The sequence below is a fragment of the Tyto alba genome, unplaced genomic scaffold (assembly GCF_018691265.1).
Source record: "Tyto alba isolate M040663 unplaced genomic scaffold, T.alba_DEE_v4.0 Super-Scaffold_34, whole genome shotgun sequence".
NCBI classification, from domain to species: Eukaryota; Metazoa; Chordata; class Aves; order Strigiformes; family Tytonidae; genus Tyto; species Tyto alba.
In genome coordinates, this window is record NW_024881309.1 from 3,652,078 (window position 1) to 3,723,384 (window position 71,307).

At 43.9% G+C, this 71,307-nt stretch overlaps 2 protein-coding genes and 1 long non-coding RNA gene across 3 annotated transcripts; 2 read left to right on the plus strand and 1 right to left on the minus strand.

The window, feature by feature from the left end:
- The first annotated feature begins 12,619 nt into the window (after positions 1–12,619).
- Positions 12,620–17,329, plus strand: NEFL (neurofilament light chain). Its single transcript, XM_042801564.1, has 4 exons — positions 12,620–13,738; positions 14,292–14,416; positions 15,343–15,662; positions 16,733–17,329. Exons 1-4 carry the CDS (start codon positions 12,683–12,685, stop codon positions 16,918–16,920), a joined length of 1,689 nt encoding a protein of 562 aa, XP_042657498.1. The 5' UTR covers positions 12,620–12,682; the 3' UTR covers positions 16,921–17,329.
- Positions 17,330–22,942: 5,613 nt separating this feature from the next.
- Positions 22,943–27,571, minus strand: NEFM (neurofilament medium chain). Its single transcript, XM_042801568.1, has 3 exons — positions 26,456–27,571; positions 26,109–26,233; positions 22,943–24,843 (listed from the first exon to the last, which is right to left on the minus strand). Exons 1-3 carry the CDS (start codon positions 27,515–27,517, stop codon positions 23,517–23,519), a joined length of 2,514 nt encoding a protein of 837 aa, XP_042657502.1. The 5' UTR covers positions 27,518–27,571; the 3' UTR covers positions 22,943–23,516.
- A 527-nt stretch (positions 27,572–28,098) lies between these two features.
- LOC116960961 lies at positions 28,099–39,164 on the plus strand. Its single transcript, XR_004406689.2, has 2 exons — positions 28,099–28,255; positions 37,920–39,164. It is a non-coding gene; the product is annotated as an uncharacterized LOC116960961 (long non-coding RNA).
- The last annotated feature ends 32,143 nt before the right edge of the window (positions 39,165–71,307 follow it).

The window sequence follows — 71,307 nt, forward strand, 5'->3', positions numbered from 1 at the left end:
GCCATACTCCCATCTCCCCAGAGAGACCACCCTAGTCCCTCCGAGCTGCAGAAACGCTGTTAACTTCCACTCTGCCATAGTCACCTCACTGAGAGCAACAGAGCAGCTCATTCCTCTTCCCCTCCTGCACCCCATCTAATTCTCACACAGCCATACACCACTGGCTTTAATAAATGTCATAGGGCAGAAAAGGAAAAAGTACGGCCAAATAGTCCATGTCCAGACCCACACAACTGAAGCTGCTCTCCTACAAGATATACATACAAAGGTGCAATGGGAAAAGAATCTCGTGTTTTGTTTTGACTGTCACCCAAGAGTTGCTCAGTGTGCAAGGGCAGGCAGAGCACTTGATCCCCTCATGCTAATCAGAGTGGGAAACTGGGCTCTTCCCACTCCCACTGCAGAAGTGGGCCCAATTCCTGCAACCTGGACTTGGTGGGGGCAGGCACTTAGTGTCCACAAACACTGCCTTGTAAGTTAGTGCTTGGCAAAGGCTGTGAGGAAGCAGGGGAGAAAAAACCTACTGCTGGTCCAAACCCCACTTTTGTTTGCTCCTCAGATATTTGCTCATGTTCTGCTAGGTCTGGCTTGATTTCCTATCTTTTCCCACCTTTTTTCTACCTTCCTATTCCTTAACATCTTCCTCTTGAGTGTGGGTGATTTTTGGGGGGTGGGGTAAATGGAACTTTTTCTCCTCTCTCCCCTCACCAAATTTTACCTGGCCTCTTCTCCCTGAATACTTAGGAAAAAACCCCACACCTTCCCTGGGACAAAATTGTTCTGATCCCATGGATACCCCAACAATCACTTTATTTTGTTGCATCATTTTTGGCTACTTGGGGGAGAGTTTTATGTAGTATAAACCACAAACACTAACTCTTGGGGTGAGGTCTGGAGGTGATAACACCACTGGAAGCTTGTTAACTATTTGACAGCTGAGGCAAAGCAGGCATTGATGCTGAACAGGAAAGGAGAAGCTTGCTCTTTCCAATTCTTTTCTGGCTTCCAGCAGTTCAGCTTCTGGACAAAGGGAGCCTGGGACAGGGTAGCTCCTCCTTTATGCGGGCCTCTCCTCCTCCTCTCTCCCTCCCTTCTCCTCTCTCTTTGAAAGTTGGTGCAGTGTTGAACTTTTGCCAGTAACTAGACCTGCTGCAGAAGCAGCAGCTTCCCAGAGGGAGGAGAGAAGAGGCAGACAGAGTAATGCTTTCTCTAAGCTCCTCTGGACAGCAGCTAGTCACACAATCCCTTCTCTCTCCTCCTTCCCCTCTCTGCTTATAGCACACCTCTATCAATCCATAAATTCCCATTACAGAGAACACAGCACAGCGTCCTACCATCACATCTCTGTGGTGACAGGCCGAGGACACTGCCAAGGGCAGATGCAAGAGTTTCCTCCCTGCTCTTCCATTTGCAAAAGGTCAAATCCCCCTTTACCACGTCCCATCCCTCCCTAAGGATTGAACTTCACTTAAGTTTTTACCTTGGGCTGCACCTACCTCTGTTGCTATCACTAACACACCAATCCTAGGCCCTTATTAGACCTCATGCAGGCAGATTCCATCTCCTTCCCTGAAAACTCCAGGAAAAAGTTTCTGCTCCCTTTCTGCCCTCTTCTGTTCCCCTAAATTGCAGCTCCATGGGGGTGAATTCCCAGCAGAAGGCACTGGAGTAGTACTGGGAGCCCCAAACTACTGCTGTCTTCCCCCAGGGAACTGCAAATCCAGCATTAACCCTCCCTGAAGCCTTTTCCTTTCCCACTGTGCCCAGCACTTCTCCATCCACCGCAGGCTGCTCGGAGGCACGGCAAGCTTTCTGGAGGAATGATTTAGGTCAGGTTATATGGATAGTAACTCTGCCCATCAAAGCAAGCCCTAGATGCAGTTGTACAGTCTTGGCCAGCCTAAATGAAATCTGCAATGCGTTTTTTTTCTGTGTCTCTGAACACAACAGCATCAAACCTCAGAGGGCACCGAACACAATACGTTGCCTCCTGTCTTACTCATCAGGCTGCATTACTGTAAGAAATAACTCTCTTTCTCTTTCCTCCCTCTCAGTTATCCCACACATATGCACTTTGAGGAGACTGCCCAAAAATGCACCTTCACCACACTGTGCTGTGCCTACAAATAAAGGCATCTGCTTCCTACTGGCTGTGCAGTGCTGCAGGAGCAGCTGTTTCCAAGGCTGCAAACTGACAGGATGGCTTCTCTTTTTTCAGCAAAATCTGCAGACTCATCTCATCAGTTTTCTGAACATCTGATCTTCAGACTTACTGGTCTTAACCCCAACTTCAGATGTTACCAGATTTAAAGATCATATTACTTACAGGAATAATCCAGGTTGTGCCACTTCTTTGCTCAGGTTAGTGGAAACATGAGCACTGCTGTGCTCACAAATCACCTGAATAAATATAAGAGCAACATCCCAGCCTTATGCATCCCTAGATGTTGTGGATAATGTGCTAACTTCCTCTTTGCTATCTTCATGTATGCACTCAAATGAAAAAGAAAGATTAAAAGCAAGTTGCACGTAGCCACTCAAAGTAAAAAGCCAAAAGGAATTAATGAAACAGCTTTCCATGTTGAGCATGCCATGGGTGTAACAAAGTAGGTATCCCTGAAATCATAAAAAGTTATCTTGAAATCTTTTTCCCAATACTTCAAAAGCACCAGTATATATTAGGGCTTGTACAAATGTCTCCACTGAAATCTTTTAAAGCATATTCCTCCTTATGATGACAAACCACTGTCTTAACTGATCAAGAAGTGCTACTTCTACGCTTTATTTTTATTGATATTGCTACACATTGTAGAGCCACATCAGTCTCCTAGATACTGCATGTACATAAATTCAAAGAGCCTCCTTTTACACACTTGCAGTGTAATTAGGCAAGCAAAAACTGGAAAGGAAAAATGTTCATTAGAAATATGAGGCATTTAAAACTTAGCCTCTAAACTGTTGCTTTCCAGAGCAAAGGAGTTGCAAATGCATTTCAGGAGTAATGCCTGACTTGCCCATGATTACACAAAGCAAGAGGATTTCCTTAAATCCTGTTACAATTGTTTTTGGTCTGTCCATGGACTGTGCTTAGATCTGTTTTTCTCATTATATGAGGGGGCATTTTAACCCATGAACATAAAGGAAACATTTCCCAGCAATACAACAAGAATGTATGCACATGGAATTATTCCTCTAAACACAGTGACAGCATATAAACTCCTCATACCATTTCTGAGGTGTCACTGAAAGATATACACACTCTCCTTAGTGTCACAGTATATGCTGCAGTAACACAGAGAGGTTAACAGTGTTTTATCCTGAGGTTTTATCCTTTACCAATTGAAAAGTTCCAGGAATTCCAGTTCAAAGCACAGGACTGGAAGAGAGAATCTTGGTTGGATTTATAATGCATGAACTGACGCAAGTGTAGCAACTCTAACTGGCACAAAAAATTCCTGGTTTGATGGCTTAGTGAATTAGATACTTGAGAATCTTTTGCTTACAATCTCTTGTCTTGTGGTCATTTCTTGTTCCCATCCATTTTATCATTTTGATACCTGTACACCAGAACAAGAGTGTTGTTCAAGGACATATAACCATTATACTGATGTGCTGTAGGTCAGAGCTCTCTCAGCTTTCCCAAAGGTCATCCCATCTGCACCCAGGAACAAACCAGGAGGCAGTGAGAATCCACCCATAAAACCCTTCACAGCAAATAAATAGCAGCTTTTACACTGCTGTCCAGCTGTACTATTCTGTAGTGCAGACCATTGTATTGAAGGGTGAAATATGACCTTTCATGTTTGGCTTCAGTATGTGAAATATGCTTATTATATCTTCACAAAACATCCTCTTATGGATTCCATCGACAGAATCAGAAAAATGAGAGATAAAAGGATGTATCTGGCTAACTCATCTTTCCTAATCCCTTGTCTACTCAGAGCTATTCTCTACAGCACCCTCTCAAGTACTTTATCCTACCTCATAATAAATGGCAAGGTTATTCTCCTTGAAAAGCAAAGTTAATACCATTTCTAGTCAGTTATGATGGTCATGTTTGTGAATCAGCAGACCCTATAAGATTTATCTCTCTCTTTTTTTTTTTTTTTTTTTTTTTTTTTTACTCTGGAGGCCTAGAAACTGCACTCATTTCAGATGCTGCAGGAATTTCATCCCCGTTGCAATGGACCAGCTAGGTAAACCAAATAATCCCCCACACCCCTGTCGATTAATTACTGGGGCCAATGTAAATGCACATTTCATTTTTGCTGTCAGACAGGAAGCAGACAATCACTTAGAAGGTAACAGAACCATCTGCTCAACAGCCACAGCACCCCTTCGAGACTTTGGAGTAACTAAAACAAATGACTGAGTAGCTTTTGGAAATGCCAAATAAGCAGAGACTGGTTAGTTATGCTAAGTGCTTCTGAAGTTGTTATTTCATTGATATATTTCTCTTACACAAAAGCCAAATTCAGGCTGAATGTTTCTACTAACCTGAGGGCTTTTAAAGGGTCTAAAATAGTGACAATGCTAGTGCTGAAGATACTAGAACTGAAAGTCCTTAAGGTCCAGATCTCCAGAAAACATAGGCTCCAAACTCCTATTGGCATCAATTACATATAGAGGAAACGTCCCCTGAGAATAGGATTAGACAGAGGGTAAGATTTGGATAAGAGTTAATAAGTGAACATTTAACAAAAAATAAAACTACAATTATAATGATTAAGCCAACGGAAAAGAATCAGTAAAGATTTATTCATGTAAACATTTTGCAAATGCTTACAAGATACAAACAAAATGTCTGGAACAGCTAAATTTAGCTCACTGTTTAAATTTTCACTACTAGTCACAGAAAGGGCTATGAGCTTATCATCAGGACAGTAGAAATTTTGAAAGAATGAGTATGATAGATCCTGATCTAACCAAGCCTTGCCTTCTGCTGTGAGGATCATGGAATGCCTGAAGGCAGAAGGCATTGCTTAGTACCTGCACAGGGCTCCCTGAACGTGTATCGTGCTCTCGCTAACAGCGAAACAGAGCCTATTCCCAGGCCAAGTTGATTCTCCCACACTATGGGACTAACTGTATTTTAGGCTTCATAGTCATAGAAGGCAATGGCTGCCACATAACTTTATAGCTGTTCAGATGTAGTGACATAAGAGAAAAGCCTGGGAGCTTGTCAAAACTCCAAACCCTGAAAAACAAAATCTTTTCGTTATTCACCAATGAAAGACCACAAGATCTGCCCGTGATGCAAAGTTTCAGGGTTCTGGTCTTGAGCAATTCCCTTTTCACTCCTCCACACTCAAAAACAAACAAAGCCCATTCAACAGCAGTTTTAACGGAAGTGACATATTTCTATTTCCCTCAGAAATTGCACAAATAAAGAGAAAAAACAACTTCTCACCTGCCCTTATTAGTAGCATCAAGAAAACACCTGAATTCTCACAGCTAACATATGCCATGGGAGCCTGTCAACCAGGCTGTATAATTTATATTTAATCTATACGTTAGAGTGGCGCAAAGCTATTTTCTCTCTAGGAGGAGTAGTGCCAGAGATTAAACCCCTGCAGACCTCTGCAAATGTTTCAATTAAGTTGTATTAGCACAAAACCACAGTAATAGGCTGCATTTCATATTTTATCCCACATATGCATAAATCCTTGGCTATCATCCTTAATAACCATATAAAATACCAAGAATCTGATGCATGCAAGGAGATCTGAGGTAGGAAATTAGGTGCACTGGCTGCAGAAGTTTAGTAATTTTTATTCATATACTGCAGAGCTGAGCAACTTCAGCTCACTGCTGTGAAACCTAACTAGTCAACACACTGCAGTACAACAGTCAGACAGTTTTATTGCTCACTTTCCATCTGTGTTTTATGGTCAGCAGTACACGCTAGACTATTAAATATTGGGATGCTTATATCTTGCTAAGAAATGCTTGCACATGTGCATGGGGGAAAATTATACACGTACTAAAATGTAGAGGTGGCTTTGTGTACACCCCCACATATGTTTTATTGCTGCACATGCAGCAAGAAGAAAAATCTGTCAAAGATTTAAAGAATAATTGAGTTATAGGGAAACTGTTCCCCAATTGTTTATCCTGATTCTGTGATCAAAGGAAGAACATGTCCCGGTAATCAGGAATTCAGACTACGCTTAAGTTCCTGCAGACCACAGATGTAAGAGCTCTCTGCCTTTTAATTGTGCATGCAGTCCACAAATAAGTACTCTTTTTGACCCACATTTTATCTTTATTGTCATTCATGCTGGAAAGTTTTTGGAAGGAAATAAGAGTTTCTGACTGCATTAGGAGCCTTTCATATGCTCTCAACTGTATTGTAAATGCAGTCTCCTCTCTTCTACCCACTGAAGAACAACAGAACTAACTTTACGAACAGAACTAACTTCAGCTGGCACAGCTAATATGTGGTCAGCAGAAGTGGGAAAAGAGGATAATATTCACTATGCTTGCGTCTGGATATTGCTGCTGCTATGGGTATTCAACTTCAAAAAATGATGGATATTAAACTTCTGTTATTATCATCTACAGTTGCTCAAGCACACGTTCTTACAGCATACATCCCTCAGAAGAACTACATATACATATTTATTTTCACTGAGCATTTAAAACTGCGGTAGTCATAGAGCTGGTTTCCCAGAGCAACTCTTCAGGGCATACCAATGCTTAGGGTTCGCTTTGTCTTTGCTCCTTAATGCTCAGGTAGTTTACTGGACTGATGTGAATGTCTCAGGTCTTTAATTACATCCACTGCTTAACATGCATGAGTACAGACCATAAGCAGAAAACACCACTGTGTAATGGCACTGGGAAATGAAGATTTGTAGGCATACATATTCACCTGCCCCTGCAGATGCAGACACATGCATGACACAAGGCATGTAACTCATCTTTTCCTGCAAAAACAACTGTAACAAGCTGTAATTTTTCAAAGGAGTTTGAAGGAGTTTTGTGCCCACATTCCTTTGCAATTCAATGGGAATTGGGCTTTTAGAGACATGTGAAAATTCCATTTGAATCATTATGTTTGTTATATATTACATATGAAGGCAGAGTACTCTGCTCTGTCAGTTCAATCAACTGCATTCACTTCAATTTATTATTACTTTGTGGAGGAGTCAGGTAAGAACATTAATTCAGAAACACCAAAGACTGAAAACTATTACAACCCCATTGTGAAGAACATTTTAGCGTGGTGAAAAAGGTTTCCAAGACAAAAACAAAAAATATAAGGAGTGACTTAGATAAGCCACTGGAAAAAAAAAAAAAAATGCTAGAGGTTACAAATGCCAGCAATGTAAAAAGACAGACATCTATTCTCTTGCTTCCTTCCACCCCCTGTATGTTACTGCCACGGGACACCTACACAATATGCCTACCAGTTGCTCTATAACGTACCATAAGATCCAATGGACTGATTCCAATCTCGCACAATCCAGTGTAAACTGGATGTTAAAACCACTAAGATTGATAAGTTAATGCTAATGAATACAGAATAAGAATTGTGTTCTATAACTCACCAACTTACGGGGGGAGGGGAAGGAATCTCTGTTGCAATTCATCAGAAGTTGATTCAGCTGGGAACTGTCACAATTATTCTTTTGTATTTTACGGCATCATAAAATACCACTTTTCAGGTGACAGCTTTAAGATGGGCAAGATCACTCATAAGAACACAAAAGGAAAAGATGAAGCTCAGATCTTCAGGTAGCCTTCAGGAGCAGGACTTCAGTGAATCCTGCAGCCCAGTGCCAACCTACAACAAGCTTCTGACGGGGCCCTCGGTCTCTTGAGTCTAGTGTCTTCTTTCCACGTTGGTGGAAGACCCATTCTAAACAATGAACCTTTGCAAATGGGTCAATGATCTCTTTCAAAATGGGCTGAGTGGGCTTTTTCAAACCATGCACATTGCTCCACAGCTGGCAAGGTAGGGGAGTTCTGTTTGTCCAAGAACCTTTTTGTTTATGTTTAATTGGAATCAAACAAAAGCAGAACATCTATTGAATTAAGAACTAACTCTTGGAACTGCAAGGAGGAATCTGCCATCAGATTTTGTGGCCTACTTTGGAGTCCTGATCCAAAGAGTAAACAAAGCTAATGAATCTTCTAATTAAGCATTCATTGATACAGCTCAGATGAAAGAAGTGGCTGGCTGTTTCCTCTAGCTTTGTAATCAAGAGACAGAACAAACTTTAAGTGAGGAAATTAATGTTACTGGGCACAGCAAAACAGAATTGGTGTAAGTGATAATAAAATAACGAAAGCTGCCCAGGCACTTACTATATATGGCACAAACAAAGCAAATAGCTGTTCAAAAGAAACGAATTAAATACATATTAGCATTTCTTCTGTGTCTTACTGATACTGTATTTCAGTCCTTGCAGACAAAATTCTGCATGGGCTTTAACAATTCATGTTAGTGTTGTCTCATATTAAAATGTCTGTTTAGAATATAGGAAGCAGACTTCCTAAAGTGTAAGATTCATTCCAATTCATTAAAAAAAAATAATGCAGCAGGACTGAGAATCAAAGTAGAACAGATCATTTTCATTTGAACATTTCCATTGAACTCATTCAGAGATTTTTATATAATTTTAGACATATACATAACTGATATATTTTAGACATATACATAATATCTGGGTTCCTAACTTCAGGACAAGGGACAGAGAAGGTGATCCATTACTCCTGATTGTGACTTTCAAAATATTCCCCTGATAGGTGGAATATTAATGACATACAACAGCCATTTTCAGGTGTGTTCAGCATAAGGGTAAAACTTAAAACCAGCCCAGACAGATGTAGAAATTCTAGCCCACATAAGAACAACCCCTCATAAAAAATTCTTCAATTTCCCTCCCTCCTAGAAGTTTTAAAGAAAGAAGTAGCTATGAACACAGAAAACATTGTAGGGAAACTTCAAAATCCTTAACCAGACTTTTCTCAGTTGTAGTTCCCAGGGGCTTCAATGAGAATCCCCTTCTTCAGTTTTTGCAACACACCTCTCTGTGGTAAGATCAATAAAAGGCCCTATAGGGACAGCTCGGCTGTAAGCATGCTTTACTGCATTCCCATAGCACTAAATACTGGCACAAAGTGCTGACTGCTACAGTGGACCTGTTCCAGCTCTCCCCTTTCTCCTTCAGAACTGCTCTCATCAATCCTATCAATAAAAATCAATCAATAAATCCATAAAGCATGGTGCCACTGAATGCCAATATGTTGATTTCTGAATTTGTTGTAAATTTATTAACAGTTACAGAACACTGGGAAAGGAAATTGCTTATTCACACTTTACTATGTATAATTTCTCTCAGCTGCATGTTTTCTGAGTATAGGTACCATGCACAGATCAGTTCTTACCATTGCATTTTATATATGGAAAAAAAAAATTGTGCTTCACAACACATCAGACCTATGTCACATTTTCAATAGTAGGAGTGCCCGATGTCCCACTCTCTCAAAGCTGTGCCTTTATGGAATAGAAACAATAATAAAGTATAAAAAATGCTTTTGATTTTCTGACTTAAGACTGCTCAATTTCTGTTCAAGTTCAAACTAAGCAGGCACAGCTCTTTTTATGCTTCTGAAATAAGACTGGGAGCAGACAATGCAGGCTTCACCCTGCTGTCCACTTCAACCCCAAACATACCTGTTACTCTTTCTGCAGGGGAAACTATTCTTTGATTAAAAAAAAAAAAAAAAAAAAAAAAGGCAAACCCCACTAGACTTCAATGCCCAAGTGTTTTGCAGCATAGAGGAATTTTCACCAACTCTGGTTGCATTCAAGAAATGTCTTAGTGCTCAATGAGGCCCCAGCACAGGGCTCAAGACTAAACTCTTCCTTGAGGAAATGCCATTCATAGATGGAGTACGTGTTGATTACATAGTATGGAGCAGAGGAAAAAGTACAAACAGGAATGTATGGTCATGAAGTTGCCCGCTTCTGGCTGTGCAGCAGTAGCATGTGACCGCACAGCTGCCATTTTATCACATCACTACTGTTATTTCTGTTATCATTCATCCTCATAATTTGCATTACTTAGGTCAACCAGCCTAGGGGAGGTTTTCAAGAGGTGAACCTGGACTTGGGATTCTTCTATCTAAAGTTTATGTTAGATGAAATCATGACACACCTAACTAAAACAGCAAGAGAGCAGCTTCAGCTTCAGTGGATGGCAGGGGACAATGCTAAGCTGCTGGGTGACTCAGCTCATCTCTAGTGCCTGCCTGCTTTTTTCAATGTGGTCTCAAAGAAAGATGAGACAAACAGCACAGACCATTTCATTCAAGTTGGAAGCCAGCCTTTATCCTGTTCCCCTGCTCACTACTACTTCAATGATTTTTCTAACAATAATATATGAAAGGACTAGATCATACTCTGCATTATGGCAAAAAGCAACAGAAGGGAGACAGAGAATGGGGAAATCAGAGTCAGCACTACCCTGTACCTGGAAATACAAGTTTCCAAAGTAGGATGCCTTCTGTAGTAGCTTGCTTTTCCTTACAGTAGCAAAGCTTCATCCTTGCCTCTGAGTCACACTGAAACTCAACACTGCAGGGCTGTCTGCAGACACACTTTCCCATCTTCCTGGCACACACTGCTGGCAGAGAGGAAGGGGTTTTCCACTCATTTTCCCTCTCTAAAAAAATATGAAAAAGAATATTAACAGCCTACAATTACAAAGCTTATTTTCCTGGGATATGAAGTGTGGTTATTTTTAGAAGTTGAGGTATATTAATTTATTAATACATAGCATAATAAATTAAACCATTAATAATTAAATCTTATGATCAAATTGAATGTGGGGGAGATTAGCATAAATCCATTGGGATGAAACAAGGTATGACAGTTTGCATTAGTTGAGTATCCCAGAACAATCTGCATTTAAAAGCTCACCCAATCTCTGCCCAACCCGCTGTGAATCTTTCCATCTGCTATAATGTCTATATTGCTCATTTCTTCCCTGGGTGCTCTGCAAGCTACACAAATTACCTCTTTTGGGCAAAACCCAAAACCAATCTCTACTAAAGCTAAAATGTATCAGCACATAAAACTATACCTGTGCTGCTGTACTTTGCATATTCAATGTCTGAATAATGAACAGCTGTTGTAACATGCATGAATGCAACTGGTACCGGAATTTAAATCACAAATTTTTAATAAAATTTTGAGTAGAAGCCTCACTTGCAGTGCTTGTAAATCAAGAGCAATTCCATTGATCTTCATGGTTACACTTCAGATTTGCAAAATAAAATCTCTCATCAGCTCTACCGTGATGTAGTGATGCACAAGGCTTTACCGGCTCTTAGTACAGTTCATTCCATCTAGCATGAGCTCAGATGAAATGAGACTGTAGTTTTGTCCCTCTGATAGGCCATTGCCCTTCACAGCTTAATATCCCTCCAACTCAAGTACCCTGAAACCTATGGAAATTACGCCACACAACAGGTAATGTTCTGTCCGAGGTCACTAAAAGACAGTAGGAAATATGATTAAATCAACCCTGCTCTACCTTTAGTAGATGACTGGAATGAAAGAATCATACCTTTCTGCCAGAAATACTTAACTACTGTCGCAATTAGTGACAGACACACAGATTAATTTAAGTATATTACTAAGTCTTTCCCCTTTCTTTAGGAAGCAACTAAGCATTTTTGTGGTATCTCTCTCTTAATAAACGTCCCCCAACCCACACCTACATTTACTCCTTCCTCAAGAAAACTTTGAAGAGTTTGTTTTATATTTGCCCTTCTGACTCGGACAAGTTATCATTGCCTTTTTGAGCAACTAGTGAAGTCTGCACTCAATATATTCCTGGCTTACTTCTGATAAATCTCTACTACATAAATACTGTTTTGTTTTAATCAACCGGTGGCTAGCAATCTGCATCAGAGTTAGCTGCAATGCAGCCATCAAATTCTAGTCTATTAGCCAGATTAGGCAAGGATAAATGTTCAGCCCCTATGGTCCAAGTCTCAGATTCGCCTCCAGAGATCTTAAGGAACAAAGAAAGCAAAGCTAGGTAACTAGATATTAATGTATTCTGCTAGGACTTCGATCCATGCCCTGTGTTTGTTTATTTGTTCAGGTAATTACCTCCTTATTAGGAACCACTTGTAACAAAGGAGACGGTGAGGGCAGCAGGAGCTCAGAGAGCACACACACCTGGTAAAAACTGCAAATTGAAGGAAAAAAAAAAACCCGCCATTTATGCACACGGTCTGGGGGTTGTGAGGGGCCTCCCAAAGACCCCGGCCACAACACGGGGGCCGCAACAACCCCCCCCCCGGGCAGCCTGTGGGGAAGGGGACGAGGAGGGAGGAGGGACGAGGGACGCCCTCCACACCCTGGGGAGCCGCGGCTAGGCCTGAGGCGGGGCGGGCCCCGAGCAGGCCTGAGGCAGCCCCACGGCGCGCGGGAACGGGCAGCACCCCCGAACGCGCCCAGCGGCGAGGCGCGGCAGCTACGCGAGGCGCGGAGCGAGCCGAGGCGCTCACACCGTCCCTCAGCGCGGCGGCGCTCCTCCCCGCCCCGGCCCCGCCCGGCGGCTGCGCCTGCCCGCCCTCCCCGCCGATAAATAGGGGCGGTCGGGCAGCGCCTGTCCGCAGAGCCCCCGCTGGCCTCACCCCCTCGCTTCTCGCCGCCATGAGCTCGTACGGCTACGACCCGTTCTTCCCCTCCTACAAGCGGCGGTACGCCGAGAGCCCGCGGCTCCATGTCTCGGCGATGCGCAGCGGCGGCGGCGGCTACAGCTCGGCGCGCTCGGCTTACTCCAGCCTCTCGGCGCCCGTCTCCTCGGTGTCGGTGCGGCGCAGCTACGCCGCCTCCAGCGCCTCGGGCTCCCTCCTGCACTCCGTGGACACCCTCGACCTGAGCCAGGTCGCGGCCATCAGCAACGACCTCAAGTCGATCCGCAGCCAGGAGCGGGCGCAGCTGCAGGACCTCAACGACCGCTTCGCCTGCTTCATCGAGCGGGTGCACGAGCTGGAGCAGCAGAACAAGGTGCTGGAGGCCGAGCTGCTGGTGCTGCGGCAGAAACACGCCGAGCCCTCCCGCTTCCGCGCCCTCTACGAGCAGGAGATCCGCGAGCTGCGGCTGGCCGCCGAGGAGGCGACGAGCGAGAAGCAGGCGCTGCAGGGCGAGCGGGAGAGCCTGGAGGAGACGCTCCGCGGGCTGCAGGCGCGCTACGAGGAGGAGGTGCTGAGCCGGGAGGACGCGGAGGCGCGGCTGCTGGAGGTGCGGAAGGGCGCGGACGAGGCGGCGCTGGCGCGGGCGGAGCTGGAGAAGCGGGTGGACAGCTTGCTGGACGAGCTGGCCTTCCTCAAGAAGGTGCACGAGGAGGAGCTGGCGGAGCTGCAGGCGCAGATCCAGTACGCGCACCTCTCGGTGGAGATGGACGTGTCGGCCAAGCCCGACCTCTCCGCCGCCCTGCGCGACATCCGCGCCCAGTACGAGAAGCTGGCGGCTCGCAACATGCAGAACGCCGAGGAGTGGTTCCGCAGCCGCTTCACCGTCCTCAGCGAGAGCGCTGCCAAGAACACGGACGCCGTCCGAGCCGCCAAGGACGAGGTGTCCGAGAGCCGCCGGCTGCTCAAGGCCAAGACGCTGGAGATCGAGGCCACCCGCGGCATGAACGAGGCGCTGGAGAAGCAGCTGCAGGAGCTGGAAGAGAAGCAGAGCGCCGACATCTCCGCCCTGCAGGTGCGGGGGGGCTCGGGGGGGGGGGGGGTCCTGGGAACGGGGGGGGGGGGGAGGCATTGCTTCGAGCTCAACCCCGAACCCCGCGGCTGTGCGGGAACCCCGCGGCTGTGCGGCGTAGCTGGACCCTGAGGTGTCATCAAACTGAAATGCAGAATGCCACAGAGCTAGGATGCGCGATCCGTCCTTTATCCCTGTACCCAAAAAGCATTAACTGTATCCTACAAAAGATGCCCTTAAGCTAAAACTAGAGAAAGCACACACGGGCTAAAGCCAAAACAAGTTCGTGCATGCTTTAGTCCTTGGATAGCAGCAGATTGGGCTCTTCACATTAAATAATAATAAGATGTAGATACAGCGGTGGGAAAACCCTGCCAGGGAGGGTGAGCTTTAATAAATTGTGCCTTTTTGGCCAAGGGGGCAGTTGTAGCTGTTCGTTTTCTGTCTGCTAGAGCAAGATTAAGTTAATGGGGTTGGAGAAATTCCTTGCAAGGTATTATTGCTAGACATGGGAGAACTCAGAATTTTATGCTGTCAATATTGTTACTTCCAACAGGATACAATCAACAAATTAGAGAACGAGCTGAGAACCACAAAGAGTGAAATGGCTCGGTACCTGAAGGAATATCAAGATCTGCTCAATGTGAAAATGGCCCTGGACATCGAAATTGCAGCATATCGGTATGATGGGGGGAATGTTTTAGTAAGACGGAGCTCGGCTCAGGTTCCCATTCTCTCTTCAAGAGAATTGATTTTATTTATCATTCCTCCAGCAGAAATTTTCATAGGTAGACTTAATCAGGTCTTCTCCCTTGTCTTGCTATTGGAAGAAGCAGTGCTTTTGAGGTAAAATATTTGCTTAAAGTGAAATCTTCAAGGAGTCGATTGGCGTGTACCTATATGCATATGGAACTATTAGCTCGGCAATATACGGTCTCAGTTCCCTGTCTTTATAGCTAAAAATGCCTGTTTTCTTCTTACAGTGAAGGGATTTTATATCGGTGGCATTTCTTAATACAGATGGCCGTGTTCTCAAAATTGCAGATTCCTTCCATGCTTTGTTTCTAACACAGAAGCAATCTCCTACAAAGCAAATATTTTACAGAAAAATTGCTGCTGAATAGCTGTTTAATGTTTTGTCCCAGATACTGTTAGAAATGGCAAATGCCGAAACAGAGTTTTTTGTGAATGCCACAAGGGGGAATATTGAGAAGGTGGCTGTAAAGCTTGTCTAATAGCTAAACATAACATCAGACTGTTATACCCGCATTGTTCTCTGCAACCCTACAGGCTACCAGAATACACCTCTAACCTCACCTAATCCTAGAGGAGTTTCGCCTTTTATTTCTTCTAAGTTGGAAAAGAACTAATTTACCAGTAATGAACACATCAAACTTTTAAATTATTCCAAGAAGACAGGGTAGCATTGCCATATAGTTACTGATTATGGGCTAGGTTTTGCATTCCTGAGTAAGCAATCTCTAGGGCTTGTGCTGCTCAAAGCATTGTAATTCCTTGGTCCATAATTGAATATGCTGAATACTGCTGCAGCATAACCAAGTTATTTCTGCTTGCTTTTTTTTTTTTTATTTTTATTTTTTTTCTAGGAAACTGCTGGAAGGTGAAGAGACCCGACTCAGTTTCACCAGCGTTGGAAGCATCACCAGTGGCTACACCCAGACTGCCCCGACTTTTGGCAGGTCTGCCTATAGCGGTCTCCAATCCAGCTCCTACTTGATGACAACACGTTCCTTCCCCACGTACTACTCCAGTCACGTCCAGGAGGAGCAGATTGAAATAGAGGAAACAATTGAGGCTGCTAAAGTGGCAGAAGCCAAAGCAGCCCCTGCAGAAGAAGGTGAGGAGGAAGAGAAAGAGGAAGGTGAGGAGGAAGCAGGAGGTGAAGAGGCTGAAGAGGAGGAAGAAGGTACTTACAGTTACTTTCAAGTCCCTCTTTCATGCTTCACCCTGCTCGTAAGGGGTAAAATCCAGAAAACCTGAGGACTGAGTCTAATGATTTGATTGCTCTCATTGTCTGCTCACATGGGCAAAGGATGGTGGGATTAAACACACTGCATTTAAGCAGGAAAGCCTGAATATTGAATGGAAGAGAAGGTAAACATTCAATATCAGGCAGATTATAGGACCGATTATACTTCCTTGGAAATCACTGGGTGTTTTCTCCATTCAGGTCCAAACCCAAGAATAATAATACTTGAATAGTGTGTAATGTTATATTCATATGGCAGCAAACAGTCCTTAGTTTTTACTGACATCCTCAAAAACAACAAGGACATCCTGAGCTAAATGCCAATTCCCAGACAGTAGCCAGTGATAATGGGAACATCAGCTGATGTCTGTGGATGTAACTGTTGGGTTCAGTGGATAACCATATCTATTGCCTGAGGTCTGGGTAGTTTTCTTGTTCAACCTAAGTATATGCCACTCCTTACTGCCCCGTAATTTATTTACCAAACTCACATTTTAAATAAAATGTAAAAGGAATGTTATCCAGAATTGTTTTTCCCAACTTCAGTTGCATAGGTTAAATCCTTCAGAGCTAAACATATCTGAAATGCATTGGTTGCCATTGAATTATTCAAGGAGTTTATTAGTGTAAAGATTAATTATAATGAATTGGTAGCTAAAGAGCCAATCAGAGAGCAACGGCAAGATTCCTTTTTAAACTCAAGTATTTGGAGAAGGCTTAAAGCAATGAGCCCACAGCCAATATTTTTCAAGGTCATGATTCTGAAGATACCTATAAAGTGTTTCACTCTCTCTGAAATCTGGGACAAGTTGGTTGTGCCGTTTTGTTGTTCCCCCTTGGAAGTCCTAGATAAATGTCCCTGCTTTCATGCAAAATCAGTTGCCAGCCCCATCACGTTTAGCTGGCAGCTACCCAAGTGCATTGGGGTTGAAGGAGGAAGGTGTGCTGGCTTCCATTAAATTGGGTTTAGGAACAGTACATAGATGTGAAATATTTCTTTTTCAAAGGTGCTAAGGAAGAATCTGAAGAAGCCAAAGAGGGTGAGGAAGAGGAAGGAGAAGGGGAAGAAACAGCAGCTGAAGAAGGGGAGGAGTCTCAGGAAACTGCTGAGGAAACTGCTGAGGAAGAGAAGGAAGAGAAAGAAGAGAAAGAAGCAGCAGGAAAGGAGGAGAGTGAAGTGAAGAAGAAGGCTTGATTTTTTTTTTAGGCAGTCTAGCTTTCTCATCAGGTTAAGAGAATAAACAACGATTGACTGAGCTAAAATTGCAGTCTCACATATTTAATTCAGTGACCACTGAGGTTTAAAGTTAAATGATTTATGATGTTTCTCTCTGTGCAGAGTATCAGTATGCTTGCAGAGCACCCACTGGCTTGTTCCCTGAATGCCGCATGGTCTACACGTATGAATTCAGGGGTTATGTCTTTCTTGGGTGATTCAGAATCTTAAAATTAAAAATGGGGGAAAAAATAAGTCACAGGAATGAAAGTTACCTTTAACTTGCATTTAAAATAATTATGGAAACCTTGGGTGGGGAAATAATGGAGGCTTCAATAAGTATGTGCAATAAAGCTAGTCAATAAAGTTACAGAAATGCTTACACAGATTCCTTGTGTGTGTTATGTGTCATTAATGCACTTAAAAGGTTCATGAAGTGGCGTATCCCACTCATCTTTCAAGCCTGTGTAACAGGATAGGGGATACTGGTGCCTATCTCCACCTGATAGGCTTGGAACACTAATAGGTAGACAAAATTTCCTGATGGGGCTGTAAAATTTCACATGGAAATCTTACAATGGTAAAAATACACTTGTCTGAATGTGCTGTTAGCTTTGTGATGGGTTTCACTGTGTGCATCCAACAGTCCAGGCACAAGCTCCCTTTTGAAAAAAGGAGACATTTAAACCAGTACAGGAGCAAAATGCAAACATGGCTGTTAAACAGGGGTAGGAAGATGTTCAATGGCTGACAGGTCAATGATGAAAGGGAAGAATGACTCTGGGTATGGCTGAGGCTTGGTGCAATGTCTGTATAATTAAAAAAAAAAGAGGAAAAAGGTGTTAGAGAAAAGGACAGTGTTGGGGGTGTTCTCTCTGCTGTTTGAATGAGCTGCCTTTCCAGGGTGCTAATATAAATCAATCCACTGTGTAATGAAGAGGTTCATTTTTCTTCTGGAGAATTTGTCAGGACCTTTTGAAGTTTTGAGGGTGAGCTACAGAAAGGTATAATCTGTGATCAGGAACAAACTAAGAACTGCTCAAACAGCAGCAAAGCCTGGCAATTCTGAAAGCAGTGTCTATGTCTTGTGGTCTGAGCCTACTTTGATTAGCTAAAGTTGATGCATAAAATTAAACCTTGCGCTAATGGCAAGTATTACAGTAATGCTGTAAATGAAACTATTTTAAGTAAACCTACATTAAAACAGGCATTACATGGCTGCACTAAAACTTCATCAGCCACATTCAGCTAAGTGGGTTTTTGCATAGGATTTTGGGATAACTTAATTTTGTACACTGACTTCATGCTATCAGTTGATTTGCACTGTTTCTCCTCAGTGGCTACATTTAGAGGGAAAGAAAGTGTCTTTTTATACAAATTTTACAGGTGTTCCAACAGCATCTCCATTTTTAGTATTGAAAGTTATAAAGAAGATGAGGATGGATGAGGTAAGCACTTAGAACAATTCTTTCCCATTCACAGGAAAAGCAGCAGGGAAAAGAAAAAGCAGCTTTGGTAAAACTATCCAGGAAACAGAGTTTGTATACATATGTAATAATTCCAGTAACTCTTGCTCAGGGTGTTCCAGTATCATTTCCAAATGCTTAACTTCCACACCCCGCCTAGTTTCTTGAGAATGAGAAAACAAGTAAATTAATTTTCCATTTCTTCAACATCTCTTTTAAGTCTTACTTTCTACATTTCCCTCCTGCTTTTAACGGATTTTTTTCTAGATGTGTTTATGCAGATGAATCCTCACAAAGCAGATTTTATTTTCTACCTCCGGGAAAGCAGCAGTGAGCAGCGGGGGGTACTTGCAGTACCATGGGCCAGAGGCTCGACCACGCTGTTTGCTCAGTGCTTTTAAAAGCTATTGGTGGGCCTGCAGGAGACCTGCTCCTTTTGGTACGTGATACCCTTAGCTCAAACAGCAGAATATTGAGTCTAAGAGACGGTACTTGGAAATTCACTTAAGTGCCCTATCAGAAAATGCTTAGCATGGCACTTCAATTGGGAGAGAGGTTCTGTTCCTATGGAGCAAAAAATGTATTACACACCAGATCAGAACTCATCACAGCCATTAAAGCCAAACCACTGTTAAATAGATTGGCATATAAAAACCACTGCCCCATCCTGCCTTTCTCCAAGCACTTTGAGCTCCTTTTAACTTCACAATGCCTGAATTTGCTTCTTCTTCCACATCTATTTTTTGGGGAGAAACTCCTCCTTCATTCAGTCCTTTGTATCCCTTTCACTTCTGGGAAGCAATACAGCTTGCAGCTCTCCAAAGTGTTTGCAACCAGGATGCTCGGGATGCTCTCAAACCAGCACATCTAGAGATATACAGCAAACACATTTCTCCTCGCAGTGTGTCTCAGTCCGATCCCCACTCCTTATGTTATTTTTAATGTATTGCAGCTAGAGGAGAGATTTCACGACTCCGCAGGAAATGTGTGAGTCACAGCCATGGCAATGAGCTGCAGAGAGCGACGAGAAGCAGTGACCATCCAGCCCAGTTTGTCACCCCCAGTCCTGCCTTGCTGCTAAGGTAAACTGGTTGGAGGGAGGATGGAAGCGCGCGTTTGCGAGCTGAGATGCTCTCAGGGTTCTGGGGATCCTACTTGCAACACTTGTTTTACATTTGGAAACCCAGGAGCTGGCTTTGACGCAATGCAGTAAAAGCAGGCAGAGGGAGACACGATAGAAACTTTAACCCAAGTTGCAGCTGCGAATAAAGCCAGGAGTCTGTCCCTGAATTTTCGCTTGCTGTTTGGGCAGACGGGGTCTGAATCAGGCTGAGATTTCATCACAGGGAAGACAAATACAGGGAGGTCCTGAATGCTTTTCTTGAGATGCACGTACACACGCACCCCCATTCCACGCAGCAAGAGGCAAACTTGTACAGGTATAATATCCAGATTCTAGGAGTTTACCCTCCAGTAACTAAATAATTGACAATTCATCACATGCTGCCTTCCTAGATTAATTAAGGGTAGTTTAATCCAGAACAGAGAAGGAGGAAAGCCCACATGTGAATGGGAAAAGCACAGACTCTGGTGCCCGGAGAAAACTCTAGTGCCCGACGCAGCTCCCTGGCAAATGCAACCTATTTGTGTTTTGTAACACTTCCCAGTTTGTTTCCATCTGGAATTTAGTTCTGGGATGCCGAAAATCTCTGAATCGTAGCATTTCCACAGAGCAGTATGGTAAAAAGATCCTGCTTTAGAGCCCTCCAGCTCCTGAAGCCACAGGGGGCTTTATAGCCCACTTTAAAGAAGACGCATAAATCTTCACAGTAACTTCCTTTAATTATTGTTTTTCCCTTCGTGGAGTCTTTTGTATTGATTAATGAACCTCTGTGTGTGAAAGTAATTAATGCCTTCACTGGTTATGCACAGTCTGAAGAAGTAATTGGTGCAGAACAGGCAAATAACATACTATTTATGCATCTCTGCCCTGGAATTATGCTATCTTTTGAAACTGTGTGATTGCAGATGTCAGTAGACAAAACCTCTTGGCAACATTAAATGTTAATCGGTTCTTACAGTTTTATAAATATTTAGAAATGTGTTAACCAGTTGCTTATTTCTCTTAGGATTTGATGGAAACATCTGCAGCGGGAAAAAGACTAAACTCATCAATTTAGTGTGTTAGAGCAGAAAAAAAAAATGCAGTTGTGGGTAATAACTAAAGGCTGCAATATGTTTTGTGTGGAAAAGGGCAGAAACGAGGACATTTTGAAATACACCATGCCGTTGGGTAGCCCAGGAGTTTGCCTCCCACGCAGGCTATACAGTGAACTCCCCAAAGCACCCAGGAAAGTCCATGTACCCCCAGCAGAAGTGATGGTACAGCCGCCTCGTACAAGAAACTGCAATCCCGGCTGGACTGCCAACGTGCAAGCAGAATCAAGCCAACACAAATAATAATAATAATCTCTAGGTCCTTGTAGCTGTATCCTACCAGAACTGAAAAGAAAGCATAACAGGAATAATAGCAAGCCAGTTTGGGATCCCACCCGCACCCGTGTAAGCCCACATTAACAACGTGTTCTTGAGTCTCTCACTGACATTGAAACTTAATTCGCTGTATAAGGTGACTCTTCCTCATGCTGCAGATGCCTGACTTTCTGTGCTGAGGGGTGGTAGCCCACTGGCTTCGCAGTCTGTGACATTTTAGCAGATTCTAGAACTTATTTGAAAGCACATAACCAGAAAGTTTTATGTTAATATTGGTCTCCGGTTTAGTTTTTGGTTTTAGCGGTGACGTTCGCTTGAAAATCTTGATTAGACCCAAGAGAAAATAGCTGCAATGCTCACAAATCATTGGGCATTTCTGTGCTTAAACACAACTTGATGCAAACCCGTACTGACAATATGTGAGTGTGACTGGGCTATTTAGCTTCTTATTCATAAAGGTATAGTTATTTTTATGTCACATACCCATGTAATTTTCACAAATAAACTTGCTACAGAGAAGCTGCCATTTAATCCGCTACCTCTGATTTAATTAAACGTCACTCAACCAGCGAGCTGTTGAGCACAGATTTCCATTATTGATATCAGCAGGAGAAACATTCATTATTTTGCTACACAAAGACACTCAGATTTATTTGAAAGGTTTATCTGCTGTGGATTTTCTACAATTTCTCCAGTGAAGAACATGCAGAACCCTTTCAATTAAAAACTACTTGATCTTCAATTATTGATAGGGTAATGAATTGGAAGGCACATGCAAATCATAGATTTTGATCAGACCCTCAATTAGTCACCAGATTTCAGGACAGTCCATGTACTAAACCCAGGCTTAAAATTATTTGCCTTTCTTTGCTGGTTATGGGAGGTAAGGCAGTAGCAGTGTTCTTCATTTTCCTTTTGAAACGTGATAGAAATAAAGACAATATTAATCCCGTAAGACACATTAGTTCCCCAGATTTGAGTTGGGGCCCTCCTGTTTTAGCCTTTGTTTCATTTGTCTCCATTTATTTTCCAGGATTTTAGAGGGACCTTTAACTGGCTTTCTTCTTAATAAAGCCAACCAGGAAGTGCCAGTAGGCATAGGCCAATGCTTAGGAGGCCTTTCTACTGGAAATTTTAAAATGCTTTTATTTGGTTTTATCTGCCAGTCATACCAGACATAATTTGAGCCATAACCAGCCCTAGTTCAGACTCTGGAAGGGTTTCATTTCTACAGCTATTTTTAAATGAACAAATACGTGAAAAATGAGGTAGGAATATTTTTGAGACATTATACCAGTGTCATCTCTGGGACACTTTCCTTTCTCCAGGAATTTTTTTGTTCTTAACTCTGGAATTTTGTGTTTAGAGGCAGATTGCACATGTTGGTCATTTAAGGCAGAGAACTGATAAGGATGTTGCCCTATAATTAAGGAAGGAGGGAAAAAAAAAAATAATCAGAAGCTACCCCATTTTGATGAACGCATGGTGTCTTGGTTGAGATTACTTAATGGGTCTTTGCACACTTAAGTGACAAACTACTGTCATAGATCCCATAACCAGACATGGTTCACATACAGGCAAAAATCAAGGAATGATCTGGAAATTGCCACATCCTTAAGGCTCTGCTTACATGTTGAGACTAGGGTGTAGGGAGGAAAAGTATACTTGCAGCAAGAGCGTAGCACCTTTATACTCAGTCAGCATTGCTGAGATAAGTGATATTAGCAGCACAAGGCTGAGACCTTCCCACAGCTGGCAAAAGCAGCTGCTACCCCACTAAGCACCTATAGGCCAGGCAGCAGAATTCAGCAGATTCCTCTTTACTCTAGGAAGAGTAGGATATGGCTTAAACTAGCTCAAGTGTTTGTGTTACGTTACAGAAAATTTGCTCATCATCTCCCCTCCAAACTTATTTCCCAGATGAGGGCACTAAGGAAAAAGTCAAGCAACTTTTCAACCCATGCAAGTGTGTTGCTGTTCAGGACCGAGTATGGAACTTTAGGGAAGGATCCGAGTTGGAAAAAAAGTCACCAGACAAGTCATGTTTTCAGTATTGACCTTTATTGAGCAAGAACTGCTGTGACTTTTACATCAAACAACAAAAGGTTGCATACTGTGCATGTCAACTAGGTTCTCCCATGAGCAAAAGTCCACCCTAATTGCACCAGTGAGGTAAACATAATTATTTATAAGTAGCTTTTTTTTAAGGCTAGGAGAGTTCTGGTTCTCATGAATATTCTATTACTGTTTTCTGTTTGTTTTTGGCTCAGTTGGTTCTTTGCATAATACATCTTAAGTCGTTCCTCAGATATGTCCCTCCAACAGCTCAGGAAATTCAAAAGCTTCCTTTGCACATTTCATCTCATGCACTATTATTAGTATTATTTTTTTTAGATCCCCAAGCTCTGTGGAGGGAGTACATCTTGAGCCTGCATGCATTCCCCCCCCCTCCCCTATATTGCACAAAAAAGTAAAATACTGTGTGTCTGGAGCCTCCATGAGAGAACCCGTTCTGCTTTGAAGCCGTCACTCACATGCATTTTGCAGCTGTCATATGGCTTAACCTTTTGCACCGACCCAAGCTCTTTAATTTTGTAAATTTAGCTATGATTTAATTTATTCGGTCTCTTTAATCTCTTTTACTACAGCATGTGAAGTAACTTTCTCTACTTTCTTGGTGGACACTAATTTCTCCTCAAAGCTTTCTTCATGTTCCTCTACCTTCTGAGTGACTGTCACCGACTTTGTGATATATGTGGTTGTACTGTCTCCACCTTCACTAGTGATTTTCTCTGCTTTTTTGGTTACTACAATTTTCTCACCCTTATCATCAATTGGGCTCACATCCAGGCCATTGGTGACAACTCCCTTGTCTTCCTCCTCAATCTCCTTCTCTTTGGATTCCTCCTCTTCCTTTTTCTCCTCCACCTCACCATTCACCGCAATGTCTTCTTTCCTGGACTCCTTCTCCAACTCTGCACTAATTTTTGTTACCTTTGTGACAGTGATGGTCTCCTCCACCACAGCCTTTTCATCTTTGACAGGGGAGGCCGGCTTCTCTGGAGAACGGGGCTTCTCGGGAGTCGCCGGCTTTTCTGGAGTGCGGGGTTTTTCTGGGGTCGCCGGCTTTTCTGGGGAGCGGAGCTTCTCTGGTGTCACCGGCTTCTCTGGGGTCGCTGCTTTCTCTGGGGTTGCAGGCTTCTCTGGGGTCGCAGGCTTCTCCGGAGAGGTTACCTTTGGTGTCGCTGGCTTCTCCGGGGATGCCACTTTCTCTTCCTCCTTGGCTGGTTTCTCACCACCTTTCTCCACCTTCTGTTCTTTTCCTGCTTCTGCAGCTGGTTCTTTCTGGACAGCCTTGGCTGGCTCTGTTACAGGGGATTTAGGGGGGGACTTAGGGGGTGACTTTGCAGGAGGTGTTTTGACCTTCTCTACCTTTGCTGCTACTTCTTCAGCTTTGCCCTTTGCCTCAGCTTCTTCTCCCTCTTCCTCAGCCTCCTCCCCTTCTTCCTTCTCCTCTATTTCTTCTTTTTCAGAACCTCCTTCTTCCGCTGCGTCAGATTTTGCAGCTTCTTCCTCCTCTGCTTCCTCTTCCTCCTTCTCTTCTTCCTCAGGTGCAGCTGCTTGTTCTGCAGCCGCCTTCTCAGAAATGACTTCTTCCTCTGCAGCTGCTGCTTCTGCTTTTTCTTCCTCGGCCTTGGCTGCCATTTCTTCTGCAATAGCTGCTAGGGCATCTTCCATTTCAGACTTCTCATCCTCTACCTTTGTCTCTTCAATGATTTCTTCCACGAACTTGTGCTGGACCTTCAGCTTTGGTGGCTCAATTTTTGTTTTCTGAATTTTAGTGGATGCTATTGTGACAGATGGTTGTCTGTGTGTGAATATGGGTCCAGTAATGCTTCCAGAGAAGGCACTGAATCTTGTCTCTTCACCCTCCAGTAGCTTCCTAAAGGGATCAGGAGGAGAAAAAAAAAAAAATGAGCATAGAAACCCAACATAAGGGACAGCTATTAGAATATTTCCCTGTCAGCAGGATGAAACCAGTTTGTATGTGGAATATGCTAGAGCTGATCAGCATAATCCATCGCTCACAGCCCCAGTTCGGCTTTCCTTGAATCAGCTCTTTTGCAAAATTCATATTCAGCAAACCGCTTTTAGCTTGGTTTGCATGTGGCAAGTGGAACACCTTCCGCTGACCAGCTGAAATTCATCCTTAATGTCAAAAACTTCATTATGGCTTAAGTCAGCACAGAGTATGGCAAAATAATTCGTTTCATAGGATGCATTATGACCTAGGCGAACTGAGAATTTGACACAGCCAACAGATCCAAATCAAATACTGTGGCCGAGATATTCAAAGCCAATTAGAGCTTATGTCCTCGTTCAATAGTTTGGGCATCCACTTTTCTTGTGCAGCTATGAAAACCGGAGAGACTTTTGTTCAGCTAACTTTGGCAGCAAACAGCTACCTCTGTGTTTGCTTAAACAACCTCAGGAATTTAAGTAGATCTGGAGATTATATTTTTTAGTTTTACTTTTCTTATATTCAAATACATGTTTTTTTCATCTAAGCCTGTGACCCAGAAAAATCACTAGTTCTCTGATCAGAGTTCTGAAGTGATGCAAAGGAGACTAAAAAACCTGCCAGGTGATGGCAATAGCAAGCAATGTTCCTGCTCCAGATTAGAGAGGATGCCTTTAAAGGAAAGTTGAGCAAGAAAAGCAAAAGTGTTTGTGACAAGCAGATGAGCACTCCCCGCTTGAAACCATGATCAAGTGCGTGCATTGTCTCTCTCAAGCGATAAAAGGGAATTCAAGTGACAAGCACTGCTTGCTTGGCATATGCAAAGCAAAGTAAACAGGAATTAAAAATAAACTTGTCTTTTGCTGCATCTTCTGCTTCTGGAAATGCAGGCAGAATGCGGCACCAGGGCGCTGCTGCACTGAGCTGTGCTGTCCTGTGCCCACGGAGCTGGCTGGGAGCTTTTGCCACTGATGACCAGAGACCTGGTCCCTAATGACCTCTGGGTTCTCACTGCAAACACTCTGCAGTCTGTGTAGATTTTGGAAACAGCTGTTATAATTGAGTCAAGCTCTAATTTTACTTGCGTTCAGTGCACGCAGATATTTGTCTGTGGTAAAGCTCCCCAAGCCAGCAGCATCTGCAGTGCTATTAATACTCCCGACATGTCTGCAATGATCCTACTGTACCTGTATGCAGCAATTTCAATATCCAGGGCCATCTTGACGTTGAGGAGGTCCTGGTATTCCCTCAAGTGCCGTGCCATTTCCCACTTCGTTCCTCTCAGCTCGTTCTCCAGCTGATGAATCGTGTCCTGCAACGGAGACGCAGAAAAACCTCTGTGACACGGCCACACGCTTCGCGGCAAAACTTCTCAAACGGGACTGGCAGAAACAGCTTCCTCCCACCCTGGGAAGCGGTGCTGGGATCTGAGCAGGACCCGCCCGGCTCCCGGCCCCCCCCCCCAGCTCCCCCGGGGATGGTACCCGGGCAGCTCCCCCCCCCCCCCCCCCCCCCGCACCCCCCTTCCCGCTACCTGGTAAGTGCTGAGGTCGTTGTTGTGCCTCTCCTCGATGTCGCTGAGCTGCCGCTCCAGGGACTCCTTGGTGCCGCGCACCGACTCCAGCTCGATGCTCTTGGACTGCAGCTGCCGGCGGTACTCGGCGATCTCCTCCTTGGCGGAGCGGATCGCCTCCTTGTTCTGCTCGGCCGCCTCCGTCAGCTTGGCGTAGCGGCACTTGAACCACTCCTCGGCCTGGTGCATGTTGTGGTCGGACTGGCACTCCAGCTGGGCGCGGATCTCCTTCAGCGCCGTGGTCAGGTCGGTCTTCAGGTAGTCCTTCCTCTCCACCGTGGCGTGGGACGCCTGGAGCTGCGCCAGCAGCTCGGCCACCTCCTCCTCGTGGTTGCCCCGCAGAAAGGCCACCTCGTCCTGCAGCGACTGCACCTTCTTGTCCAGCTCCGCCCGCATCAGCGAGGCCTCCTCCATCTCCTTGCGCAGGGCGCGGATGGTGGCCTCCGTCTCGTCGCGGAGCCGCGCCTCGTCCTCGAAGCGCTCCCGCAGGCGCTGGATGTCCTCCTCGATGTGCTCCGAGTCCAGCTGGATCTGCGCCTTCTCGTGGCTCACCTGCTCCAGCGCCCCGCGCAACTCCCGCAGCTCCTGCTCGTAGGCGTCGCTCAGCTGCGCCCGCCCGGCGTGTTTCTGCCGCAGCGCCGCCAGCTCCGCCTCGATCTCCTTGTTCTGCTGCTCCAGGTAATGCACCTTCTCGATGTACCCGGCGAAGCGGTCGTTCAGCCCCTGCAGCTGCTCCTTCTCGTTGGAGCGGCTCAGCTTCAGCTCCGCCGCGCCGTTCAGCAGCGAGGACTGGCTGACGTCCAGGCTCTCGGCGGAGCTCAGCACCGTGGAGCCGTACGCGGCCCGCGGCCCCCCCAGGTTGGGGCGCTTGTAGGAGGAGGAGACGGTGCTGCCCGAACCCCGCGACCACGACTGGGAGCGGAAGCCGCTGGACGGAGAGGCGCTGGCGCGGCTGTAGGTAGCCCGGGTCTCGGTCACCCGGCGGTACGAGGGGTTGCCCAGGGGCTCCATGGTGTAGCTCATGGCGGGGCACTCTTGGGGTGGCGGGCGGCGGCGCAGCGCTGCTCCGGCCGCCGCCGCCCCTTTATATAGCCCGGCCGGGCGGCGGCGGGGCGGCCGCGACACGTGTGCGGGGGGCGGCCCCCCCCTCCGGCCCCGCCCCGGCCCCGCCCCCCCGCCCCGCCTCCCGCCCTCACCCCCCCCGCTCCCCCTTCCCTTCCCTCTCCCCTTGCCGGCCCCCAGCCCCTGGTGCCCCCCCATGCCCCTTCCCCATCCCCCTTTCCCCTTGCTTCCCCCGCTCCCTTCCCCCTCTCCCCCTTTCTCCCTTCCCGCTGCTCCTCCTCCCCCATTTCCCATCCCCTTCTCCCTTGCCTCCGCTCCCCCATTCCCCCTCTTTCTTCCCCCCGCTCCCCCTTTCCCCTGCTCCTTCCCCCTTGCCCCTGATCCCTTCTCACCCCTTCCCTAGGCCATCACCCTCTTTCTTTTCTTTTTTTTTTTTTTCCTTCTTTTCATTCTTTTCCTTTTTTTTCCCCCTTCTTCTGTTCCTTTTTCCCCCTTCTTTTCATTCTTTCCTGTCATCCCCTTCTTTTCCTTCTTTTATTTCCCATCTTTTCTTTATTGTCCTTCTTTCCTCCCTTTTCTTTTTTTCTTTCCTTTCTCTCTTTTCTCCCCCTCCCGCAGCGGCCATGGCGGAGCGGAGCGCGGTGCCGGTACCGGGCCGCTGCCGGGGGCGGTGGAGCAGCGCCCGGCGGAGCCCGCAGGGTAGGGCCGGGGCCGGGCCGGGGCTGGGGCCGGGCTAGGACCGGGGTAGAGCCGGGGAAGGACCCGGGTAGAGCCGGGGAAGGACCCGGGTAGAGCCGGGGCAGAGCCGGGACCGGGCCGGGGCCGCCCCGCGGCTGCAGCACCACGGGCAGCTCCCGCGGGGAGCGGGGCCGCGCAGCGCCGGGGCGAGGGGGGGCACGGGGGGGGTCCCACGATTCATCCCCCCCACACACACATACCCCGACCTCCCGTACCCCCCCTGTCCCAGGCGGGGTCTGACATCTGAAGGTCAGAGGGGGGCTGGCGGCGGCGGGGGGGGGGGGGGGTTCACCGGGCGCTTTGCGGCAAGCGGAGCTCCCTGCAACGGCATCGCCCCGCGGGCTGGCGGGGGGGCGCGGGGGGGTCTGCGGGAGGAGGCTGGATGCGGTGCTGGAGCAGTAAACAAGAGTTAGAAAGAACACCCCACCCCCCCCGGCATCCAAAATCCTTGATTTTGATTCTTCTTTCCCTATTTTTCCTCCCTTTTCCTCCCACCCTCACATTTTAATCTAATGTTTGGTGCATTGCTTGGAAATAAATTCTCCTTCTTTCAAATCTTGTTTAAAATTATGTTTACATGGTACCGTATACTTTGTATGGGCTGCGTTACAGTGACTAGCTGCCATCCACACTTTGAACTCCTCTTGGATGGATTACAGCTACATAGGCAATTATTAGTAAGCTGCAAAGAAAAAAAAAAAAAAAACAAAAACAAAACAACAAAACCACCAAAAAACTCCAACAAAACACCAAAAACAAAACCAAAAAACAAACAACCCCACCCTCCACCCCCCCCAAAAAAACAAACCCAAAACCTGCTGGTGCTAGAAAAAGCCCTGCTACAGCTCCCCTTGCAAAGCGGAGGAATGCTGAGGGGGGAGATTTTAACTCCTCGCTCAGAAAGGTGCTGAAAAGGGTCTGCCCGTGTTCAGCAGCCTGTGAATTTTTAAGCAGGTGATCTTGTTAACAGGCAAAATCCTTCTCAAAAATTGCCTTCCTGCCTTTAGCCTGGGACACAGACAGCTCCCGGGTTTGATGCTGCTGTGTCTTCACGGGGGAGAGTTGGGGAAGTCTGAGGGACAGGGTTAAACTTTGCAAACCACATGGAGCACCGTCCTATGCTGGCTCATTAATATGATGCTGTCATAGGACTGCAGCACTGCAGTCAGCGGAGAAGTCAGAATTATCCGAGGTATCTGCTGAATTGTATTTGCAAACACAGGCAGTTAGAGCCACTGCTTAACCTCTCCGGAGTTTTAGATGATAAACATGGAGAAAAGGGTTTATTATAATTGAAGCAATCATGGATTCTAGATCTGTTCCATTAATTTTGCTAAGAGTTTTCTCCATGGGCAAAAAGCATCCCTTTGGATTTAATTGGAAGTCAAAACAAAATTACTGTCTATTATGTCATTGCATTTTGTTTCCTTTTAGGGAAAAAGATATGTTACGATCTGGTTTATGACTGCTTTTTTCTCTCTTAAGTAAAGACTGGGAAGGGGGAACTGATCATGGTTTTATACATATGGAAAACTTACTGTGAGAGAAAACATATGGTTAACAGAGGTGCTTGGGAGTTTTTATTATCCTTTTAATCTTCTGAAAACAAGTGAATGGTGCTGAACAGCAAGTAAGGAGGGGCGTACTGAACTTTGTAATAGACATCCCTTTCATTACATACCTTGATGCATGGATAGTTTATATCCATTTACCCAGTATGCAAAATAAATTGTTGCTTTATAATCAAGCAGAGATAGCATTTGACTTCCTTAAATATTGAAATTCAAACAATGCAAACTTTTATAGAATACAGTAATTTTCATAATACATATGGATTACCTTAAAAATCAGGATATTCAGATGAGAAAAAGTTTGCATTCACAAGGGCACTTACAAGCATGTACAGAATCCTTCTGAAATAAAATGCATTGTTTTAATTTAAAACACATTCTTGCAATGTTCGTTTCTGAGCTAGAATCAGATGCAGGTGGACAGTACTCCTGCTACGTTATCCTGAAGGTGATTTGAAGGTCAGAATGAGTCAGGGAAATGAGTCTAAAATGTTGCCTTATTTCTGATGAGCAACTGATCCCTTTTTCTATCAATATCCACTTTGGAGATTTTGAAATGCAGACCAATATTCCTGCTTATAGCGAACTTTTTGCCTCAAAGTTTAACAAACAAGCATTGCTACTTTGGAGCAAACAGCAACCTGATGTCTCAGGCTTTGAAGCAAAAGAAGGGAAGGAACAGGCACTCCCACAGGATTGAAAAGCAGCAGCATCAATTTTAATCTTGATTATACACTATTGACAAAGAAAGAAATACTATACCAGGATGAGACTGAGTTCTGCAGCTTCCTTAATAATAATAATAATAAAAAAAATAAGAGAGGAAAGAAAATACAGAAGGTGGAGTTGCACAACAGCCTGACTGCTTCCAGATAAAGGAGTTTAAAATATATACAATGCTAATGAATTAGCATGAATATCTTTTTAGAAATTATAGAACCAGATGGGTAAAAGAAAAGGCGGTTTTGAGTGGGGTTTTTTATGTTATAGAGAGGCAGTAGAATGAAGATAACCAGACAGATAATAAAATGAAGTTGGTTGGAACTATTAAAAAGAAATATTTATCAGTTTAAAGGGCATTTCTCTTGATAAGTAGCTGCCTGCTTTTAATATAAGCCTGACTTAAGCTTAAGCTTAAGGAATTTAAACCTGAATAGGTCTTAGTGATATCCATGCAAGGAGAGCAAACAGTAACATCGGAAGGAATTTTGTCAGAGTGAAAAAAGAGTAAGGAAATCGGAATTCTGGTCCATTTTTTATGTTCTACACCACAGAGTAATGTAAATTGGTGTGACTCTCCAAGCCAAGGAAGTTAAAGTGATTTTCGTCAGCTGAAGACCTTGATGTCCTAGAACCTTATTTGGTCACCATCAACTCATAATAAATAATGTCCCAGGTAATCAGCTGGTGTAAATTGGTCTCATTCCAGCAGAGTCAAGGGAGAGAGGGCGGACATTTCAGTCCAGCTGAGGATATGTCCTAATAACACTTACGTAGCGACAGCTATGGAAGAAACCACTTAGATTTATGCACTAAGGGCCTAGTGCCCGATGCTGCTTGCAAAAGGCTTTAGGACCTTAATTCCTAAGGAAGCCAAGAAGTGATCAGCACGCACAGAAGGAGTGCACAGCACACAGCAGGACTGGGCCATGGCAGGAATGAGCAGGGCTGGTGTAGCTTTTTTATTTTTTTCCTTTCCTTTTTCGTAATTTATCCAGGATCTTGAGATTTGAAATATCAGGCGGGTGGGTAGTGGTTAACGGTGGGTTATCATGGTCATCCACAAATTATCTGCAGCGTCGTTTGGGTACAGCGAAGGCAAGGGGAGGCAGCGGCGGGGAGGGGACCGAGCCGTGGGCAGCTCACCTCCATCCCCCCAGACCTGCTGGGAGCGGTGGCGAGGCCGTGCAGCCCGACGAACGCCGCTACGCCAGGCTTTGGGTCGCCTGCCACGGCATCAAACACAAAGGTCCTGCTGGGCGATGCTGTGCTTTGCAAAATTTATATGTTCATTTTCTTGCTGCTCTAAACCGGACTTTCTCAAGACAGAACTGTAACACAATAACATTTTCCTAACATGTCCCGCTTTTCATCATTCCCGTTCAGCCAGTGGTCACATTTCAGGACCTTCAATCTAACATTTCCAGACCCTTGTATTATTTTCTTCATGCAGAAATGCTTTGTGTTGCATTTGAAGATAATACATTTCTGAAAACACAGTCCTAAAGCAGCATTTGCATTCAATTTACCAGTGAATGAAAATTTCTTGCAAACTCCTACAGATTATCACTGAGCTTATTGCTGCTTTCACTTTCCTGGATTTATTTGCTGCCTGAGCAGTTAAACGTACAGACTTAAGTTTCCTTCAGTGTCAACACCAAGGATGATTTCACAGTTACAAGCATACTTCAGTCATTTACTAACTTTAAAAAGCTAAACATTTACCATACCACCTACATCTTTCAGTGGTGTTTTCCTTGCATTTTTAAAACACTGCATTGCACACTGGTTTTATAATGCCTGTAATGCAATGCTCTCTTTCATGGCCACCTCCTGCCTTCTTTCAAAGGGCCAATTCTTTAACTTGTGTGAATTCACAAAGGAGCAGAATGCTGAATTACTCCAGTGGAGGATTTAGCCTCAAGTCTTATGATTAATAATAGACAGATATTCAAGAAAAGTTTCAGATCCCACTATAGATTACTGCAGCTTCCTCTGGCATTATATGGGATTATGGCATGCACTTGGGTGAGAGGGAAGGGGAGATTTTGTGCCTCCATTGCCATGACAGCTATTCATGTCTATGATTTTCCACAAATACGTTCAAGCAACATATGGAATCCTTGGCCAGCAAAACCCCTGCATAAATCCATGCTACCTGAACTGGATGTTGAACTCCATTCCACTGCTTCTTTAAACTGCTCTTTGACCAATTAACTATAGATATGTGATGAATTTGCTGTGTGAGAAGCAGATTAAGCACACAAATGAACCGTGACCCTTCTTAATGACAACATTTCTGAAGTGATGGCCATGTACATTAGAGAGATAGCGGAAAACTTGGTTAGCACCAGATAATTCCTTCGTAGGTTCCTGTATCAGAGAAGCCAAAAACTGACACAGGAGAAACAAGGTTACCTAGAACAGCTTTTTTTTAGGCAGAAAGAGTCGGGAGGTGAAGGTTAATGGAATAGTCAGAAGCAAACCTGCACCTACTCAAGAAAGAGCTTCAGTGAAGACCTGTGCCTCAGTTTCCTTTCTGGTGCTAGTCTGTACCATCAGTTAGATGCACCTCTGATGCTGGGGCCCTGTTATAACGCCAGAGTGATGGAGGTGGGTTTGGGTGCAGAATCGAATTTAGATCCTCTGCCCACATACCAGAAAATATCAAAAAAACGTAGCAGCTGTAAGACCGCTCTAAGGACTTCAATCATATTTCTGTTAATATTACTGTCTTTTAACCACAGTTGTACCGTTTCATCGCAGCCAGCTTTATTCACGTAACTCAGTAGCAGTAACTTGCATGCCAACTGGGAGGACTGGATCCAGGTGCAGCATAAATGAGTGTGGAGGGTGTCCTGATGCTTCAGATGGCTATTCAACCCCATGAATATCCAACACAGCCTCTGAGGAGACTGAAAGTACTCATTTATCCCTGGGTTGGAAGAAAAAGTTCATAACAGAGATACATCTGCAGAGTTTACATGGTTTAAAATCAGTTTCAGCGGGTTGTTGCAAATCAATTTGTCAGAGAGAACTGGAGCTGATGGGGGGTACATGGCGGGGGAGTCAGGGTATTGCGGTACGTTTCGCGGTCTGTGCCTGGGGTTGGAATCACATCGGGTCTGGACACCACAACTGAGGCCCATTAGCTTAAATTGCCTTCCCTGTTTGGTTAAAATTCAAATCAGAGTTTCTTGATCCCAGGCTGAACTACATGCTGGATTTCACATGCGACATCTTCTAAAAGCCATAACTCTACGGGAATCGCACGCTGCCGGGGAAACGCGGCCGCGGTGCCTGCCGTCTGTGGCTGTGACTTTGACCTGGACGAGTAGCGGGATGCAGAGGAGTGAGATGGGCTCGTATACTGATGTCCTCTAATCAACAGCTAGGAAATGGTTGATTTCAGATTTTCTCGTCTCTCTTGGAAAATCTGTCTGTATTCAAGGTATTAAACCACCCAGTTCTGCCTTTTGTAGAACTGGCTGATTCAGGGACACAATAGACCAGACACTGCAAAGGATCAGCTGTGAGCCACAGCCCAGGCAAAGAAAAACTCAAATATAATTGGCTTAGATGAAAAGCTAAAGAAGTAACATGACTTTGTCCCTTGATACTTCTACACTCTGCTTGGTTTTATGGCTCACTGGTCATTTTTCCTACGTGAACTGTCTGATGTTTCAAACTGACTATCCTGAAAGTCGCCCTCCAGAAAATAGCGTAGGTCAGGATAGCAATCTTTTAGTGATAAAGTGATCAAAGATAGTTCTTCCTACCTTGTTTTGAAAGGATTTTTCGTAGCCCTCCCTTTCTAAAAATACGACTTTGAAAAGTGGCCACAATGCTTCCTTTTATGACCACTTTTCCTGGAGTCGTACATCCCACATGACAACGCCGCCGTAGGGCAAAACTATTCCTAAAGTGTTGCTTCCCAGGAAAAATGGAGAAAAATTGCCGCAGCCTGGAAATCAGAGAAAGTTAGCAACAGCAACAGCTAACTTTGACATCAGTTATCACAACACATATGTCACGCTAGCAGTTAGAGGCATTATTGGGACAGAAGTCCCATTTTTCAGTGTAGTGGCAGCACGCAGACGGGGAGGTCTCGCCAAGGAACCCTGCCTGCTGTTTTAACCGCAGGGTTGATGTGCAAACCACACCCACGCTTAGGATCAGTTTTACAAAATGCCTCCTCTCCAGACTAGCTTGCTCAGAACATCCTGGGCCTGACATGTGGCCTGAAACTCAGTGGATTTCAAGACAGCGAAATTACTGATGGTGTAAATGGGCTGAGAGCTCTGTGCAGCACTGTGGCTCAGAGGTGGGGAGCTCCTGGGCAAACTGAAAGCAAATATAAATAAATCAGTGTCACTCCACTAATTTCAGAGAGATGCCTACATTGGCTCTAGTTGGGAATAAACCCTATAATCTGTGAGGATTTATGCTTATAATGCATAGACCTCACTCTGCAGGCAGTCACTAGACGATATATGGCAGCTGTTACTAATTTGTTTGTGGGCTTGGCTCCTCCATATGCATTTGTGTTTATCTCCTCTGTTTACTGTCACTCAGCTTTTCCACTCAGCTTTAGTGCTTATTACTCACAAAGCAACAGCTGCATCCTGCATCTTCCCTGTGACATTTAACTTTTCTTTCCTTTATTGACTTGTTTTTATTTGAGGCAAAAAAGTGCACTTAAATATGGATGATTCTTATTTCTAAAATAAAAGGCCTGATACAAGGAAACGTGTTCTCCCTGCTAGTCTAATTTGTATCTAGGTTAATTGCTCTCATGCTGGATGTTTAATTGATTTGTGTAGAGAAAGCCAATGAAAGGCTGTAGCTCAGTGACGGCTCTACATAACTGCAATGTCTCCTTATTTTTCTGTTTAATTAGTGCTAAAGGAAGAGTCTACCTTGCAGAAGGCTACTGAGATCTCTAAGGGATCAGTTGTCATTTAGATGCTGTATATAAAGATAGTTTTCTCATTTAGAACTCTACAGTAAATGTTGAACAGAGCTGAAAAGGTTTTTCAGGTAAGAATGTTTTACAGCAAATTTAAGAAAGAAGGGACCACCAAAGCAGTTCTGCTTGGAGGACTTACCTTGTACAAAAATCTGAGAAGTTCATTATATGAATTATCAGTTTGGCCATGGAGATCAAAGGAACCTGGGCAACCTTGTCATTCTGCTTTTCTTTGAATTGCAAGAGTATGGTGGCATCTCATCTCTTAGCACTCCTTGCTATGACCTGCTTTAGCTTTCTGGACTAAACAAATACGAGGTTCAAATGTTCCTCCAACAGCTTATCAAATATTGCTGGATGAGAACTACATGTTAAAATGCAAATGTAAAATTGTCCGAGGGCCTTAGTTAACCACAGATGGCTCTTTGTAGCAATTGGATCAACTTTCTTATATGTGGCCACAAAATGCAACAACAGAGTCTGTGTTTTACTGCATCATCTTTTTAAACTGCTCCATATACGCCGTGGTCTGAGATGATTGCCCTGTGGATTTTATGGTAGAAATGTGAAGTCTGCATCTCAAGCTCGTGATCTCCGCTTGAATTGGATAAGGAATTATGGGGATGGGCTTGCTTTGTAAGATGTTCCTGATGTTTTTAAAGCTACTTACAGAAATCTGAGCTGCTTTCTGGCTGGAATGTCGGTTCAATTTCTCCAGTCTTACAACATCTAAAGAATATTTTAAGTAGAAATAACTATAAACTGATTAGGAGGGAAGCAATAAATACAAATCAAATCGAAACATGCAGACACTCACAGCAGGAAAATCAATAATTTTAGTAATACATTTTGCGAACTCATTTTGTTGTAAAAAAATATATATAGCTCCTTTGAAGTCTTGATGAAGCAAGACCTATAAGTCTTTCTTTTTGTCTCAAGGTCCTTAGGTGCACTGAAATTCAGAAGTTTTTAAAAAAGTTTAAAAGCAATGGTGTCAGTTTACACCAAGTAAAAGCTGGAGTGTATAGAACATGCACACAGGGCAGGCTAGGCAGGCCATCCATCCCAGAGGGATGAAGTGAAAGAGAGATGTATATAGGGAGCTGCCTGTGGCAGTTATGAAATGGTTCCATAATGTGATTTAAAAATGGAAAAAACAAAGGTAATTTTTAGTGTTTTGTTTGGTATTGGTTTTGGTTTTAAATTAATTACTGTTCTGGACAGCTGTACATTTGATTATATCCATGAGTCTAAGGCTGTGATAAGACAGGGGCTTGTTTTCCATTTGGAATAGCAGGAAAGGTCATCAAAATGTGTTTTTCTAGATTTGCCAGCATAAAATGTAATTCTGTATTCCTTTAAACAATTACATTCATTGGAGTCCTGTAGGCTTTTCATTGCTTTGAGACTCCAGCATTTCTGCTTTGTAAGTATTTGTCTGGCTGGTCCTCTATCAGCATGTTCACCACTCAGACTTCTTTGTTTCCTACCCCCATCAAAGGTGAGTGTGAGAAGGACCTACAGGAGTAGAAAAGATATCATTATACAGAAATTCAAGTGACTTTCAGTAATGCTGTGGTCAGTGGTGCCACAAGACCATGACATGCAAACTTGGTGGAATTTGCTGCATTGCTTTCTTCCTAATTTCCAAGTTTCAGATTAATGTCGTCTCTCATTCACAGACTCCATGTCAATTAAATGCATTTAGAAAATACTTTGAGAAAAGAACTTAAAAGTTATCACCTGTAAAGTTCAAGGTCAGAACATTCTGCATCATCATTTGAAATGCTCCTTGCCTTGGCGGTGCAGGTTATGTCTGAAATTTTGTCAGATACAAAGTCTGTAGATTTTAGAATTAAAAAAACGAAGCAAACAAAACTCTCTCAACTGATCTCTTAACACAATTTTCTTAAATAGCCAGTGGGAATTATTTCATGTTTGTGAAGAATGAGAGAAATCTTTATCTAATAATCTCATTTCTTCTGAGATGCCATAGTCTGCTCCCTCTCCATCAAAGCATCCATTTCCCCACGTCTCTGCCTCGCAGTGACCTCTCCATCGTTATGCCAGCAGTCAAGATTGCAACAAGCCTGTTCCAGTGACTCACACTGGTTTTTCTACTGATTTTTGTTTCCTATTTCAATGCAATGTCCTCTCCTATCAATGGCAGAAAGAAACACTCATTCTGTAAATGCTGCTGTTCCCTCTTAGTCCCCCCTAAAATTGAATCACGTCTTACTATTTTAGCTGTGTCCAAATGTTAGCATTTCAGAACAGGAAGCACCGATCAACCTGTGGTCCCAGTTTATAGAAAACTCCATCCAGCCTGACCATGATAACCTTTCTCATCTCTTCTCGTCCACAGCTCTCCCTGGATCACCAGCTCCCCCAGTTTGTCCGCAGCGTGGTACTGGTTGCCCATCAGCCAGACAGTGGGCACGGACTGGGCAGCCTTGCACAGATTTTCCTTCGAAGGGAATTCAATGGGAGTTGCCCTACGGTCAGACTTGGGCAGCTAGAGAAATTTCCCTGGGATTTTAATGATCCCTTCCATCAACAAAACTCACCTCTGACATGACAGATCTTGCACTGCCATAAATCATTCTCCTTAACTACCTTTTCCCCCTGTTCAAAAGCTTTTTCTAAATGAAATTATCTATTCTGTTATTGATGTCATTTGGGGAATACAATCTTTACCCACCATTTTGTTAGAGACATTAATATAACATCCAGAGCAAGCGATAACATACCCTTCAGGAAGGGGTTGTTATGCACCACACCGTGCAAAAGAGCAGTCGCAAATGGGACTGACTTTGGTATTGGAGATTGGAACAGACTCTTCCTGCTCATTTCAGGGAAAGTCAGGAGTAAGTTTATGCCCTTGCCAGGAGTGACACGCTGCAGAACCGCAGTGGAAAGAGAACAAAATCCCAGGGGTTGGCTGCTAACGTCAGTGATACTGGTGCAAATGAGAGCAGCCTCCTGCCCAGGCGGTTTCTTCCAGGAGCGTGGGATCCTGGTGAGTCAATGAGATGGGCAGAGAGGCATGCCCTCATTAGCCCCTAATGAGAAGGCAAGGAAAGTAACCTTCCTTTTTAAGCCAGGACCTTACCCTGGACATCCCTCATAGTTCACCTTCCCCAGCTTGCTTCCATTTTTTTAGCTCTATGGCCCTTTCGTCCCCGTCGCCGCCCCTTGCTCTGTGCTCCCGCAGAGCCCCGGCACCCAGAGCCGCTCTTCCCCCCCAGCTGCCACCAAAGCTGGAAGAAAACCCTGCCTGGTTGTGCATGCACAGATAAATCTCTTCTTCCATGTATTTTGTCTGCTGGGGAGGAGTGGTACCTGCACACTGTAGGTGCTTAACTGCAGCGCCCGCCGTGGGCTGTAATTTGGCCTAATCGGGCACTTCCTCCCATTTCTGGTAGGAGGGTTATTTGTATAACAGAAATGCAATCTCTGGCGTATTTTTCATGTGCGTGGTGAAAAGTAACTGAGCCTGCTTGTTCTTCTGTGGGGCTTCAAACTTTTTCTATGAGCAATAACTGTATTGAAGACAATAAATGTTTTCCATACCTGTAGTTGTTGTTAATAAAATCTTCACTCCAGTAACGAGGCAGCGTGGTTTGCGTGGTCTCTGAGTATGGCCTCTCTTTCCACCTCTGCCACATGTTCGCTGGGGAACCGTGGCTACAGCATTTCATCTTGCTGTGCTTCTGTTCCTGCCTAATGAATATGGAGATAATGAAACTAATGAAACCACCTTCTTCGCAATGCATTTGAGATCCACTGGTGAGAGTTACCAGATAAAAGGAACATGTTTTTTATCATCTCTCAGTAATGAGAACAACTCATGTATGAAACGCTCTGCTTTAAGTTGTAGCTCAGCCTCATCTTGATCTCCTACAACAAAGTCAATTTTACTCTCTCTGAGTAGGGTTTGCAGAACCGGGTGCCATGCTGGTGTCCTTTCTGGTGATTAAAAGCCTGTCAATAAACCAAGGATAACTTAGTGTGGTGTTATTAAAACAGAATTTTATGGGCCGTAGCCTGCCATCATTTCATATGCAGAGCTCCTGCTGAGTTCATCAAGACTGCCCAGAGTGATGGTGGAGGGGGAACGGCCTTCTGGTCCTCGTCTGCTCCTTATCTGACCTTTCTCTGGGAACTGAGCTGTGCCAGAGACAAGCACCCACATGGTCTGGCTGCTACGTGTGCTAGAAAGGCGTAGGTAACTATACCATTCAGCTAATGCTGCTATATGCAATATTGGGAAAAAAAAAAAATTATTTAAAATATTATTTGATTTATTAGGCACATCAACAACCCTAGCAATTTTCCTTTGGAAGAAATGCCACTTCTCTATCATCTCTCCAATACTGCTCTTTTACACTGACTGGATTGCGCATCAGGGGTGCTGCCTTTTGGGTGACTTGCTTGTAGAAACACACAAATGCAGTTATGTATGTAGACTGGTGTTCCCAGTGCTTCTCAGCTTATAACAAAAATGATTGCTAAGGATCCATGGGCTGTGTAAAATAGAGTCCGTATTTAAAAAAAAAAAAAAAACAACAATTTTTTCTTCTCCTGAATATTTTGGTAACATTATTACATCATCCTCCACTGCTCCCATCAGAAGTAGGGATGAACAGACGTCTTGTTACTTAACAGAAAAAAATACGGTATAAAAAATCTATACTTAAAGTGCAGGTTCAGTATAGCTTCAAGCTGGCCCCAAGAACTTGCCACTCTGTTATTCTGCATTCCCTGCAGTGCATCGCTGCCCCTGAGGCTGCCGAGTTAATAACTCCACTGTGCAGCATCCAACAAAGTAATTTGTTTACTCTTGTGTGGTACATTTATTAGATCTTAATGTTCTCCACCTCTTTGCTAACCCTAATTATAGCAATATTAAAAGAAAGTTCTCATCATGAGTTCAGTGATTTTGGAAACTTTTGTAAAAGGGGGATGAACAAATTTTTTGGATTGGGTTTTTAGCGCATTTCCATCATAAGCCAAGAACACCCTTTCTAGTCCCTGATTTTAATTGTTTCAGCTAATTGCTTGAACAGGTCATTAAATCAAAAGATGCAATATGAAATTTTCTGTCAAGATGAAAGGTTATAATGAAAAGCTAATGATTCTCATCAATTGTCTGGCTTCTCTGATGCTTTGTCCTGATACAGGTTGGTCACAAGGAGAAATAACTCTGGGATTAATGCCAAAGTATTTTGCCTTTTCCAGAAGAAGCCTTATTAGCATTTTGTGTTGGTCAGGTTGATTGGTTTCACACCCAAAGTGCCTTTAATTCCCTGTTTGTGACCAGCATGCTAGTACAACTTCTTTTTTGCACCGAATCCTGATTTTAGAAATAGATTAATAATATTTAATTATTGTCTGGGGCAATCCCCGTCCTCTTTCCTGACAGTTCTGGGTTCTTTCCTTAATCCCATTAATAAAAGAGAAAAAGATGATGGCTGGCACCATTTTAACCATTGCCTCTGTCCTCGCTGCAGCCGCACAGGTGAGTCCCTGGGCGCGGTGCTGGCGGAGGAGCAGGGCTGTGGGATTCTCCGGGAATCCTGCTGAGAGATCCCCTGTTTATTGACACAGACATTGTAGACTAAGGCTGAGAATAGCCACTCTTAGTGTTAAAATATGAATCCCAAGAACTGCTTTTTTTTTTTTTTTTCCCCCCCTTCTGCAGAAAGAGTTGGATTATTTTCAGATTGTTATTTTTCTCTCACAGGAACCCCATTCCCTCCTTTAAACACAGAAAGGAAATGTTCTACATGCCAGATCTTATCTTCCTTTGCAGTTTTTAACATCCTTATGTCCTAGTAAATAATGTCTTTTAATTAGGGTGAAGATGTTTGGAAAGCAGTACGAAGAGGAATGGAGGCAGGTTCATTTGGAGCAACTATGTGTGATAGCTCCGGGGGTGTAGGGGCTCCACATAACCTTCAAATGCTGCTCTGCAGTAGCAGAGGGACGTTCAGTACCCATAAATGGAGCCTGATCACTTTTACAGAGCAGCAATCAATGGGTTCCAGAGGTCAAGGGAAAATTTACGTGCTTTTTACATTTTTCTTTCTAAATAAATAATGTGTGTGAGATCAGCAGTGACAGAGGAGGTGGGGTTGGTAAAAGCTGCCTGTGCCGGGTGAGCTCTCGCTCGGTGGGAGCCGGTGCCAGCTCTCACATCTGGAGCCTCTTCTGTTTTACACGGCAAAGCACTGCACTCCTGTGGTGCGGGAGGGACTGCCAGCCCCTTCAGCAGAACTGCGGTGACTTGAGGGTGTACCACGGGCTTGGGAGGTTTTTAAAAGAATTGCCTTGCTTTCTCCTTCCTTTTGTTACCCAGCAAAGCAGCACATTTCTCTCTCTGAATACTGTGTTCATTTTTTTTATCTGTACTTCAGGGTATTTAAATGGCACAGTTGCTAGTAAAGCCCCCTTACAAGCCAGTGCGATTAGAGCTGCATTTCACAGATGAGCCATTTCCTTTCGCTGTGCATCCAAAAGGTCCTGCACTTGATGGAAATCTCAGAGGTTAAGTGACTTGACCAAGTCCAACCAGTATGCCAGCACCCACAGCCTGAACACTGGTCAAGGATCCTACTGTTCACCCTGCTTATCCTCGGGCTTTGCTTGTTCCCCCCTGTTCTTCAGAACTCGGGGGATTATTTCTATTTTCTACACCTTTATTAAACTCTCCCAACATAGTTCCCTTTTCAGAGCAATTTTCTCTCGCAGAGTCATTTCCATTCGCTACAGGTAATTGTGCTACCTCAACAGAGCGGTCTGGAAGGGTTTATTGCCTTTTGTTCAGGCTGGGTGATTTTGGAGCAAATTGGGTGCTTAACATGGCTGGTTGAAAAACAGGATTAAAATGTGCTGGCAGAAGGATCGTTCTGCATAAAACCAAGAACCAGAGAAGTTCATGAAGTAGAAATGCATTCTGGCGGGAGGACGGCGTCCTGCAGCAGTTGGCAGGACAGATGGGCTTCGGGCTTCAGGCTCGACCCGAGGCTTTGCCCAACAGGTTCAGCTGAGAGAGATGATTTTTATTTCCCCACATGCGACACGTCGGAGGAGCTCGCTTTCTGGGAGGGTTTGATTTCCCTACTCCCCCCACCTGAAGACGCCTCTTTGTATCAAGCCATTTTAAGGCAATTTATGTTTAACATCAAAAATAGCCAGGTTTTATCTGTAGACGAGGAGTAGATTAAAAAAAAAAAAAAAAAAAAAAAAGGGGCGGGGGACTTTTGACCAAGGTTCAGGTCAAGGGACACCCCAACAGCAGGGAACCCACTTGTTTCCGTGCGCCAGCTCTGAGCGCTGCGTGGCGGCTCTGGGTGGGTATATGGGTCACTCCTCTCCCTCTCCCGGGCGCGTCTCTGCAGGTCTAAGCCTGAGATGCTCTTAAACCAGACTCACATGAGTCAGCAAGACAGTCTGTGCTGGAGCTTCTCCTTCCAAAAATTTCAGCTACCGCTTGATGAATTAAACATGTCCAAGTGTTCGTTTCATCAGTGTGTTCTCCCCTAGACTGCTTTCGAGGCTTTTTTTTATGTTCCACCTTCAGAAAACTAGACAGAAACGGGGAAATCCTTGATGTGCAGTTTGTGAACATGGAAGTTACAGGGAAATGCTGATTTCAGAAGAAAGGCAGCTACGTGCAGAGGTGTGCTTGGCATGTGTGTGTGGGGGGGCCATATTCCTAAATTCCTGATTACAGGAGGGGATTTTATTGATTTTATCCTTAAGAAACTGTGAAAAACTCCTGAACTGAGCAGCTGAGTGGTGCTGCTGCACACCTTAAAGACGCATGTGAATTAGAAGATGGGGAGAAGAGAGGTGTGGAGGATGTTCTGGATGTTAATGGATGTCTAAGTGATGATGGGCTTGAATCATAATTAATGCTAATGGCTAGAATTTATATGTAATGCAGAGAACATGTTCTGAAAGACAGATACGAAAATAGATCTATTTTTTTTTTTAAGACATTAAGTTTTAAACTCCGAGGACTAGTCATGGGAACTACTGTGCAGTTATTTTATGCATTTTATCTACGGAAAAACCTTGTTCTTTAGAAGCTTGTGGGGACTGGGAAATGTGTGGCTTAATTTTTTTCACATCCTGACAAATGAGGGATGCTCCATCTACTTGGCAGTGTCATTAGGCTGATATGGCTAAAATTTTTACTTTTTTTGTGCACTGAAATCCAGCAACAAAGATTATCAGAGCCAGGGTAATAAAAAAATAAAGATGTGTTCTGTAGAGGGTATGAAATGTCAGGGAGGAGGTAGTGACTAACAGCTGTGAGGAGGGAACTAGTGAAATGAGGCTGTGGGATTGCAGGTACTCATCGGTTCATGCCCTTTGGCAGCGCTGGTTGTGCCGCTTTCCCCGAGCGCGATGCCCTGGGGATTCAGTCTGTGGAAGGATGAGGGGAGAGGAGCCTTCCCTCTGGCTCAGGTGGCAGATGGGGATGCTCTTGGGGCTGGAAATCTCTGATGCAGCACTAGGCACGATTCATTACAGCAGTTGTTAGACTGGAAACATCATTTTCCCATGCGCAGTGATGTTACAACTCTTCAGAGTGACTGTGTTGTAGTACCCCTGCAGTACCGCTGCCCTTGCTGCCGGGGTATTGCCAGATATTTATAGATATGGAGTAATTCTTCTCTGGTAACAAGACGTGGAGAGAAAGATCTGTGTGTCTGTATCATGAAATACTTCCAGCTAGACTGTACAAATTCTTATTACTTGATTTATATTCATTGGGTATAAATTTATGAATGCTTACTGTATATTTTCCACCAAATATTTCATGGTTAGCAACTTTCCATGAATATTTACTATCCATATTCCAAACTACTTCCCTTCTATGGCAAACATTTCATTACATTAAATTTTGCTGTCTACTGTGTCGGGCTAATGATTTTTTCAAAAGAAAAATGGTCACAGAGCTTTATGCGAATATTAAGAGGAATGGGCTTTTTTTTTTGTTGTACTGAATTCTTCAGAACTCTAATTTCAGAACTCTAATTTTAGAAAAAAACAAACTCAGATGCTAATCATTTGTACCCTTGCTCAAGGGACTGTATGCAAGCAAGCAAGCAAGGGTTCTTATTTATTTATGGAAGGACTACAGAAGTAGGGCTGAAGAGATTTTAAAAAATAAAAATTGAAAAGCAGCTACTGAGTGCTGGTCCCTCATGCACACAATGTGCCCCAAAGAGCTTTTACTACTATGCTAGTGCACTGCAGACCGCAAGACTGCATTTCTTCCTCCCTTCCTCTGAAAACCTCACTGGGGAGAAGGCACGCACTTACTACGAGGTGGAGACTGTTCCCAGCACAGAGGAAGATCATGCTGGATTGGTGAGCTGCTATTAATACGTAGGGAAATTAACGTGTGAGACAAATAATTAAAGGCTCAAGTAGTCCAGGAAAAGCAGGTGATATGAATAGCCATAAAGGTCTTTTTTCCTGGTGGCTGAATCAGACTCCTCAGACCTTTTGCTTTTCTATAGATGGATCCCAGCAGGTTTCTGACCATTAGCATTTTACAGTCCCCTTCTGCAATGACCCTAACCACCAAAGCTTGAGATGGGATTAATAGTAGCTCAGGTTCAGCACCAGCCATATTAGATGACTGCAGAACAAATGCTAATTAAGTCCTTGGACCTGGCAACATTAATGGCATGCCTTCCTTGATGTAGGCAGGAATAGAACCACCTTAAACATTAGAGTGGGTGATGATCCCCAAAGGTTGGAGCATGGAAAGCTGTTGGGTAGCTGTCAAGGAAAATGCCAAAAGCCACAAGGTTTGGGGCAGCCCTACGTCTTGGAGCCCCCCAAGGAGCAAAACTCTCCTTCACTGCCTCTAAGAGTAGCTTGCTTCAACTGTGCTCCTGGAACGGGGCTGTGACATAAAAGTATAAGCTAACCCTCCCTTCCAGAGGGTGTTTTTAGCCCAAATGTGTTCTCTCTTTCTCTCTTTTTCTCTTCTCCCAGATACAGCCTGTGCTTTCTCCTGGCACGTCTCTTCAGTTCTGTGCTAGGGAGCCTCTGGCAACAAACAGTCCCAAGACCTGGGGGAAGAGCTTTAAAGCAGTGAAGCTTTGGGGGGGACACCCCAACGAACCCCGAGCAAGTGATGTGGCCGTGTCCCGACCCCGGGTGGGAGGCGGGGATCCCTGCCCTGCAGAAGCAGGAGGGAGCGGGGAGCAGCGCGGTGAGTGGGGGGGATGCGACGGGAGCCGCACGGCGCCGGCTGGCCCCCGCATGTTAGCGACGCGAGGCTCTGCCCCTTCTCCTCCGCCTGCGAGATGTTACTGAAGGGAACACTCGTGTCCTAGTTTCTGCCTCTTGGTTTCTTTTCCGGGCGTGTTTTCTTGCAGGAAGAGGTGCAGACCTTTCTGTTTTACCTCTCTGAAAACTCAGTGATGCTCCTGGCAGGGAGCTTTTTACTTGCTCAGGCAGCGACCTTTTCCTTTTCTTCTGCTTCTATACTGTATTGCTCTGGCACATTAGCACCAACATTTCTTCCCTTCCTTCCTACCTCCCTGTAAGAAACTCTCCTCTCTGTTTATCACCCCTATTTTTGCTAACCCTGTATGCTGTCTTTCTCTCCTACCTTTGTAGTAGTGCTCAAAGCTCAGGGGACCTTTATGCTATTGCCAAGTGTGAAAAACATCACACTTAGAGGAGCGGGGAGGAAGCACACCCCTTTACGTATTACTGACTATGCCACTTGAAAAAAGCATCACAAGCAGGAACTGCTAGCCCCAAGCTCCCAGTAGCAGTCACAGTAACCCCCTGCATCACCTCATTTGCACATGGGTCATAAAACATCCATAAGGGTATGGCCTCCCTAATGCATCACATCATAGCACTGAACCTGCACGGGGTCCCTAGCAGATGCTGCCCCTTCGCAGGAGGGATGCATTGAACCTAAACCACCAAATTGCTCATAATTTCTGGATCTGTTTCTTAGCATTGCTGGTACCCACTGACACTACCTACTTGTGGTACTTACCTCCTTCTATTGTATTTTTCATTACTCTGTCTCAAAGAGTTTTAGAAGGAGGGTCACTATCTTTAAACCCCTCCCACAGACACAGAGGTGGAGCTAAGAGAAGAATGAGAATTAGGAAAGCAATGAGCCTTAGAAGTCTCATGCCCTGCCCATTAGGAAACACTTCCACCTGTTTTATGGGGAATCAGCCACAGATATTCAACCACAGATACTCTGTTCTGATTTCTTTTGTCAGTGCTGGCATATTTACAGTACTTTGCTGGCACATTGCTTGGGAATCACAGGCAGATCCTCTCCAACATAGTGGGAACAGGCGCATCACATGCTACATACTCCTGTCTAGAGGCTGTTGGCAAACCACAACTTGTAGTCAATCAAGGCAGGATTTTATAACCACTTCTACCCCCACCCCCTTCTCACATCCCTTATTTTCATCCTTGCTCTTCAAAGCAGTATGATTCGCATGTTATAGTAACCTACATTTGCCTTGGCACCACTTATGGGCTATATATAGATGACAGAGTCACCCTGTTCTTCCTTCTTGATTCATTTTTTTTTTTTTTTCAGACATGGAGCAGTGCTGGGTGCCCCAGGGGCTCAGAGAGGAGCTGGGAGGTTAAAAGAGACGTCCAGCATCACGTTTTTTATCTGGTTCTGGTGCAGGGCTAAGGTGGCTGCTAAGATCAGGGGGGTGCCTTTTGTGGCTATTGAAGACGTCTGCATTTTAGAAAACCCCAAGTGCTCTCCTTCCAGCAGTTGCCTCTTTCTGAGTTGTTTCAAATCAAGAGCCTAAAAAAAAAGACAAGTGAAATCACAGTTTCTACGGTGGATAGTGGGCAGTCTGTTCCCACTGGCGGATGTTGGTGGCTTGCACGTTTCTGTGTGGAAATAATGGCTCTGCTGATATCTCTTGCACCTCTAGAAACAGGCTATCCACAAAAGTGTATCTTTTCTTTTCCCTCTTTTTTTTTTTTTTTTTTTTTTTTTAATAAAGCAAACTGGCTCAGTTCCTTCTTTCATCTGAAACTGCAGGAGCCTCCTTTGTTTCAGTGACTGCCCTTTGGGAAACACTGCCCCGTGTGCCCTGAGCCTCATGCCCTGATAGAAAATGACCCCCTGACAGCACCGCAGAGGAAAAGAGCCCAGCTGATCTCCCTTTCCCCCCCACCCTCCCCGGCACAAACAACCTCGCTGCTCGGCAGTCGCCGTCCGGGGAGATGGCAGCTGTGCTGCTAAAACTGCTTTATCGACGTCCGGTGCGATGAGCCCAGGGCCTGCCTGGCTCCTGGACATCACTTGTCAGCAGCCTCTCCCATACATCCCAATAAAGGCTCCGTGGCCGTGGGGACCGAGACGAGGAGCGCAGGTGCTCCCCGGCCCCTCCGCCTGCTCAGCGATCGATACGGCGTTGCAGGGAGGGTCTTGATGAGAAATCTATTGGTAAAAGTGACGTTTCACTAATGGCAAGCACGGTACCTGCCAAGATCTTCAAGGGGAATTCAACCTCTGGCTTTTAGCTGGGTAATATTAATTTCAGATATGGGGAAAAGACAGGATGAGATATGTATGTATGAGCAGTAGCTACTGTTTTTTTCTTATTTCTGGCAAGGAGTCAGACACAATGGCAGGTGTAAAATGACACTGCTGTAGGTGAGGATCAGACCCAGTGGACTTCAAGGCGCTAAGTCCTTGTGTTTTGCCTAAATTTGCTCTCTTCTAGCTCCATTGCATCAGTCACGAAATGGGGACTGGGGAAGGTTGCACCCCATCCCGCAGACCCGCAGGCTCGGTGCCCGTCCCTGCGCACGCCGCGGGCTCACCGGGAGATCCAGCTGACGTGTCTGACCTTGTGTCTGGGAAGGGATCTGCCCCTCAGCCCCGTGACGTGCTGCTCATGTTTGGGCTGTGAAGGGTCAAAGGAGATGCAGGTAAGGATGTCAGGATTGCTCACAGCTTGCTCACCTTCTGCTTTCTCTGCAGGCACCTGTCGGAAGATGGATGGCTCAGCCTCTAGGACACCAAGCTCTGCTTAAGGAGATGGAGGTTTCATTCTCTGTTCTGCTCAACATGTTCTTTGGGAACACCTAAACTCTAAACCTAAATTCTCTGCCTGTAAAATGTGGGCAACAGTAATTCTCTCCTCAGAGAGTTACCAGGAAGAGAAATTCGTTAGACAGTGTTGGGCCCCAGATGCTCTGGGAGGTGCTGAATCCTACTTGGTTTTATAATGAGCTCCCTACATAGCCCATCACAGGTTTACAGTATATCTCTTCCCTGTAGATTTTCACCACTTGAAATATTACAGCATGTGTCAGGCCAAAACTTGCTTTCCTGGCTCAGTGTCTTATTGCTTTCTTGAGCGGACTCTACCCCCTCCCATTAATCAGAAATATCTTAGTCATCCACAGCGTGCTGACCATCACAAAAACCCCAGCTGCAGGAAGGCTCCAGGGCTGCCACCGGCTCAGATAAACTGTCTGCCTGTAAGTGCACAGGGGCACAAATCAATGACCGGTAATTTAGGGGAAAGGATGAAACAGGCACAAGATTGAAGTCAAGGCAGCAGAGTGATTCTGTCTCCTTTTTGCAGCCCGGCCCACATTGGACCATCTGCATCTCCTTTTCACCAGGTGCTGAGCAGCACGTGGAGCTTTCCTTTCTTCAAAATTCATGGCTTTTTTTCATCAGACAAGACCTGGGGCCTCATCTTTTGCTAAATAATTGATAACCAGAGGGTCTGAGAAAGCCGTTCTTCCCACCTCTGACTCCCGGATCTCCTCTGCCCAGTGCTGCCGAGTCAGTGCCTTGATGCAGTACGGCTCTCTGGCCCTCTGGGAGGTGAATAAAACTACTCCCATTGTAACAGCAGCTGTGCAGAAGTGAGAGGTCAGTGCTTTTTAGGCACTGCTAACACCCTCCAGGCACCCCAACAGACAAGGCATGGGGAAAACCCAATTCTACGAACTTTTTGTTTGACTGCGTGGTTTTGTGTGCAAATCTCAATGCTATTCACTGACGATATTGATCTTGATGTCTGGAGCAGATGGGCACAGCAGGTAAGATTTTGAGATGAATGAAGGAGACAGAGCAGTGCTCTGACATCAGGGAATGACTGCCACCTCAGAAACCCCCATGTATTTAGGGTCAGATTCCCTAAAAGCATAAATTTGCTGGGTTTCTCTGAAGGCAGATCTGCTGGAGGGAGCAGATGCTTAGCTAGTGCAAATCAGCTTTGGTTTGCAAATCTATTATGGTTCCAAGGACTTCCCAGTTTTATGTCAGGGGAATATCAAGCCCACATGGACCAATTTCTGTGAGCTGCCAGTCTCAGTGAGTCTTAAGTCTTGGATCAGGCTCTGCACCCACAAACTCCTTAAGGAGAGCAGCAGCCAAGCTGCTACTTAGGAGCTGCAGCTCAGACGTCATTGCCCAGCCTGGTGGCAGGCCCCCAGACGAGCTGCTGGCTGCAGCCAGCATCGTTCATCATCCATCAGAACTCACCCCGGAACAAACTTCCCTCGGCTCCCTGCCGCTTTCCTGGCGTGGGCTGTCACAAAAGCAAAAGCCTCTTGCACAGGAAAACATTTCTGTTATTAAAGGTCTCGCCTGCTCTTCAGGCTTGCTGCCCTTTCCGAGCGTTGCTGCTGAGTTGACGTATTATTCTCATTCCCCCTCCTGCCCCGACATGTCGTTGGCAGGGAGTCTTCTTTACTGTGCATCACTCAGGGAGAAAGTGGGGCTTAGATGTGCATCAGCTCTCATTAATCAAAATAGTTCAGTCTCCTCTGTGCTGCAGCCTGGTAGCTGACTGTCATTGGGTTTTGGTTTTTTTTTTTTTTTTTTTTGTATGCTATCCAGAGACAGAACCTGACGGGAGCCCTGGGCTCCGCAGGGACCCCCCGAGCTCGGGGCAGAGCCCGGTGAGGCAATGTCTGCTTGGGGCTGCGTCAGCGTGCCCTGCGATGGGAGATGCGGCCGTAACGCCAAGGACACTGCAGAAGGAGCAGAGGCATCTGCCAGGGAACACAGGATAAAGGGGGTGTTTCCTTTTTAACGCGCTGGTAGCTGGTGGCGGAGCAGCTTTTCCTTTTAAAGGGACAAACCGAAGCAAGCAAATAAAGGCAGAAATAAATGCACCTTCCTTTTTCTGCAAGATTAAATGCTTTCATGTAATTGTGCATTAACCTTTAGTCCTGCATTAGGCTGCTGCTGCTTTGCACCCTTGATGCTTTTAAGCCGGGATTGCAATTAGCCAAAGTGGCTCTTGACAGCCTTCCAGGCAACCCCGTACCGGGGGCCACGTTCCCCGGGGGGGAGATGGATCACCACTCTCACGACACCGGAGGCGCCTGGCCCGGAGGAGCCTGGAAAAGGAGGCACCTTCTCTGCAGGCTGGGGCTAAATGGAGGCTTTTGAGTGTAGGGGGGGTTCAAGGTGGCTTTCAGGCTGAAACGCTTCCTGCTCAGATGCATTTCTTCGCTGAACTCCCACTCCCACAAATTAGATTATGAGAGTGCAGGGACCCTCCCCTGGGTCTTGATATACAGCAGGGATATTTATAGGAAAAGCTTTTTAATAGCCTGAGTTGAAAAACCTGGTTTAAAACAAGCCTATCCCCAGATAATTAAATAACCTGGCTATGACTAGGAATATTGATCTGGCATTCGAGCCTCCTCCCACCCTCACTTCCACGGGAGGCAGGAGCCCCGCGCCCAGGTCGGCTGAATTTGGGAATTGCCCCCGGCTCGGCGGGCGGGACGGGGTGCAGGGGCCACCCCGGGGAGCGGGCGGCGGGTCCCTCCGGGGAGGGGGGGGGGGGGGGGCCGGCTGGCCGGGTGCCGCTCGGCGGGACGAACCGCGGCTGCCGCGGGACGGGCAGCCCTGCCCACGCAGCCACCCGCCCTCGCCTGCCGTGGCCCGAAGGAAATTTTCACGGGGGAGGTTTTCCTGCCACTCCCAAGCACTGCAGTGGAGGCAGCACTGCGCCCGGAGCCTTTTACTGAGGCTGGTTTCATCCACTGCCTTTTAGAATAGTCTAGTCTGACTTAAGCCTCACATTTCCTGTTTAAAACATGTTTGTTTTTTTTTTTTTTTTTTTTTAAATCACACAGGGGTTTTTATGGGATGTTTTCTTCTCAGACATAATCTCTATATTTGATGGTTAGCCTGGAGAGCTGTTTACTCCCAGAAACCTCAGCTCCTCTGAAAGCCCACGTAGATAAAAATAAGTGAATAAGAGTAAAACATTCAGGGTGAAATGTTCCAAATGTGTTTTCTTTTTTATTATTATAATCCTGTTTAAAATAAAGCATTAAAATTCCTCCTAAATGACTTTCCTGTTTTAAAATAAAGCATTAAAATTCCTCCTAAATGACTTTCCTGTTTTAAAATTTTGCTTCATAGATTCATGCCTAGTGAGAATGTAAAAAAATAAAAAAAAGTCAATGTAAAAGATTGTTTGCAAACACTAGCTTCAGTTCTCATACAGCTATTTGCCAAGTTAAATTAATGTCAACTTTACATGTTACAATCCATATCCTTTGGTAATCTGAATTTTTATTTGGTACTCAATATTAATCACCAGAATCGATGTTCACATTTTAATATTCCTTTTCATTTTATAGGCTTACATATGTGCAGTTGCACACAGGGATCTTGTATTTCTATTGGTGATCAGTGTGGCATGAACACCATAATACACTTTATACACTTTGTATTATTTAGGTCACATACTTGCAAATGATAATACAAAAGTGCAAACCTCTTTTGTCAAGAAAACCTGTGCTTGGTCCAGGTACTTCTGACATCAGTAAGAGATTTTTCATAAATATTAATGGAAGTTGGATTCAGTTGTCAGCATGGGAAGCATATAAAGCATGAAAAAATAAATGTGTTTGCAAAATATACAACCTAATTTGGGCTCTGGTTGCTGAAAATACAGGGATTACTGTCAGAAACAGAAAGTGAGTGTAAGTGCAGTGAGTTTATATCTATCATGAAAATGTGATCTGTACTTTGGAGCCTGCATCTATTTTTTCCATATCACACATTAAAAAAAGAGAAAATGGATGAAACCTGTTCATCTACAGCTTTGTGCTTTAGGCTTCCAGCAGAAAGGAGCCTTTTACCCGTCTGTTTTCTACAGGCCGTGGATTCCAACTGGTATAGAAATAAAGAGATTAGAAAGTATTTGTGCCAGGCTTTGTGTTTCTTGATTTTCTTTTGTGTGCAGAAATATCTCTGATTTTCTAAGAAAGCAGGCTGGGTCAGAGGCACCTTGAACTTTATAGAAAAGAATTGCTTAGTCCACGCGTACCTCGCTCGGAAAAACTAATGGGGAAGACTGACGTTCAATCAAAGTAACTGTTTACCTCGGTCTCAACCCCACTAAGATCTTGAAGGTCAAACTGCAGCTTGCTACTCTGCTTTTTTTTTTTTTTTTTTGTAAAGCCAGAAACCCAGCAGACCATGGTGGAGCCGTGCTTCCCTGCAGCTGGGGGAGCAGATGACACTGAGGGGGATGTTTCTAAAGGCAACACAGGTTTCCCACTTGTCTCCTGTTACTACATCAGTCGGCAGCGGGGTTTTCTGTGCTGTTTCTGTGCAGTTGGGATCACAAAGCTTCACCAACTGCATTTAGCACCACTGGAATATGGGCTCTTTGGAAGTAAAGTGACAAAAAACACTGTGCTGAAAATCTGGAAGGTGAGAAATGTCAGCATGTGGCAGAACGGGGAAAGTTCCTACATGGAGTAAATGGCATCTCAGGGTTTTTTTCCAAATGTGTCGGATTCCAAGCTGGTGGTGCACAAATTTGGGAGTACTCGTGCGTCCCCACTAGATTCATGGCTGATAGAGAACCGCTCAGTCACAGAATAACTAAAATGAGGGGCAAAGAGCAAATGTCATCAGGGCGATCTGGCCTCAAAGGTGGCATTTTCAACAAAACAAACCAAAAATTCCACGCAGCTGCGCTCAGTCTTGAACAGAGTGAAAGCTTGTGCTGAAGCCCTCTCCCTGCACCCTCCCAGGAACACACACGGTTGTACACGTCCTGCTGGTCATACAAGAGACATCGCTTCTTCACACAGGTAGCTGGAGTAATCCGGCGCCCATCCTGAAGTAATGAAAAGTCCTAGCAGTACTTGGTACCCGCTGCTGGTGCTTGGACATCATCTCCTTATTATCTGACCTTGAGGAAGGCAGATCCCCTTCTTGCACATCAGCTGTTCTGTCTGCAAGCACTCCATCATATTTGTTAAATATTTGGGGATCAGGAGCTGAGAAAACTCCCGTCAGCAACGTTAAAATGCTGGAAGCTGTAGCCAGGACTGCGGGAGGCTGCGACTTCCAAACCAGGCTCCTCACCCGGGCAGTCTCTTCCTGAATTTCTGTTTCTTGATTTGTTAGTTCAAATTCTTTGCTGTTCAAAATCAGCTTTGTTAACAACATCACTTTCAGATGGAATTAGAGTTTTAATTGACAGCTGGCCACTTAGCGGTTTCTACCATTTAGTAAAAACTTCACAATTAGCCATTTGTCCCCTGATGTTTCAGTGATTATAACAGGGAGAGAAATGTTAGCTTTCCCAATGACTAACCAGCACACTAGTGATTAATGGAGCATCAGCCTCGCTTGTCAACAAAGGCTTGACAGGAATAAGAAAGTATTTATTGTCTTCATGAAATGAAGTTGAAGGTGAAAATGCTACAGCTTCCAAGCTGCAAGGATGTTTCAGCAATTTATTTTGCAGCTCCTGAACTTGGCTGAAGTGTGGAATTCAGGAGACAAATGAAATGCAGTTGCAAGTATCTTGGTACACACAAAACATTTTGAAAATTGAGTTGTAAGTGGAAGCATCAAGGGTTAGACACCAAAGTCTTGCTCCCGTTCAGGAGACAAAAATTCAAGCTGTTATTTCTTGCTAAAACATCTGCAGAATAATCTCTGTGGTGTGTTACGGTGATCCATATGCTGACCCATGCTGTCACTTTATTTCCACATGGCCCTTTCTCTGAGTCTGCTGGCATTTTAGATTGTGTTCATGGACTGCAAATGCCCATGGTGAGCCTTCTGCTGATGGTAATTTGAGGGATTATACCAGAAAAGAGAAGTAAATTTCTTCTCTTTTAGCACAAGGCCCTGGAGGGTAGGAAAACCCGTAAGGACTGGCAGTGGCACCCAGGGAGATTTCGCCCTCAGGAGCGTGGTCGTGGGTCTGTGTTTGCAGGTGACGAGTTTGGCCAGAGGCTGGTCTGGGGGTGCAGAGCACCAACCACAAAATGGGCCCAGTAACGACCGGGGCCGTCGAATTGGGGGTGATCAGGAGCCTGGCCACTATTTAAGGACCCCTTATTACAAAACCTCACTCAAGCTCTTTGTTGAGAGATCCTGGTCTGGACGTATGAATTTAATCCTCCGTTAGCAAACCTATTGAGGCAAAAGGGTTCATTTTTACAGTCGCTTTCCCAGCTGTAACTGCACTCTGACTGCTATGAAAATTTAGCTCTAAGGGCTAGATTTATGGCACTTCTTGAAGCTTGTAAAATCATTTGCTTTTATTAATACCATTCACTGCCCCACTGCCATTTTTATTATGGACAAATCTGCAAGTCACAGATGGAGAAAGACCAGAAATTAGAATATTCTGAAGAACCTGATTTCAACCCACACAAATTCAACTGGAAAGCTGGAATGAGAGCCCAAGGACTTTCTAAGAAATACATTTATCCCTGACAATCTGGGACCACAGTAAAATCATCACTGCAAGGGGGATGAGGCTGATAACCTTTTTCTGGACATGAAAAGAAGAAAAGAACAGGATATGAAAAGCAGAAGAGTTGCAGAGAATTGGGGGCTGCGTATGCAGATGCAGTGCTTTGGCTGTTCAAGACAAAAAGCCCAAATAGAAACTGTCAGTGGGCTTTTAATGTACTATTGGGTCAGTATAAGGCCAGATCAGCCACCCCATGAACAGTAATGGGAAGTTTGCCAGAAAACCTCGAATGGTCCTTGCACTTAATTTATTACCCTGGGTGATTTCAGTTGAATTTCTGTGTCTTTAAAGACTCAGATTCTTCCTAATTCTATGGAGAAGCCTTGGATATCTATCCCATGATGAATTAACTCTGCACAACTATATTAATGATCTGGAAAATGCAACTTTGAAAACATTTAATTTCAGGACTGTGGAAATGCAAATCAGGCTAAAGACATGTTTACTCCTATTCTGTCTGCACCGCTCTTTATGAAGCAAGCCAAAATCCTTTATTTTAATACTAAACTGATCTTTCCCATTTGCCAAGATTCAGCTTTCAGTTCTCAGTGGATTTGTTTATTGTATCCAAGTTTTAAGTCCACAAGGAAGGAGTATAATAAAGGAAAATGTGACACACTTTACTACACCATTGGAATGAAAGGAGATTTACAAAGCCTGTATTGCTTTGTACATACTGCATTTATTTTGTTTTCTAAACTAATCAAAAAGAAATAAAACAGAAAGTCAGCTGCAGTCTCCTCTGTTTATTTCTTTGTAAGAATGTCGCTTCCTGAATGTAGCTTTTTCTATCCCCTCAGTCAAAATACAATGTGTTTAGACTGAGCCATGAAAGCTTAGAAAAAGGTGATTAGAGATGGAGAGGAGAACAAAGCTCACTTCTGAGGAGGTTCAGATCATAAATGGACTTCCGACCTTGAAAAAAAACCTGCTCTAGGATTATAATTTAAATTTTGACTCTAAGGCATATCAAGGACATTTGTATTTTAAAACATTTTAAAAGCGTTCATATAAAACGCTTGGTATTTCTTTTGATTTACTTCTCATTATCTTTTTAGTATAAAACCTGAAACCCCATCTTCAACTAAACTGTACCAATTTTTAGCAGCTGGGTGCTTTGCTCCAGGACAGATACATCTGACCCATCCTACTTTACCACCTGCATTTATTCCTGCCCAGCCCTACCTCCTCCCTCCCCACCAGTCTTGCCCAGCCACACCTTGCTCTCAAGGTATTTAATCCCTCTACATGCATGGGAGCAATTTTTTGTTTCTGTGGTTTTAGGAACTCTGGGTTTTTGGGGGGATGCTGCGCAATCAGTAAATGTGCTCAAGCTTTTCCAAGGTGATTCTCTGTGTCTGTTGCCTGAGAATAGATACAACACCTTAAAGCAGCCCGGACTTTTAGGCAGTGCTGTGCAACTTAGGAGGCAGCTAGTTATGAAGCATTCCTGAGGGTTTTGCTGAGAAGGAAGGAGCTGCCTTTGTGCCTTGGGATGTTTGGGTGAGCTAGTGTCTCTACATCATCTGTGGCTAATTTTTACAGTGTAAATTTTTAAGTCTAGTCTGGAATGTTTAGCCTGCTCTCTAGCTTGGTGACACTTGTAACCTCGTGGGCTACAACCAGCAGCCACCACTTCAGCAGTGCCCGGGTAGTGGCTGATGGTCATATCTGTTTTTTTCTGTAGCAGGAGAACAGAAGATAACCGAGCTATGGGCTTATGATCTTGAGGAATAATGCATCCTGCCAAATTCTGGGGGTATGGGCTTCTTAAAGGCTAAAAAGTTAATCAATACTGCTTCTGATCACACAGCAGAACCCAGAGACTTCTGTCTTTATTTTGCTTTCCTGGACCAAGACTTACTCTGCTTCTAACTGTGTTAGCCCTAGTAAATGTGCTGGCAATGCTCGCTTGGTTACAAGGGATATCGGGATGCTGTTATTAAAAGACACATTCATACTGATTTCAGCTGTAACAATCAACTCACAAGCCTGTGTTTAAGGCAGCTGGGAGCAGCAGCCTATCCACAAACGCTGGGCGATTTTGATGTGAGGGATTTCCAAGTGTTAATTAAGCTTTCTTTCACAGATCACTGGGGAAATGCTTGCTGTCTGTTTTAACTTGGCCTTTTCTCTCTTTACCAAGACAGGAATCAAACATTAAGAAATTAAAAGATGGTGGAGGAAAGATACAATAATCAATCAAATACTTTCCCAGGCAGGAGCAACTGCCTCTAAGGGAAGCTGAGAAAACAGAAGCAACTTCCATCCTAGATTAAAGGTGAAATAAGAAGACCTTGTTAGCATATTTTAATGAGCTTCTGTCCTTTTGGCTGAGAGATGATGACTTCCTTGTGTGCATGGTGCAGCTTGTGGAGAAGGGGGGGGCTGGCTTTAACTTATCTGTACTGCTGTGGGCTATCAGCCTGCACATGGAGACTCGCTGTGCCCCCATGGTGGGAGCTGTAAACCTCTGAAAATGTGCTAATGTAATCACAGTAGTGTCTGATCAGGCTTCAGTAAATGAGGGGTGACAAAGCAAGATCTGAGTAAGCATAAAGTCACTGGATTTGAGACTGAATCCAAACTTTCCTAGAGCTTTGGCTTACTATTGCCCTGACAGAGCAGCTGTGAAGTTTAAGGCTGCTGATACCTGTGTGAAGATACCTTATGTTCTCAGCCCCTAGTGCTCGCCTCAGGTGAGACATCCTGAAAGTTGAATAAAATTGCTTCAATTTATCTGATAAAACTTTCTTTACCTTCTCTGAATCTTCTTACAGTAACTTATTGCAGAAGCGATTGGCACAGCTTCCTGCTCAATATCCTGGGGAGATATTAAAAAGTAGCCATGGGAGATAAGGGGTGGTTCTTCACAGTGTGATCTAAAATGTGTCCTGCCTGCGACTAGCACTCGTCTAAAAATAAATGATCCCTAAACAGATGCTTGGCGCACACAAGCAACCTGCCTATCCAGACATTTATTCTATTTCTTTAGTTTAAGGTAATCTCCAGGAGTCTGTTTTATAAATCTGTTCCAAGTTTTTTTTTTGTTGTTTTTTTTTTTTTTTTAGGGGGGAAGGTGTTTGTTTTTTTTTTTTTTTCTGGAAGTCAATCATTCAAGAATTGTCTTCCTTCAATGACAATTCTCTTCTGCACTTCAGCTTGGCGGGGTGGTTTGAGATGGTATCAAATCAGTAGGTATCTGTTGAGGATCTGGTGGTAGATTTTATTTTGTTTACAGGATCCAAATCATTCTTGCCCCTGCTCTGTTCATGAACGCTATTTTTCTAGGGGAGCCCACCTAAAAATAACTTCTTTATTTTGTGCTAGCAGGATAACCTCCATTGATTTAAATCTTTAAACGTGCTTAACGCTCTAGTTCAAAGTAAAAAGCCACAACTGTGATCACAACTGATGGATATGGCTCTTCAGCAAGGCAAGCTAGGGGGATTTCACAAGCCAGCCCTTCCATTATTGTCACCTCATCAAGGATATTGTACAGGAGTGTTTGGAAGTGTTGGTCCTCCAGAACAGACAGCTTTAATGCTGGCACTGCATATTAGGGTTTTCTGTTGTCTAAGCAGTTGATCAAAAGCTTCTTGTCAGGAAAGATTAGTAGCTATGGGAAAAAAGCTAAAAATCTCAGGCTTGAGGAAAGCTGATGAATGATGGTTTTTATTTCTGTATCATCCATCCGTTTTTTCTTGATCATACTGACGCAAAGGATGGATGAGGTGTTTCTCTCGGTTTTCTTGACTCACCATATGCAAAAGGTTCATGTGTAGCTGCTGGTCTTGGTTCTCAAATAAGACTCCAATTGAAGAAAAAGGTAGTAAATTAACACTAGAAATTTACCCATGTTTGGGCAGGTACCTTCATGGACCTGCAGAGGAACTCAGCTGAAGTCAGATGTAGACATTTTGTGTTTGAAAACTGATCTGCCCTAACTTTGGCACTTGGTTGTAGAATTAGGTACTTGGCTTGAGGCACGAGCTGCGCAAAATGCAAGCATCAATAGTATTTTTCTCACTTTAAACTTGGAGAATCTCTTTCATTAGCCAATAACATATATATTATACATAAAACAGGCTGCTGCAGTATTGCTCAAAACAGTGCATGGAACCACAGTCTTCATTTTTTTTCCCTCATGAAAGTGTATGTCATATTTGGCACCTGCAGTTAACAGTTGAACACTCAGATAAATACACCAATTCATAAAACAGACTATTTTTAGTTCCTGTCTTGCTTCAGCTGCCTTACAGTTGATGTCTTTATTTGACATGGCCTTCAGGAAGGATTTCTTCAATTCATTTATAAATCTTGAAGTGTAAAATTGATCTTTTCTGGCTGTTTCTGCTACTTCTCAGCAAACAAATGCTTCTTCCCCCAGGAAAGGGCTTTATATACTTAGGTTAATGATACGTGGAGTAAAAGAAACTCTTCAGTCAGCAGTCTAAGGGATAAGTCTTGAGACAGGACTGTTTCCTTGCTTATTAGGTAAAGAATGAATTAATTTTATTGAGGCAAACAGGAAGCATTCTGTTGTGATGTTTATCTCAAGTAGTGCTGTGTATCTGGATGCTGCTAAGTGATTTAGTTATCATCTTCTGTCCTCTACCTACAAACAGAGGTCAAATGCAGTATATGGTAGTAAATCCAGGCTAATTCATTATTGGATCGTTTTTCAAAGGTTATTTGTGCAACTGCAGTTTTTCTCCTTGTCAAAATAGGGAGCACTACACTGTTTTGAGCATTCTGGAGTCTCAGACCATGTAATCTATTCAGAAATAACTTCAGGAGATGCATAGTCCTTGATCTCTGCTAGAGACTCGTCAATGTCTACTCTTCTGGAAAAACCTGCTAACACTGAAGACGGGACAGGTAATGTAATACGGCCCATTATAGTAATTGTATTTGTTTGAGCAGCGGTGTAGTTCTAATTACAAGGTGTAGCTAAAACATGTAGCCCTTAGTTTATGCTAAGGTAAAAATAAAGTCCTCAAAGTCCCAGACTCTCTAGTCCAAACAGTGACTGCTTTGTGCTTCCCTGCACATTATGGGCACTCAGATCTCTAGTAAAAAGCTTTGTCTTGTCCCTCAGAAACTTCAAATAAAGCCAAGATGCCCTGGATCACTCAGACTGAAGCAGGGTCTCATGTGGGCTTGAGTGCTGGCATAGAAATAAGTATTTGATGGAATAAATCCATACTGCTAGCATGCAATATGGGTTTGTTTTGTTCCCGGATGGGTTTGTTCTTCCCTTCTGCAAGAACTGTGAGTAGCATGTGTAAGCAGCAGGAAAACACTAGGCAGCAGGATAATTCTTCTAGGAAAGAGAAGGAAGGGGAAGTCAACTCATGTATTTTAATTGCAGTTCTGAAAGATGCTTCAACATGGCAAGCATATATCAATAGTGAAACAACAGAAATAAACCCTGCATGGCAAATAGCCTTGCCCCTTGCTAATTAGCAAATCTGCTAGAAAATGTCAGGCAGGAGCTGCTCAAGGGATTTTACGTTGCTGTCATCCAGAGGTGTCGGCAAGACAATGTAGAATTTGACACGTGCTGTCTGGATAAAGAAGAATTGAAACAGATTATTCATCTGAATATTATTACAGATTCTGGAGATGTCAATGAGAATTACAGTATTTTAAACTGTGATGGTTGGGTGGGGTTAGACCCTATTTTGATTTCTTCTTTCTCTTATCTGTCAATCTAATCAGAGGCCATGTGAACCCTGTTGTGATTTATACCACACAGAGGAATGGTTTGTTAACTTCTCTATGGGGATGCGTGGATTGGCATGGCCCATATCTGTAACAGACTATCTTGTTTGTTCTCTGGCCACTGTAATAGACTCAGAACAGGACATAAAATAACACCAAAAGCCATCAAAGCCTGCTTACAAGCATATAATTCCATATATTTCCATAAGAGCAGATGCAGAAACTATAAGCCTCTGAAAGCTCTTAGCTGGAAAATGAAGTGGAACATGACTGGCCTTGAATATTGTATTTTTCATACATGTGCAGATTGTTCTTGAAGAAATCTTATGATGTATGGAATTCAGCATATACTGAAGTCTTCCAAAAAGCTCTCACTACTGGAAAACCCCTTCTTGAAATCCGATGACTCTGTTCAGCCTCTGCTACGTGAAGCCAAGCTCTTAAAAGCTGATCAGGCACCTGGCAGGCAGAATTCTGTAAAATATATGAATAGCAAGAACTGTAGTTAGTTTACACAGATCCTGATGTTTTTAGCCTTACTCAGAAGCTCTGGAGTCCTTAGCAACAACATTCTTTTTCAGAGTCTCCATGAACATAGTCAGTGCCACCACACAGCTAATGTAAAAACCCAAGGGGTGAAGATGTATTTGGGAAGCTTCCAGAGACAGTGCTCCTGTATCCTGGCCCTCATCTTCCATGGGGTTTCAGCTACCAAAGAGAAAAGTACCTAGATGACTGCACATCTATGAAGAGCACAGCAAGGGTGATCTTTCTGCTTTCTCAAGCTTAAAGAACTGGTTCAGCCGATCTTCATGTCCTGCCTCATTACATATTTACTTGCGTGCTATAATCAAATGTAACAACCTGATGTCTGAGGTATCTTGAGTGTCTAGCATATACAGATTCTTGGAGCTGGAAACACTTTTACAGGGTCTGGCAAGACGGCCTCTGACAAGCCAGCTGTGTGCACAGCAAATGATGCGAGTCACTGGAGTAGTCAGTCAGTAACGCTGGAGCGGCCGCAGAATTGTGCACGTGCTTTAAGATAACCTTGGCTTCCCAGTTAAACTCCTGGAGTGCTTCAGTCTAGAGATCTGATTAAAAGTGACTGGGCTGGTAGTGCTCAAGAAAATTGCCGCAAAATAATTGAGATAGCAAACCAAGGCAGGAAGTACTACTGATTTTTACTTTTTAAATAGCTTAATAAGGATTTTCCTTCAGAGACTATCCCTACATTTACTCTCAGCTGAGAATTTGGTGTAACCATTTAAAATCCTTTCTCAGTGGCTTAGGAATTTCCATTTCCAAAAAAACTGAATATTTGGGGGTTGAAGTGATAATTAAGGTTTGCCGACGTGTCTAGATGAGACCTCTTTAGGAATCAGTGGAAACAAGAATGTGTTCAATGTGCTTCTTGGTTAAAAATATAACTCACAAGGCTTTTAGAAGCAGTGACTGGCACTTTCTAGAAACCTAGCTTTGAGGGAATGTTAGAATTGGTCATGCTCTTATTCCTAAGCATTTGGGGTATTGACAGGTGAGGCAAATCCTCTAGGACCCAAGGACCATGGTAGTATAGTCCATACCCCTGTGAAAGAGCTGGTGGGGACATTATTTGGAGTCTGGTCTCTACTTCTGTTCCAGCTGCAGCAAAGTCCTGAAGTCTGAACGGAGACCTGACTGCAAAATTCACTTACAGCTTCTGTAAACTAGGTGTCTTCAGGAGGCAGAAGGAATGGATGAAGCACAATTGCATTCCCTTGCAGTGAGGAAGGAAAGAGATTATTATAAATGTTTTTTCTTTGTCTCGCATAACTACAATAGAAATGTTCAGGCTGCAGAACCATAAAAAGAAATTCATTTCATGGACTATGCAAGGAATTATGATGAGATTTCTAGCTAATGGCCTTTGACAGATGGAAAGGGTAATAGGAATGCAACTATTTTGAATCAAAGAAGCAATGAAATGAGGGTTTTCTTTTAAATTATAAACCTTGTCACAAGCTATCTCCTTGTTTTGCAAAGGAAGCGGTTTCTAACTGAGCAGGAGGGGGAGCTGGGGAGGTCAGTGGAGCAAACTTCAGAGAGGAAGGCAATTAGGGGCTAACCATCTCAATTTAGCATAGTAAAATTATTGCTCTTCCCCCACAGTGATCAATATCTTTGTAAAGATGCAGTATAGTAGTACGTAGTGCTGTCCCAGTTTAACTAAAATTCTGGATAGTGCTGCAAGCACAAAAAAATCACACACTTGACCACTTTAGCTACAGCAGAACAAACCCACATGCTACCTTGCTCCTACTCAACAAGTAGGGTAGGAACTGAAATGAGCTGTTTGCAGGAGGAGGAAACCAGAGTGGAGTTATTGCCTGGAGTGGGAGGTTGAATGCTGGTGGGCAAGAAACAGAACAGAAAGTACAGGGTGGTGTTTTTTACAAATCACTTCAAGACTTTCAAGATCAGATTTTCCTATAACCAGACATTAGCTGCCGCTAGATTGATCTGTCTCTGATGCAGGGGGACTAAAAGCCCTTGAAAGGAACAGTGAGGAGCAGAAAAAAATTACATATAGTGATAGAGGCAAATGGTGCCTCTGGGAGTTAGCTCTCAAAAGAAATGGCAAAAATGGTAGTTCTAAATACATGAGTTTTTCCTACCTCAAAAACAAGGGATTAACAACAAAAGCCATGAGATTAACAGGTAAAAAACAAAAAAAAATGGTGCTGAACAAGTAACATTAATGAGGGATTCATTTTTGTCCCCCTGTGAAGTCATAAGTAATTTTGCAATGGATGCCAACTCAGATATTAATATTCTGCATCTTGAAGAGTTATCACTAAAGCTATGCATGGGCTGGACCACTATTACCCTGAGTGTCATTCCAGAGAGCACAGCAATATGATAAGTGTGTTACGGGTGAGTCAGGCTTGATGAATCTTCAGACCCAGGACACGATTTACAGGAAGGGAAAATAACCCTTTTGAGCCATGAGATGAAGAAAACCCCTGGGTCTGTTGCTAAATATAGCTCTGGTTGTGAAAGCAAAAGTTGATTTGTAGAAATCTACTGAGGTAGGAAACTGCCAGACTGACTACAGAGTAATAAAACAAGGTAAAAGTTGGCAGCATGCTTATAGAACGGCGGAAAAGGAGGATGAAGACGGAAACCAGACTGCTGCAAATTTTAAACAAGCAGGACTAGACCATGCTTTTAGCTAAAGCTTAAAGCTTGAGGTGGTGTGTTTGCCTCAGCAAGATGGCAGCAGCCATGAGAGGCATTTGCGTTTCATAGATTTTTTTTTTTTTTTTTTTTTTTTTTTCCCATCTGTATAAACATCTATTCCTTCTTTCTTACTCTGGGGAATAACAGCTTTTACTGCCCGAGTGTCTGAAGTGATACCATATGTTTCACTGGAAATTCACTGCTTAATTCACGCTTGTTGAAGAGGTATGCTTCTAAGTCTGACCCGAGGGTCGGAACCAGAGCTCATGGATTTTGGTGTGGTGTCAGTAGTCTGTGATGTTGTACCAGCTGAACAAGCCTAATGTTCCCTCTAGATCGCTCTCTGCAAAACCACTGCAGCATTTGCCAATGCTGGTCCTAAACACCCTATTTATTACAAGTTTTGAGGCTGTTACAATATACTAATAATGATGAATACTTTTTAAAGGTGCCATGGAGTGCTGTGGAGAAAATTGGTGGCACAGACAGGAATAAATCTTGCTTTGCCTTTTTTTTTTTTTTTGTTGTTGCAGTGAACTATGTAACTTTGAAATGTACACAAAAGACCAAATATTTCTCAGGAAAAGAAAAATATCAACATAAGTTGAAAATAACCATACCAAAACTAAGTCTTGAGGACACTAGTTTAATGCTGTCTAACAGAAGCAACTGTGTTGAGCCTGAAATTTTAAAAGGAATAAAACTTGAAACTCTGTTGCTTTATGACAAAAGGATTTTTTTTTTTCTTTCAACAGTGGAGTCCATCCTGAAGACTTTAAATTCTGTGAATCTGGAAGATTTAGTGCTAAAAATCCTATCACTTTTTTTTTTTTTTTTTTTTTTTAACTGAGATTTGGTGTATGGACATTAAATGTATAATTGTGCTCATATGCCAGATATCTGCAAAATAATTTTTTCTGGATCTGGAAATATAATTGCTGCTGAAATATAAATCATTGAAAACCACTAGAAATTTTCAAAGTCCTAGTGAGGCAGAAATGTGTGTTCTGGCTCTTTACTCTTACAGTGACTGCATAGCCATTGAAGTCAGATAAAACAACCAGCATTACTCAACACTTGAAAGAGTGAGTGGTATTTGTGCTGCAGTTGAATTGTTCTTAAGAAACTACTTGAATTTCAAATCCTCGGCTGTTTTCCTGCAAACTGATACCATCCCAACTTGTGCAGGCTTTATAAAAACTGGTGTACTTTTAACCAGAAAAGAAAGTGAGAAGAATCGGGTGTCCTCATTTTGTAAAGGAGAAGTAAAGTTGATGTTCCATAGACTTTACAAGGACTATATGTTTCGCAGGTGTATTTCCCCAGATAAAGGAGCATACCTGTATGTGCTGTTCAAACAGGCTTAAAGAAAAGGTGCAAATAAAGGTTATTTGTGACCTAGATTTTTCTTTGATACCTCTCTGCTTAGCTGCAAGTGGACAGGCAGAAAGTCATCAACCCTGTTAGCATTATTAATCCCTGCAAAAGAGAAAAGAAAAATGACTGATACCTGACGTTGCTCCTCACCCTTCCAGGCAGTTTCCCCAGTGCACTCCCAGACACGCTCACATTGGTAAATCCTGTATTCTACCAGCTACCTTGAACGGTGTCACACCCCGAGGAAAGAAGTTGGACATTGAGGGACTGATGCTCAGCAGCCACAGATTGGGGAAGCTCTGCCGACAGACACTGATTTATGCTACGTGCAGCTGCCGGAAATCCAGCAGCACTGAAATCAGTGTCACGACAATTTATATCAGTTCAGGATCTGCAATTTTTTTCCTTCTGTTCAGAACTGGGCTTTCTGAAATTGGTGGTGTTATGCAGATTTCTAGGAATGACTTCTTTAAGAAATCCCTGTACACTAACCAAAATCACTGTAGTGCAACCATCTTCGTCTCATCTCCTTAGTAGCTAGTAGTTGCTATCATCCTCTTTTCTGCACACTGCTTATCGAATCACATGGGGTTGAACACTTACTATAATGAAGTATCTGCACAGTTGACTGTCTTAGTGGGATCCTGATCTGATTCAGGGTTCCATGGTTATATAAGGGATTCAGATGACAAAAAGTATGGAAGTACAGAAAAAAGATCTAGAAACATATGATTATTAGGTCTTCTTAGAAGGCCTATAGGTTCTTTTGTTACACCTAAGATGAAAGAATAACCAAAATGTAAACAAATTATATCAAAATCCCATAAACAGATCATTTCAAAGCACATATATTGAAAAAAAAAATTTTTTTTCCTGTGTAGAACTTGGTGCAAAGATTTTTACAATCTGTATGTTCTTTATAAAAAGCTAATGTAAGTCTCCAGTGTAGCAGTGCCAGAAAACTAGCCTTTCTTATTAGAGCCATAAAACTTCACCCACCTAAATTCAATTGCTTCTTGAAGCAGTTGAAATACATCAACCTTAAGGCAAATTATCTCCCAATGTTATACTATTGTAACATTTTGTTATAAAAGACTGGGTGGTATCTATCCCCCAGCCATGCCCTAATGCCTTTATCTTATTTATTTCTCCCTTCTTTATTCTGGGTAAAATTCAGGGATTTGAAGAGGACTCTTAAATTGAACCTTTTTTTTTTTTTTTTTTAACATATTCCTTTGTTTTTTTTTTCTCTCCCAGATTATCAGTGTAAGAGTGTCTATAAATATCAGAGCAAGTCAGGCATGAAACAGCCAGAGACTAAATATAAAGCCTAAGAAAAATACACAGGCAAAAAGAATACCATCAAGAGAACACCTTGACTTTGTGTGACAGTCATTCCATGTAACTGCAGCAGGATTCTATTAACTTCTCCCCCGTGGGCCAGGTCTTGGTTTCACTGAGGTGTTGAATTCTCCAATAAGAGTTAGACTGTGCATAAAGAGCCAAATTAATTTTCAAATTTTCTTCACTAGGGCTAGATTTTCAAAAGATTTGAGCCCTATCAGACACCAAAATGGGATGTAACTTCTCAAAGAACTCTTTGCCATAACTAATGTTCAAAGTAAATATTTTAAGTGATGGGAGGAGATTAAAATCCTGCTGTTAGGACTCCTGGATCAGCTTCACCATGAACAGATACATTAAAGTTGCATGTCACTGGTTGTACATTTCAGAAGCAATACATCTGCCCTCAGAAATTATTCTCAGAAGTTGAGGAGTGTGTGAAGACTTGATGGGATCTGGAGAGGGGACTCGACTGTTGTGGCAGAGATTCAAAGAAGGGATGTACTGCACAACAGGAAATTGAATTAGTATCTAGACTGCTGTAGCAAGGATTGATAAATGCTTTGGAAAGAATAGTAAATCTTGTATTTCAGGGTTTATTTCAGTCTTTAATTGAAGATCATGACAGGACTTGCAGTGTGTGAGAGCTGGGATTAGGGGGTGAAATAGGATGAGACACTCCAGCCACAGGATTCAAAAATCCAGTGCAGCTGATGATGTAATTGCTTTAGTAATTGTTTTAAAGTCCATTAGATAAAACTCTTATTAGAAATAAATATCTTAAAGTGTTCTTCATTTGTATACTCAGTGTTGATTCTAAAAATATGAGGACATAGAGATTATTTATTCAATTCCTGTGATCCTGAAATGCCTAAGAGGTTTTTTTTTAGTAACAGAAGTAAAACAGATTGATGTGTATTCCACCACCTACTACATTTGATGGGTTTGTTTGTATCTGGGATAAATTAGCAAAAGCCTCATATAAACAAGGTATTGGAGCTGGCAGCTTGCAAAAAATCCATGATACAGGAAGATTAATGTGCTTGTAAGTTTGCTTTGAAAATGGCATGGACGTTAAACTGATCAACTCAGCTGCAGTGTTCTTGTCCAAAAGATTTTGCAATCCAATAATCACATGAATGATTTTCCTAGAGATCTTGACTAGTGCCAGACAGCAAATGGTGAACAAAGAGGAAGGCGAGGTGCGAGGAGGGTCGATGCAGTCCTGCGTTCCGCTGAGGACTGCGTATCAGCAACTGGATGAGGTGGGGAAATAAGATGAAAAAACTCGTAGATTGAGGTCGAGACAGGGAGATCACTGACCAGTCACACCCGGCGGTGTGTGGACATGTTACTGTAGGTTTTGAGCAGCTTGAGGTCTGCCAGAGCCGGCCGTCCTCGGGAGCTGGCAGGCGAGCAGGACAGCTGTGAGCTGCCCTTGTCTGTCATTCTGTTCCCCTACCCCATCTCTTGGACTCCACCACCTTTGTTTTTTTGTAATAAAATAGTGTTATCTTGGGGTTGATTCCAGGCAAGATGACAGTTAAGAAAAACTTCTCCTCAGCAGGCCCCTGGGCTCTGTGTTTCCCACCCTGGCAAGACTGCTCTATTTAAAACTGTTAAGGCTTGCCTCCATCTGGAAGGCATTCATTACTATGCTGTCAAAATCACTTTAGACTGGTATACAAAATATAGGATGCCTTTAATTAAATGGACAGAAAGGCAAACATTGCATTTAAGATCCAGGTTGATAATTTATGCAAAGATGGCTGCAGCCAGATAAGCTACATAAGAAAGTGTTATTGGTTTGACAGAATATGTTCTGCTGATTGATGTCCCTGGATTCATTTCATTTTCCAGGGGAAACAGGTTTGTAATTGTGAAGACAATTTACAATACAGCCAGTTTATGTGTTTTGAGTGTTTTAAAAACTGCACTAAGGAAGGGCCAGAACCTCAGCTGCTATAAATTAATTTAGCTGCATTGGGGCTCTCAGCTGCTATAAATTAACTTAGCTGCACTGGGGCATGTGATTTCAGCAGCCCCTCCCTTCCTCCTGAGATTAATCAAGAGCTATTTAAGACTTTAATTGGCCCTTAATTTCCAAACAAGGAAATAAGACAGAGGAGGAGTAGTGGCCTAGTTTGTTTGACCTGGCTGCCTTTGAGTCGTATCTTAGGTCAGCTTTGAAGAACCAACCTTTTCCCTGAATGCTCTGCTTTGTGTGGACAGAAAAGGCTTCAAGATGGATAATAGCCTCTATCCTTGCTGCTTTGATGTAATTACTTTTATTACGTTACTGGTTGCCTAGAGGCAGAAGAATAAGCTGTAGCTTCTTCAAGGGCCCAGCATAAGCCCAACCTCACTGGGTTTCTGTTTTTACCCCCTATCTTCAGAGCTGGCTTTACCCTTGCGGATGTTACTGAGGAGTGCTGACTTGTGAGCAGACCAGATACGGAGATGTGAAATGGGGAAAAAAACTCTTCCAGTCTTCCCACTGCCTGTCTGCAGCTGGAATGTAAGTGTCTGCTCCGTTCCTGGCTGTTGTGAACTGTAACACAATGCTTTCAGAGACCCTGTGGTATAAGGCACTATCTCTCCCTGTCTATCGAGTTTATTTACTCTCGCTGGTACAACTAACCCCTGGAGGGGCTTTTGAGATGTTCCCTTGTTAGGAGTATTCTGGTCCTGGAGGGATATGTATCGGTTGTTTAAAAAAGTAATGAAATAATTCTGCAGGTAGCATCTTACGCAGAACAGCACTAAGCAGGTGTCTGGCCTGAGGGATACTGTGAGAAGGGCAGGGATGCAGGCACAGTGGGTTTGGCTTTGGTGCTGTAATTAGGTACAGGAAGGAAGACAAGAGAAAGCCCATTGTTATTCTCTTCAGAGCTCAGTATTGCTATCGAAGCACAGCCTACGCTTCTGACTCACTGGTCTCTGCTGAGCAGAGGATTCCTTCCAAACAGAGCTGCTTGACTCAAAGTCTGATCAGAGCAACCAGGAGTATTTCTGGGGCTACTCAACAGGCAGCTGCCACCTCTTCTTCCTCACCTCTCGCTTTGCCCGTGGATAGCTTGTCATTCAATGTTATGAAGCAGGCAGTGAGGGAGAGAGATCACCAGCCAGTGTTGAATTTTTTCTGCCCATCTATTGAGTGTTCGCATCTGACACAGCAACATCAAAATCGGAAGATCATATAATCTGTGTAAGTCAGCCAAACTGGCAACACTTTTGCACCATGCCCTGTTTGATTCAGCCAGAGGTATTTCTGCAGTATTGCAAAGGTATCTCTGTAACTGCTATCCTGAGCTGGCTGCCTGTCTGTCAGGAGAGCAAGAGCAGGATAGTCTATGCTTAGGAGGAGGAAACTGTGAAAGGGAACAGCTGTGGTCCTGTAAGCGTACGGTATCTGTGACTTCAAATCCCTTTTGTGCGGAGGACAATTTCCATGGGGCATGTCTAGCAAGTTAGCATATCATCTCCCTTGTTAGAAAGAGGATTTGCTGCCTGACATTTCTTGAAGTGTCATTTGGGGGTATCCTGTGCTTTGAAAGTAGTTGTCTTGAAGCCAGGAGGTGATTCACACCTGGTGTAACCGGTCCACTGAAGTACAAAGCAACACCAATTTCTATCAACTAAATATCTATCTGATAGCTCCTATGTTTTTTCTCAAACTTTACCTGAGCTTCTAGTTAACAAGGATTGGAGATACCTCTACGCTGTCATCGCAGGCTTGAAGACTGGAGTAACAGTAAGATGGCGGTGGTGTGATAGATTTTCCAGAGGAATTTTTCCTCCTGGTTCCTATGGCAGGAATTTTTATCTGTGCATTGTGAACAGCAAAACAGAGAGGCTTGCTCAGATTTTAATGTGAAATTCACTTATTTAGTCTTATAATTAGCCGTATCTGTGGGGTTGATTCTTCTCACACCTACTGTAGAAACTGGGAGTCATACACTAAGCTGCAGCAATTTAAATGTGATTTGAATCCATCGTGTTTCAGCACAGAGTAAGCAGAACTGAATGTCAAGTGTCTGATTTCAAGCTGTTAAAACAGAGAGGCTCTACTGAAGGAAATGCGCCATTCCCTAATAGCACTGGACAAGGCTTTATAAAGTTGGTTATTGGAATGATCTGAAATTCCATCTGCTCCGGGGAAGTGCAGAACTGATTGTGATACAGCAATAATACCTCTTCACCAGAGGTCTGAGAGCGCTCCATGAATATTCATTATGCCTTGTGTGATATGTGAGGATA

Excerpts from the sequence above, each read along its gene's own strand:
- NEFL (XM_042801564.1), top strand. The coding sequence starts at position 12,683 with ATGAGCTCGTACGGCTACGACCCGTTCTTCCCCTCCTACAAGCGGCGG. Across the intron at positions 13,739-14,291 it reads CCGACATCTCCGCCCTGCAG|GATACAATCAACAAATTAGA; the intron begins GTGCGGGGGGGC and ends TACTTCCAACAG. Across the intron at positions 15,663-16,732 it reads GGCTGAAGAGGAGGAAGAAG|GTGCTAAGGAAGAATCTGAA; the intron begins GTACTTACAGTT and ends TCTTTTTCAAAG.
- NEFM (XM_042801568.1), bottom strand. The coding sequence starts at position 27,517 with ATGAGCTACACCATGGAGCCCCTGGGCAACCCCTCGTACCGCCGGGTG. Across the intron at positions 26,234-26,455 it reads ACGACCTCAGCACTTACCAG|GACACGATTCATCAGCTGGA; the intron begins GTAGCGGGAAGG and ends TCTCCGTTGCAG. Across the intron at positions 24,844-26,108 it reads ATTGAAATTGCTGCATACAG|GAAGCTACTGGAGGGTGAAG; the intron begins GTACAGTAGGAT and ends TGATCCCTTTAG.